A 72089-nucleotide genomic window follows, 5' to 3' on the forward strand; every position below is an offset into this window, starting at 1 on the left:
TTACATACTGCAATACCTGGGCATTTATATGATTCTTCACATATATTGCAACACCACCACCTTTTTGGTTTGCCAACTGTGGAAAACTGCTATAGGAGACTTGTCTGTTCCGCTTGTACATGTTGTAGCCTTCTAGTTGGAGCTCCTCTGGGACGGCCAATCCAAACATGTGGGTTTCAGTGAAGCACAAAATATCTCCTAAGCAGATCTCATGGTGTTTTCGCATGTCATCAAAATGACAATGTAAACCTTCCACATTGTGGTGAATCACAGTTAAACAGTCACTGGCATTTGTTTTAGCATGCATCAGAAGTGGCATGACCGTTTCAACGTTTGCTTTAGGCATGCTTTCCAGTGAATTCAAAACTTCTTCGTTGCAAAAAATCTTCTTTTCTTCAAAATCGATGATGTGTAGGCCTTGCAAAGAGGTGGTCCTGCTGAGGGCTACATAAGCCATTCCTGGTTCAAAAATTCGCTTCAGAGATACTACAGCTGATGATGAAGTCATGCCTTGTACTTTGTGAGACGTGCAGGCATATGCTAGTTTTAAAGGAAACTGACAACGTACCAGTCCCTTTCTCTTGCACCGCTCCTCTACTCTCTCAATGAAAACAACATTGTCAGGACTCCCAGGGATTCGACTGCGTCTCTTGGCACCAGCAGTAGGGTTATCCAACTCCAATCCTATTAAATCCACATATTCATTGCCTTTTGTGTCAGTCTTCTTGACGATCTGTGAGATCTTTGCAAAAGTTCCATTAACCAAACCGTCTCCTGTATCTATATTACGTGTAATGACAACACGTACACCCTCTGACAACAACAATGAGTCTGGAAGATCTCCTTTGCGGCCTTGAAACGGAGCTGCTTGCCGTACCATTCTTCCTGTTCGGTCATCTTTCATATGGTCCTCTGCATCAACACGGGTTATGTCGGAACTAAGTGCAGAAAGGGTGTCATTGTTGTGTTTATCCACCTCCTTGTTTGTGGCAAAAATGTGTAACACATCCAGTGGGCAGTCATCCTTCCTGGGAAAGGTGCGCGTAGCCAGCAGAGCTCTGTCACAGTTCAGTAATGGCTCGGTCTTCTTCTTAACACGAAGCCTGTTCAGCATTTCCGCAAATGGGGCATCCTGCTTTTGTCTCATGATTTCTTCCAGTGTGACGATATGGAAATTGTCTTTCCAAATGTCCATTGTGTTGTCTTCATAGACACACAGGGCCTTAGCCTTTCCAACTGGTGGTAGTTGAAAGAAGTCACCTACAGCAAGCACCGACACTCCTCCAAAGGGTTTCTTGCTGCCTTTAATCTGTTGTAGCCTTTGGTCCACATATGCAAAGAGCTCTTTGGAAACCATGGAAACTTCATCAATAACAATGATTTGAACATTTGAAAGTATGATCCTCATCTCATCCAAAGAATTTCCAAGTCCTTGGTACGGTGGCTTCAGGTTCTTTGGAAGTTTTAGTACTGAATGCAATGTGTTTCCCGAAATGTTGAATGACGCCGTTCCCGTGAAAGAGGTAAGTAGGACAGTTGGCCTTGATAGGTCATGCAGCTCATCCATACTGGGCAATCTTCTCAGAATTTTGGTCACTTCATTGTAGACACACTTGATCAAATGAGATTTGCCAGTTCCGGCTCCACCAGTGACAAAGTAAAAGAACTGGTCTGGCCTTTCGCCATTCACAAGCCTTAAGCTCCAGTCTCTTAGTTTATAAAACACAGCTGCTTGTGTTTCATTTAGGTTTTGGTACATCTGCCGTAAAACCTTACTACTCAGTGCTGGGCACTCGGCAAGCTGCACTGCAGTTGTTCTTTCAGAATTTTTTCTGTATTCTGGCACATCATCTTGCTCTTTATCCTCAGCTGGATCCATTGGTTGATGTTCTGAAATGGTCTCAATTCGAATGAGCTCTGTATTTGGAGCAAAATTGGCCCATGCATCCTCAGTGGGTCCAATTTTTTCAAAGTCCTCGATTGCACGCTCGATAGCATCACTGTCCTTTTCATATCGCTTTCTATTGTCATTCACAATTTCAAACACAGGCCTTATTGACTCAGAGCCAGAAAGTTTGATACATGCACTCTCATAGAAGAACTGGTAAGAATTAAACGGTGGTATCTTCAGCTGATGTTCATCTCTGTAGGGGAGGTAAACCTTAAGAAGACTTCCATAAAACTTTTCAGGGTCCTTTTTTGGGGAAAAACGTGCATATCTAATGACTGCAGGTTTGCCTTTGGTCCTCTTCTGTATAAATCCCATATTATCTTGAAGTGGAATGACATTTGGACCACCACTTTGTCTGCCATAGACAAGTCTGTAGTTGGATGCGAAATCAGCCATGCACATTGTTTCGAATTCAGGAGTTTCCGGTCTGGCTTTATACTTTTCTGGCAATCCAGCCATCCACACTTGATCTGAATCTGGATCCTTTGTCTCCAGTTTTCTCAGCGGTAGGCTCATCTTCACTGCATTGTCGTCTGTAGGAATAAAGATTACGCTGCGTGAGCAAAACTTCAGTTTTAAGCTGCACACACGGGTGACAGCCTCTTGCACACTGACCTCCCGGTTTTTGGAGTAAGCTTGCATGATTTCTTTCATCTGCTCAAGCTCTGATGAATTGTCTTTGCTTGATTCCTTAACAATTCGTTTGAGATAGTCACTCATCTCATGTTCGGCCTTGGTTATGTATGACAACATGTAGATGATGCAGCTGTAGGGATTCAGAATGTACTGAATGTCCATATTTGCATTCCATGCTCTCAACAAGTGTGGATTGTAGCCATTAACCCAACAGTCCTTGGGGTCACGTTTCATCATCACAGCACTGGAATCCGTTGTCATCTCAAGATAACGAGAGAAGTCGTTATAAGTCATATTGCATTTAGCAAGAATGTCATCTGTGCTTTGAAATGAAGCTGCTGAGTCATGTAGTAAATCCCAAACAGGCTTCAGCTTTGTTCTTGCTTGTTGATTTGGGTTTGGTCCATCTGGATCTGATGGTCTTGGTCTGCTAATGAAAGTTGACTTCACGGGTGGCTTTGGAAACCCGAAACGGCAATGTTTTTTTCCTTTTTTACATGACTTTGTGTGACTTTTGCTGTGAGACTGGACTTCCTTCACAATATTGTGCAGATCCGGGTCTGACTTTTCATCAGGCAGTTGGCATGAAATGTATTTATCAATGAATGCAGAAACCTTTTCATCTGGATCATCCTCAAACTTTGGGGCATCCTTAATCCAGAACAGGCAGTGAATGTGGGCTGACCCTCTGGCCTGGAACTCCACTCTGTAAAACATGTCCACTACTTCACCGATGGGTTGTGCAGGTGACAAGATCAAATCTCTCATTAGAGCCTCCACTCTCTTTTCAAAGAGTCTTATGACTGTCACAGGGTTGCTTCGAAGGATGTCGCATTTAGTGGACCAGTCCAATTCTGAGAAGTTCACAGTTTCTCCCTGTTGCTTCTTGATGGCTCCAATGATCTCTGGCCACCTCATTTCAGCAGCACTGAAAGTGCAAAAAAACGTAGGCAATCCTAACTGTCGTAAGCATGCAAAGAGGTCCCTCATAGTCTTTTCCCAAAAAGCTGGTGTTCCTCTTAAGGGCTGCATGAATCTTGTTGCTTCCCCATGTTGAACAAGTTTCTGCACCTCACGCTGGTCTTGCAACACTCGTGATGTAATTCTTCGTCCATCCTTTGTGAACGCTTTCCCTTTGCGCAGCTGAATGGACATGCTTGACATAGCAGCGTGCATTTCTGCCACAAACTGAGCAAAGAAAATGTAATTGGTGTCCATGGCAAAACGGTTGTCAGCGCTGAACAGCCTTGCATTAAAATATCTGCTTGGAGAAATCTTCTTGGGTCGATCTGATTCATCCAATGTGTTCCTACCTGTGTTGAATTGCACAGGAAATGCCATGGATTCCAACTTTGGAGTTTTGAAAAAGCTGACTGGTTGATTTCCTTCTGCCGGTGCAATTGAGTAAACATTGTCTCCAAATGACAGTATTTCTTGACCAACATCAGCTGGCTGAAGGCATGAATCAAAAGCAATCCCATAGTTTCCTGCAACACTGTTGTCCTGTTCGTCACATGCATTTTCATCGTCAGAACCACCATGTGCACCATCATCTTGGTTGGTGCAGACATTGTTAGCAACATTGTCCTCCAGTTTGTCAGATGTATTTTCAGAATCAGAACCTCCCTCTGCATTTTCTTCATTGTTGCTGCAGCCATCATTAGCAACACTTTCAGCACCGTTCTCCCCCATTCCACATTCTGTTGTTTCCAGGTACTCATCTTCTTCTTCCTCTCGTACAGCCACTTCTCTATACTCAGAATGAATTTCCTTTAATTTCATTAAGGCAGTTCTGACCTTTTTCATGTCCAAATTCTGAAACTGAAAATGTCCTTTGTACTGTAGGCGTCTCTTCAACTTCACCCTCAGTAATTGTGATTCAGATGGGGGTCTGGGTAAACACTGGACAGTTGACTCTACCTCAGAAGGTACGCATACCACTGCTCCATGGATAGCACGCTGTTGTCCCTTTGGAAGAGCAATGATTTTTGCAAAAGGTATGAACTTTGCAATGATGTGTCTCTCAAGAACATTTAGCCCTTGCAATTCATTTGGAATAGGGTCAAGCTCAAGGTTATTTGATACAGCAATAGATGGCAGATGACCAGTCTTTAGGTTTTCATGGCAGCTATGGCAAATCCACTCTTCCTTCCTTTCAGGCATTACACACTCGCCTTGATCTCTGCAGCTGTCTTCACATACATGGACATATGTTCCTGTTAAGCACATGGCTGTAAGCTCAGGGTCTTTAGAGTAGTTTGAAGATGCACACAGCCTCACTTGGTTGGCAAATAAGCATCTGTGGCAGACAGTACAAATATATATTGGTCCTTGCTGCACATTTAGTGCAAACAGTGATTGTGCCTGTTGTATCAGTTGGTTTGACTGGGTATCACTGGTACGTTGGACTGTAGTTGGCTCAGAAAGTTCTCTGTTGACTTGTCCTGTAGTGAAGCCAACAATGCTCCTGTATTTCTCCTTTATGCGGTTGCTACATCGTATGCTGTGCAGTGCTTTGAGGTCCTTGGTTTGTCTCAATTTAAAATGGCGGCTTTGTGACATACGGCGCCTTTCTTGGAACCTTGCATCTTGTTCATAATGCTTTTTAAAATGTGCCTTCATATAAGACTTTTGTTTCAGCTGAAATGCAGTGTTATTTCTATAACAGCCTCTAATGTGCTCTTTTTTTTTTTGCTGCAATGCAGGGTCATTTCTATAACGACCTCTAGCGTTCTCTTTCTTTTTCATTTGGAATGCAGGATCATTTCTATAACGGCCTCTAACGTTCTCTTTCTTTTTCATTTGGAATGCAGGGTCATTTCTATAGCGGCCTCTAACAATTTCTTTCTTTTTCATTTGGAATGCAGGGTCATTTCTATACTGACTTCTAATATGCTCTTTTTGTTTCAACTGGAATGCAGGGTCATTTTTGTAACGGCCTTTAATGTGCTCTTTTTGTTTTTGCTGGAATGCAGGGTCTTTTCTGTAACGGTCTTTAATGTGCTCTTTTTGTCTTTGCTTAAAAGAAGGATCATTAATATACCGACCCCTGATGTACTGTTTTTGCCTTAACTGGAAGGCACAGTCTTCGCTATATCGGGCTCTGATGCTGGCCGTCTTCTCTGAAGAAAGAAGCCTGTATCTATGTTTATCAGCATCTTTCCTCCTCTGTGACATTCTCAGTTTTTTTTGTTCTTTTTCATTTAGCAACTCTTGGTTCCTTTTTGACATCTCCAGTCTTGTCAGTCTCTTTGCAACTTTTTCTCTCCGAAGTTTATCTAGTTTAATAGACACCTTAGGCAGCATGGAGGATTCCTGTACCACACCTGGTTCACTCTCTGTTGACATTATTCCCATTTTGAGGTCTTCAGATATTTCTCTCTCAAAGCAGACAGGAAGCAGGTTATACTCGTTGTGTGCTTTTAACTTCAGAGAGTAGAAGAAGAGCTGTATCAGTCGGTTTGCCAGATCAGAAACGAAGGGAAAAGTAACCATCACTGCTTTCCCATTTTTGTCACAGCATGATCCATTTGCATTTCGAGAATGTGGATCAAAAAACCCATACCGCCCACTTCGATCTTTGAAAACACTTACACACAAACCACCAATGATCAGCAAGGCCTGTGAAAATTCAGTTCCAAGACCTTCAAGACGAAGTGACAGATTCAAAAAGTTTTGCCAGTCTTCAGGTGCATCTTGCAGTAACAATCCACCGACTGGGTTGGATTTCTTCACAACATAACACCCTGAGTCAGTTTCAATTGTGTTTGGGAGATCATCAAAATTCAAATACCTAGAAATAAACCTGTTTTCATCCTCTAATCTGTGTCTTATCTGACCGTACAACTTGTCTCCTCTGTTTAAGATGCAATTCAAGCAGTCTCTGTTTATGTGTTGTTTCTCATTCAGGTGAGCTAGAAACATCAATGAATTAGCCACACATTGGGTTCCTCTGGTGTACTCTGAAAACCTGTAATCCGATTGACTGTATGAGGCTCTCACCGAAATCTCGTCTGTTTCTTTATAGGATGTACTGTTACTACTGACAGGTCCCTCACTGCTTTTGAACATGATGTCATTCTTGTCTGAAGCTTTATTATCCCTATTTTGACTTCCTTTGTTCTGCTCTGAAATCCTGTGATCAGACTGGCTGGAGGAGGCTTTAGGTGAAATAGGTATTGCAGTTTCACAGTTGTTGCTCACAGCTTTCTCAGTATCAACTAAATGTTCAGTACGTAATTTCCACTGTTCTTTTTTTGCACAAGATCTTTTGTTCTTTCGCGGCATTTTGGGAGTGAATTTCTTGGAAAACGATATATAATAACAGCTAAATCAATGTACCTTAATCAAAAATGCAAACAATAACCTGTAAACAAAACACCTCAATATGGATATAACTTACCAGTATTCCTGTTTGTGAACAAGGAACACAATACAGCAAAATGACTCTGCAATCAGTCGACGCTTACCACTCTCTCTCCCACAACACCAACCTGCCTGCAATCTGCAAATAAGAACACAGCACGAATGAACGACAAATGTATGCCTCTTACAAAGCAATGCAAATATGACATTTATACAACCCTTGGTACTTAGTCGTTAAGTATTTATACTTCATAACAAACAACAAAATAACCTTGCAAAATTATTTTGCCTTATCTGCACTTCTCTAAAGCAAATACAAGCACATTTCTTTAATACAAATTAGTTTACAGTTTAAAGGGGTATTTAGAGGCCATGACATGTTGAGCAATACTGCTAGATTTGGTCATCATTTCACTTTGTTAATAACATAACATTAATCTAACCCTGATACCTACAACAGACAGGCATTTTAAGTGTGTGTGTTTATTTGAAAGAGTGTGTGTGTGTGTGTGTTTGAGAGTGTGTGTGTGTTAGAGAATGGGACATAGTGTGTTTGAGAGTGAGACAGAGCATGTGTGTGTTTAAGTCTGTGTGTGTGTGTGTTTGAGAGAGATAAAGTGTGTGTGTTTGAGAGAGTGTGTGCGAGTGTTTGAGAGAGTGTGTGTGTGTTTGAGAGATAGAGTGTGTGCGTGTGTGTTTGAGAGTGTGTGTGCGTGTGTTTGACAGAGAGAGTGTGTGCGTGTGTTTGAGAGAGTGTGTGTGTTTGAGAGATAGAGTGTGTGTTTGAGAGTGTGTGTGCGTATGTTTGAGAGAGAGAGAGTGTGTGCGAGTGTTTGAGAGAGTGTGTGTGTTTGAGAGATAGAGAGTGTGTGTGTGTTTGAGTGTGTGTGTGTGTTTGAGAGTGTGTGTGTGTGTGTTTGAGAGTGTGTGTGTTTTTAAGAGATAGAGTGTGTGCGTGTGTTTGAGAGTGTGTGTGTGTTTGAGTGTGTGCGTGTGTTTGAGAGTGTGTGTGTGTTTGAGAGTGTGTGTGTGTTTGAGTGTGTGTGTGTTTGAGAGTGTGTGTGTGTTTGAGAGTGTGTGTGCGTGTGTTTGAGAGTGTGTGTGTTTTTAAGAGATAGAGTGTGTGCGAGTGTTTGAGAGTGTGTGTGTTTGAGAGTGTGTGTGTGTGTGTTTGAGAGATTGTGTGCGTGTGTTTGAGAGAGTGTGTGTGTGTGTGTTTGAGAGAGATTGTGTGCGTCTGTTTGAGAGAGTGTGTGTGTGTGTGTTTGAGAGTGTGTGTGTGTGTTTGAGAGTGTGTGTGCGTGTGTTTGAGAGTGTGTGTGTGTTTGAGAGTGTGTGTGCGTGTGTTTGAGAGTGTGTGTTTTTAAGAGATAGAGTGTGTGCGAGTGTTTGAGAGAGATTGTGTGCGTGTGTTTGAGTGTGTGTGTGTGTGTGTGTGTTTGAGAGAGATTGTGTGCGTGTGTTTGAGAGAGTGTGTGTGTGCGTGTGTTTGAGAGTGTGTGTGTGTGTGTTTGAGAGAGATTGTGTGTGTGTGTTTGAGAGATAGAGTGTGTGTGCGTGTGTTTGAGAGTGTGTGTGTGTTTGAGAGTGTGTGTGTGTTTGAGAGTGTGTGTGCGTGTGTTTGAGAGTGTGTGTTTTTAAGAGATAGAGTGTGTGCGAGTGTTTGAGAGTGTGCGTGTGTTTGAGAGTGTGCGTGTGTTTGAGAGTGTGTGTGTGTTTGAGAGTGTGCGTGTGTTTGAGAGTGTGTGTGTGTTTGAGAGTGTGTGTGTGTTTGAGAGTGTGTGTGCGTGTGTTTGAGAGAGTGTGTGTGTTTAAGAGATAGAGTGTGTGCGTGTGTTTGAGAGTGTGTGTGTGTTTGAGAGTGTGTGTGTGTTTGAGAGTGTGTGTGTGTGTGTTTGAGAGAGATTGTGTGCGTGTGTTTGAGAGTGTGTGTGTGTGTGTTTGAGAGAGATTGTGTGCGTGTGTTTGAGAGAGTGTGTGTGTGTGTGTTTGAGAGATAGAGTGTGTGTGCGTGTGTTTGAGAGTGTGTGTGTGTTTGAGAGTGTGTGTGTGTGTGTTTGAGAGAGATTGTGTGCGTGTGTTTGAGAGTGTGTGTGTGTGTGTGTGTTTGAGAGAGATTGTGTGCGTGTGTTTGAGAGTGTGTGTGTTTTTAAGAGATAGAGTGTGTGCGAGTGTTTGAGAGTGTGCGTGTGTTTGAGAGAGAGTGTGTGTGTGTTTGGGAGAGAGAGTGTGTGTGTGTGTTTGAGAGATAGTGTGTGCGTGTGTTTGAGAGTGTGCGTGTGTGTGTTTGAGAGAGAGTGTGTGTGTGTTTGGGAGAGAGAGTGCGTGTGTGTGTTTGAGAGAGAGTGTGTGTGTGTTTGGGAGAGATAGTGTGTGCGTGTGTTTGAGAGTGTGTGTTTGAGAGAGTGTGTGTTTGAGAGATAGAGTGTGTGCGTGTGTTTGAGAGTGTGTGTGTGTGTGTTTGAGAGATAGAGTGTGTGCGTGTGTTTGAGAGTGTGTGTGTGTGTGTTTGAGAAAGACATTGTGTGTTTGAGAAAGGGTGTATTTTAGAGAGTGTGAGTGAATGTGTTTGAAAGTGAGACAGACAGTATGTGTGTTTGAAAGTGTGTGTGTGTGTGTGAGGTTTGTGTGAGCATGTGTGTTTGAGTGGGCGACAAGAAATTTAAGTACCAAAACCAGTATTACTGTTGTGTTAGTGCTAACTATGTAGCTAACTAATCCCTGGTTCAGTCCTCAAAATGGCCCCTATATATATATATATATATATATATAGGGGCCATTTTGAGGACTGAACCAGGGATTAGTTAGCTACATAGTTAGCTAGTTATAACTTATAAATGAAAGCTAGGTTAGCTAGTTATTTATAACTTATAAATTAAAGCTAGGTTAGCTAGTTATACATTATAAATTAAAGCTAGCTTAGCTAGTTATTTATAACTTATAAATTAAAGCTAGGTTAGCTAGTCGTAACTTATAAATTAAAGCTAGGTTAGCTAGTTATAACTTATAAATTAAAGCTAGGTTAGCTAGTTATAAATTATAAATTAAAGCTAGCTTAGCTAGTAATAATTTATAAATTAAAGCTAGGTTAGCTAGTCATAACTTATAAATTAAAGCTTGGTTAGCTAGTTATAATTTATAAATTAAAGCTTGGTTAGCTAGTTTTAACTTATAAATTAAAGCTAGGTTAGCTAGGTATAATTTATAAATTAAAGCTAGGTTAGCTAGTTATTTATAACTTATTAATTAAAGCTAGGTTAGCTAGTCGTAACTTATAAATTAAAGCTAGGCTGGCTAGTTATAACTTATAAATTAAAGCTAGGTTAGCTAGTTATAACTTATAAATTAAAGCTAGGTTAGCTAGTTATAACTTATAAATGAAAGCTAGGTTAGCTAGTCATAACTTATAAATTAAAGCTAGGTTAGCTAGTCATAAATTATAAATTAAAGCTAGGTTAGCTAGTTATAATTTATAAATTAAAGCTAGGTTAGCTAGTCATAACTTATAAATTAAAGCTAGTTTAGCTAGTTATAACTTATAAATTAAAGCTAGGTTAGCTAGTCATAAATTATAAATTAAAGCTAGGTTAGCTAGTTATAACTTATAAATTAAAGCTAGGTTAGCTAGTCATAAATTATAAATTAAAGCTAGGTTAGCTAGTCATAACTTATAAATTAAAGCTTGGTTAGCTAGTTATAATTTATAAATTAAAGCTTGGTTAGCTAGTTTTAACTTATAAATTAAAGCTAGGTTAGCTAGGTATAATTTATAAATTAAAGCTAGGTTAGCTAGTTATTTATAACTTATTAATTAAAGCTAGGTTAGCTAGTCGTAACTTATAAATTAAAGCTAGGCTGGCTAGTTATAACTTATAAATTAAAGCTAGGTTAGCTAGTTATAACTTATAAATTAAAGCTAGGTTAGCTAGTTATAACTTATAAATGAAAGCTAGGTTAGCTAGTCATAACTTATAAATTAAAGCTAGGTTAGCTAGTTATAACTTATAAATTAAAGCTAGGTTAGCTAGTTATAACTTATAAATTAAAGCTAGGTTAGCTAGTTATAACTTATAAATGAAAGCTAGGTTAGCTAGTCATAACTTATAAATTAAAGCTAGGTTAGCTAGTCATAAATTATAAATTAAAGCTAGGTTAGCTAGTCATAACTTATAAATTAAAGCTAGGTTAGCTAGTTATAATTTATAAATTAAAGCTAGGTTAGCTGGTCATAACTTATAAATTAAAGCTAGTTTAGCTAGTTATAACTTATAAATTAAAGCTAGGTTAGCTAGTCATAAATTATAAATTAAAGCTAGGTTAGCTAGTTATAACTTATAAATTAAAGCTAGGTTAGCTAGTCATAAATTATAAATTAAAGCTAGTTTAGCTAGTTATAACTTATAAATTAAAGCTAGGTTAGCTAGTCATAAATTATAAATTAAAGCTAGGTTAGCTAGTCATAACTTATAAATTAAAGCTAGGTTAGCTAGTTATAATTTATAAATTAAAGCTAGGTTAGCTAGTCATAACTTATAAATTAAAGCTAGTTTAGCTAGTTATAACTTATAAATTAAAGCTAGGTTAGCTAGTCATAAATTATAAATTAAAGCTAGGTTAGCTAGTTATAACTTATAAATTAAAGCTAGGTTAGCTAGTTATAACTTATAATACATCACATTAAGAAAATGCCAAGCTAAAGCCCATTAACTCCTTCAATTTTCTCAAGGTAATGTCAATTTAATTTGATTGTGTGTGCTGATGCTACCCAGCTACCAAAATTTAAATTAGTAGCTTACATTAGCTACCCAGCTAACACATTAGACCCTGTTCTATTGGTATAAACCTTACATAGCTATGTACAAAATTCCAGCTTTCATCAAGATTAGTTACAGCTTTTAATCACAAAATAATTATCCAAACATCTATAAGTCTAAAGCAAGACAGTTTAGCTAATTAGAAGCTTACTAGCTAGCAGAGTTAACACATGGCTTGTATAAATTAATGTTAGTTTGACTCACCAGATATAGTAAAAGTTAAAGACAGAAGTCCAATGTCTGGGTGAAATCAGGCCTCGTCTTGGTTGTAGAAAGTCTGGATTCAGTTGAAGAAATGTGGGGTTTGTCAAAAAGCAAGAAAGCAAGAGATATCTCTGATCCAGTCACCTCAGTGGCATTGATCAAATCTGAGAGAGAATTGTGAATTCCAGACAGATGTACAGGAGAAAGGGGGGCTTTCCCCCCTTTGTTATGTCTGGGTCTCTCTGTGTTTTTATTTAAAAAATACACTCAGCCAATCACCAGCAAGTGTAGTGTTTTTTTTTTTTTTTCAAAATCAACTGTCCAAGTTCATGCACCTGCAGCACCCCAAACTGACTGACCTTCACAATAAATCAGATTATGAATTTTAAGTACTTAGATACAGTAATTTCCTATTACTACTAAAGTCAACTAATAAGAAACCATTTAGCTAGCTAGCCAACAAATATATTAAGAACATATAAAGAGAAATTATTTTTTCACACAATTTTTTTACTGCTTCACAAAACATATTTTCTGTGCTTTAATTTTACTATGAGTATTTCATCATCTACTGTTGTCTACTGTGTATAGTCACATTCTAATTTTTGCATTAAATGTATGCAATTTACAGAAAAACACACGTGCTGGTGACCATGGTGTTTCTATGTGGTTTCTAAGGTGTTGCTAGGTAGATGCAAAGTTTTGCTATGGTGTTTCTATGGTATCTGGGGTGGTTGCTAAGGTGTTGCTAAGGTGTAGCTAGGTGGTTGCTAAGGCTTTGCTAGGTGGTTGCTGAGGTGTTGCTATGGTATCTGGGGTGGTTGCTAAGGTGTTGCTAAGGCGTCGCTAGGTGGTTGCTAAGGTATTGCTATGGCATCCGGGGTGGTTGCTAAGGTGTTGCTAAGGCGTTGCTAGGTGGTTGCTAGGGTGTTGCTAGGCGGTTGCTAAGGTGTTGCTATGGTATCCGTGGGGGTTGCTATGGTGTTGCTAAGTGGTTGCTAAGGTGTTGCTAGGTGGTTGCTAAGGTGTTGCTATGGTATCCAGAGTGGTTGCTAAGGTGTTGCTAGGTGGTTGCTAGTGTGTTGCTAGGCGGTTGCTAAGGTGTTGCTATGGTATCCGGGGTGGTTGCTAAGGTGTTGCTAGGTGGTTGCTATGGTGTTGCTAGGTGGTTGCTAAGGTGTTGCTATGGTATCCGGGGTGGTTGCTAAGGTGTTGCTAGGTGGTTGCTAGGTGGTTGCTAAGGTGTTGCTTGGCGGTTGCTAAGGTGTTGCTATGGTATCCGGGGTGGTTGCTAAGGTGTTGCTAGATGGTTGCTAGGTGGTTGCTAGGGTGTTGCTAGGTGGTTGCTATGGTATCCGGGGTGGTTGCTAAGGTGTTGCTAGGTGGTTGCTAGGCGGTTGCTAAGGTGTTGCTATGGTATCCGGGGTGGTTGCTAAGGTGTTGCTAGGTGGTTGCTATGGTGTTGCTAGGTGGTTGCTAAGGTGTTGCTATGGTATCCGGGGTGGTTGCTAAGGTGTTGCTAGGTGGTTGCTAAGGTGTTGCTTGGCGGTTGCTAAGGTGTTGCTATGGTATCCGGGGTGGTTGCTAAGGTGTTGCTAGATGGTTGCTAGGTGGTTGCTAGGGTGTTGCTAGGTGGTTGCTATGGTATCCGGGGTGGTTGCTAAGGTGTTGCTAGGTGGTTGCTAGGCGGTTGCTAAGGTGTTGCTATGGTATCCGGGGTGGTTGCTAAGGTGTTGCTAGGGTGTTGCTAGGTGGTTGCTAAGGTGTTGCTATGGTATCCGGGGTGGTTGCTAAGGTGTTGTTAGGTGGTTGCTAGGTGGTTGCTAGGGTGTTGCTAGGCGGTTGCTAAGGTGTTGCTATGGTATCCGGGGTGGTTGCTAAGGTGTTGCTAGGTGGTTGCTAGGGTGTTGCTAGGCGGTTGCTAAGGTGTTGCTATGGTATCCGGGGTGGTTGCTAAGGTGTTGCTAGGTGGTTGCTAGGGTGTTGCTAAGGTATCCGGGGTGGTTGCTAAGGTGTTGCTAGGTGGTTGCTAGGTGGTTGCTAAGGTGTTGCTAGGTGGTTGCTAAGGTGTTGCTATGGTATCCGGGGTGGTTGCTATGGTGTTGTTAAGTGGTTGGTAGGTCATTCCTAAACAGTTGCTAGGTGGTTGCTAAGGTGTTGCTATGGTATCTGTGGTGGTTGCTATGGTGTTTCTAGGTGGTTGCTAGGTGATGTATATGCATAAATTAGATTAAATGGTGTTTGCACGTTGCTACGCAACGTGCAAATACATCAATCAGCTATGCACGCTAGGTTGCTTTGGCCGTTCGGGGGTGTCCAAACTTTTGACCCGCGGCTCAATAAGGTGTTGCTAGGTGGTTGCTAGGTGGTTGCTAAGGTGTTGCTAGGTGGTTGCTAAGGTTTTGCTATTGTATCCGGGGTGGTTGCTATGGTGTTGCTAAGTGGTTGGTAGGTCACTCCTAAGCAGTTGCTAGGTGGTTGCTAAGGTGTTGCTATGGTATCTGTGGTGGTTGCTATGGTGTTTCTAGGTGGTTGCTAGGTGATGTATATGCATAAATTAGATTAAATGGTGTTTGCACGTTGCTACGCAACGTGCAAATACATCAATCAGCTATGCACGCTAGGTTGCTTTGGCCGTTCGGGGGTGTCCAAACTTTTGACCCGCGGCTCAATAAGGTGTTGCTAGGTGGTTGCTAGGTGGTTGCTAAGGTGTTGCTAGGTGGTTGCTAAGGTTTTGCTATTGTATCCGGGGTGGTTGCTATGGTGTTGCTAAGTGGTTGGTAGGTCACTCCTAAGCAGTTGCTAGGTGGTTGCTAAGGTGTTGCTATGGTATCTGTGGTGGTTGCTATGGTGTTTCTAGGTGGTTGCTAGGTGATGTATATGCATAAATTAGATTAAATGGTGTTTGCACGTTGCTACGCAACGTGCAAATACATCAATCAGCTATGCACGCTAGGTTGCTTTGGCCGTTCGGGGGTGTCCAAACTTTTGACCCGCGGCTCAATAAGGTGTTGCTAGGTGGTTGCTAAGGTGTTGCTAGGTGGTTGCTAAGGTGTTGCTATTGTATCCGGGGTGGTTGCTATGGTGTTGCTAAGTGGTTGGTAGGTCACTCCTAAGCAGTTGCTAGGTGGTTGCTAAGGTGTTGCTATGGTATCTGTGGTGGTTGCTATGGTGTTTCTAGGTGGTTGCTAGGTGATGTATATGCATAAATTAGATTAAATGGTGTTTGCACGTTGCTACGCAACGTGCAAATACATCAATCAGCTATGCACGCTAGGTTGCTTTGGCCGTTCGGGGGTGTCCAAACTTTTGACCCGTGGCTCCATTACACACAGTACTCGGGGGCCGGGGTGTCCAAACTTTTGACCCGTGGCTCCATTACACACAGTACTGGGGCTCTGGGGTGTCCAAACTTTTGACCTAATGCTGTTTTATCCCATAGCTGCTCCATTACACACAGTACTGGAGTTCTAGCTACCTGTCCTTCGATCTAGCTGCCGTCCTCCGATTGGCCCCATTCATTCCAATGGGGCCACTTCGTACGACAATCGTACGAAATCCGTACGTCGTAACTTTTCGTAACGCATATTTTCGGAAAGAGCTCAATAAGTTCTACAGGTCCTCAATTGGTTTCATCTTCGTATCTCAAAAATTGCGACGTCCACGGGCGTGCAAAGTTCTGCCCATTCATTTTCAATGGGCAAAAAAACGCGTACTTACGAAGTTTTTACGAAAAACGTAAGTCCAATCGGAAAGCTGTATACAAGCCCACCATTCCCGATATGGACGCACGTTTTCTCTTTTGAACGAAGTCGATATTTCGAAAACTGCGGCACTAGTTAACCGGACAAAAAACAGGTGGAACTAGATTGCAGTTCCTACAGAAACTGCGAGTGTGATTGCAGAGCTGACCGGGGTACCCAAACTTTTGACCCTTGGCTCCATTACACACAGTACTGGGGCTCTGGGGTGTCCAAACTTTTGACCCGTGGCTCCATTACACAGTACTGGGGCTCTGGGGTGTCCAAACTTTTGACCCGTGACTCCATTACACACAGTACTGGGGCTCTGGGGTGTCCAAACTTTTGACCCGTGGCTCCATTACACACAGTACTGGGGCTCTGGGGTGTCCAAACTTTTGACCCGTGGCTCCATTACACACAGTACTGGGGCACTGGGGTGTCCAAACTTTTGACCCGTGGCTCCATTACACACAGTACTGGGGCTCTGGGGTGTCCAAACTTTTGACCCGTGGCTCCATTACACACAGTACTGGGGGGCTGGGGTGTCCAAACTTTTGACCCGTGGCTCCATTACACACAGTACTGGGGGGCCGGGGTGTCCAAACTTTTGACCTAATGCTGTTTTATCCCATAGCTGCTCCATTACACACAGTGCTGGAGTTCTAGCTACCTGTCCTTCGATCTAGCTGCCGGCCTCCGATTTGCCCCATTCATTCCAATGGGGCCACTTCGTACGACAATCGTACGAAATCCGTACGTCGTAACTTTTCGTAACGCATATTTTCGGAAAGAGCTCAATAAGTTCTACAGGTCCTCAATTGGTTTCATCTTCGTATTTCAAAAATTGCGACGTCCACGGGCGTGCAAAGTTCTGCCCATTCATTTTCAATGGGCAAAAAAACGCGTACTTACGAAGTTTTTACGAAAAACGTAAGTCCGATCGGAAAGCTGTATACAAGCCCACCATTCCCGATATGGACGCACGTTTTCTATTTTGAACGAAGTCGATATTTCGAAAACTGCGGCACTAGTTAACCGGACAAAAAACAGGTGGAATAATAATAATAACTAGATTGCAGTTCCTACAGAAACTGCGAGTGTGATTGCAGTGCTGGCTGGTATCTGCTATGGTGTTGCTAAGGTGTTGCTATGGTATCCGGGGTGGTTGCTAAGGTGTTGCTAGGTGGTTGCTAAGGTGTTGCTAGGCGGTTGCTAAGGTGTTGCTATGGTATCCGGGGTGGTTGCTAAGGTGTTGCTAGGTGGTTGCTAGGTGGTTGCTAGGTGGTTGCTAGGGTGTTGCTAGGTGGTTGCTAAGGTGTTGCTATGGTATCCGGGGTGGTTGCTAAGGTGTTGCTAGGTGGTTGCTAGGGTGTTGCTAGGCGGTTGCTAAGGTGTTGCTATGGTATCCGGGGTGGTTGCTAAGGTGTTGCTAGGTGGTTGCTAGGTGGTTGCTAGGGTGTTGCTAGGCGGTTGCTAAGGTGTTGCTATGGTATCCGGGGTGGTTGCTAAGGTGTTGCTAGGTGGTTGCTAGGTGGTTGCTAGGGTGTTGCTAGGCGGTTGCTAAGGTGTTGCTATAGTATCCGGGGTGGTTGCTAAGGTGTTGCTAGGTGGTTGCTAGGGTGTTGCTAGGCGGTTGCTAAGGTGTTGCTATGGTATCCGGGGTGGTTGCTAAGGTGTTGCTAGGTGGTTGCTAGGTGGTTGCTAGGGTGTTGCTAGGCGGTTGCTAAGGTGTTGCTATGGTATCCGGGGTGGTTGCTAAGGTGTTGCTAGGTGGTTGCTAGGTGGTTGCTAGGCGGTTGCTAAGGTGTTGCTATGGTATCCGGGGTGGTTGCTAAGGTGTTGCTAGGTGGTTGCTAGGTGGTTGCTAGGGTGTTGCTAGGTGGTTGCTAAGGTGTTGCTATGGTATCCGGGGTGGTTGCTAAGGTGTTGCTAGGTGGTTGCTAGGTGGTTGCTAGGGTGTTGCTAGGCGGTTGCTAAGGTGTTGCTATGGTATCCGGGGTGGTTGCTAAGGTGTTGCTAGGTGGTTGCTAGGTGGTTGCTAGGGTGTTGCTAGGCGGTTGCTAGGCGGTTGCTAAGGTGTTGCTATGTGATCCGGGAAGGTTGCTAAGGTGTTGCTAGGTGGTTGCTAGGTGGTTGCTAGGGTGTTGCTAGGCGGTTGCTAAGGTGTTGCTATGGTATCCGGGGTGGTTGCTAAGGTGTTGCTAGGTGGTTGCTAGGTGGTTGCTAGGGTGTTGCTAGGCGGTTGCTAAGGTGTTGCTATGGTATCCGGGGTGGTTGCTAAGGTGTTGCTAGGTGGTTGCTAGGTGGTTGCTAGGGTGTTGCTAGGCGGTTGCTAAGGTGTTGCTATGGTATCCGGGGTGGTTGCTAAGGTGTTGCTAGGTGGTTGCTAGGTGGTTGCTAGGGTGTTGCTAGGCGGTTGCTAAGGTGTTGCTATGGTATCTGGGGTGGTTGCTAAGGTGTTGCTAGGTGGTTGCTAGGTGGTTGCTAGGGTGTTGCTATGGTATCCGGGGTGGTTGCTAAGGTGTTGCTAGGTAGTTGCTAGGTGGTTGCTAAGGTGTTGCTAGGCGGTTGCTAAGGTGTTGCTATGGTATCCGGGGTGGTTGCTAAGGTGTTGCTAGGTGGTTGCTAGGTGGTTGCTAGGTGGTTGCTAGGCGGTTGCTAGGCGGTTGCTAAGGTGTTGCTATGTGATCCGGGAAGGTTGCTAAGGTGTTGCTAGGTGGTTGCTAGGTGGTTGCTAGGGTGTTGCTAGGCGGTTGCTAAGGTGTTGCTAGGCGGTTGCTAAGGTGTTGCTATGGTATCTGGGTTGGTTGCTAAGGTGTTGCTAGGTGGTTACTAGGTGGTTGCTAAGGTGTTGCTAGGCGGTTGCTAAGGTGTTGCTACGCGGTTGCTAAGGTGTTGCTATGGTATTTGCGGTGGTTGCTAAGGTGTTGCTAGGTGGTTGCTAGGTGGTTGCTAAGGTGTTGCTAGGCGGTTGCTAAGGTGTTGCTATGGTATCCGGGGTGGTTGCTAAGGTGTTGCTAGGTGGTTGCTAGGTGGTTGCTAAGGTGTTGCTAGGCGGTTGCTAAGGTGTTGCTATGGTATCCGGGGTGGTTGCTAAGGTGTTGCTAGGTGGTTGCTAGGTGATGTATATGCATAAATTAGATTAAATGGTGTTTGCACGTTGCTACGCAACGTGCAAATACATCAATCAGCTATGCATGCTAGGTTGCTCTGGCCGTTCGGGGGTGTCCAAACTTTTGACCCGTGGCTCCATTACACACAGTACTGGGGGGGCCGGGGTGTCCAAACTTTTGAGCCGTGGCTCCATTACACACAGTACTGGGGGGCCGGGGTGTCCAAACTTTTGACCTAATGCTGTTTTATCCCATAGCTGCTCCATTACACACAGTACTGGAGTTCTAGCTACCTGTCCTTCGATCTAGCTGCCGTCCTCCGATTGGCCCCATTCATTACAATGGGGCCACTTCGTACGACAATCGTACGAAATCCGTACGTCGTAACTTTTCGTAACGCATATTTTCGGAAAGAGCTCAATAAGTTCTACAGGTCCTCAATTGGTTTCATCTTCGTATTTCAAAAATTGCGACGTCCACAGGCGTGCAAAGTTCTGCCCATTCATTTTCAATGGGCAAAAAAACGGGTACTTACGAAGTTTTTACGAAAAACGTAAGTCCGATCGGAAAGCTGTATACAAGCCCACCATTCCCGATAAGGACGCACGTTTTCTCTTTTGGACGAAGTCGATATTTCGAAAACTGCGGCACTAGTTAACCGGACAAAAAACAGGTGGAATAATAATAATAAGAAGAAGAAGAATAAGACTTAAGAAGAACAATACTGTGATTGCATTACTGCAATCACACTAATAAGAATAAGACTTAAGAAGAACAATACTGTGATTGCATTACTGCAATCACACTAATAATAATAATAAGAAGAAGAAGAATAAGACTTAAGAAGAACAATACTGTGATTGCATTACTGCAATCACACTAATAATAATAATAAGAAGAAGAAGAAGAATAAGACTTAAGAAGAACAATACTGTGATTGCATTACTGCAATCACACTAATAAGACTTAAGAAGAACAATACTGTGATTGCATTACTGCAATCACACTAATTATATAGAGTAAACTTTACCCAGCTAACAAGGAATATTTTAAAGACAGTTAGCAATGTTGTAGCAAAAGTTGCAGGAAGGTTCACCTATAATGTTACAGAAATAATGAGTGATAATGGTTTGCATCACAATGTTATTACAAAACTTTCTTACATGATGTTCCCGGCTGGACGAATACTAACATTATACAAAAACAAATAAGAGGGGTTTTACAACTTATGATCAGTTTCTCTGATTTTACTATTTATAGGTTTATGTTTGAGTAAAATGAACATTGTTGTTTTATTCTATAAACTACAGACAACATTTCTCCCAAATTACAAATAAAAATATTCTCATTTAGAGCATTTATTTACAGAAAATGAGAAATGACTGAAATAACAAAAAAGATGCAGAGCTTTCAGACCTCAAATAATACAAAGAAATCAAGTTCATATTCATTTAGAAACAACAATACTAATGTTTTAATATAATCAAGAGGAAGATGGATGATCACAAACCATCAAACCACCAAACTGAACTGCTTGAATTTTTACACCAGGAGTAAAGCAGCATAAAGTTATCCAAAAGCAGTGTGTAAGACTGGTGGAGGAGAACATGATGCAGAGATGCATGAAAAAAAACTGTGATTAAAAGCCACCAGGGTTATTCCACCAAATATTGATTATTTCTGAACTCTTAAAACTTTATGAATATGAACTTGTTTTCTTTGCATTATTTGAGGTCTATTAAGTTTGATATCTAAACCAAATTTACACTATAGAAATAATAAACAGTGAAATATAGGGGGTGGGTAGTTACATGCTGCGTCATCAAAAAATAAAATACATATTTATTAATAAAAATGTACACACACACACACACAACACACTCACATGTCCATCCTCCGCACTGATAGGGGATCAGGGGTGGGCGGTTCCCCTCTCCTAATCTGCGGTTCTGCTGAGGGTATAAAAGCTCCATCAGTACCAGAACTTCTCCCAGAGCAAGCCCAGCATACACGCCCACTCCTCCACCCACCAGAGAGACCTACACACGGGCAGCGCCCACACCACGCCACCTAACCACCAATCAGCTGGAGCCGTGAGTACAACCCCACCCACTACATCCAACAATTACTATACTGAATAATAACTACTGATATAAAACATATATATACAAATAAGGAATAGTAGGTTAAATGTAACAACTATATGAACAATTTAATAATACTCAGGACTGTATAATGCAAAATGATAAAGTAAAATTTTAAATTTATACAGCTCTGAAAAAAAAAAACTTAAAATTTGATTTTACCAAATTAAAAACCTCTGGAATATAATCAAGAGGAAGATGGATGATCACAAACCATCAAACCACCAAACTGAACTGCTTGAATTTTTACACCAGGAGTAAAGCAGCATAAAGTTATCCAAAAGCAGTGTGTAAGACTGGTGGAGGAGATTTTTTTTAGGTCTGCAAGCTCTGCAACGTCTCTGAAAGCCATTTCTCATTTTCTGTAAATAAATGCTCTAAATGAGAATATTTTTATTTGTAATTTGGGAGAAATGTTGTCTGTAGTTTATAGAATAAAACAACAATGTTCATTTTACTCAAATATAAACCTATAAATAGCAAAATCAGAGAAACTGATTCAGAAACTGAAGTGATCTTTTAATTTTCTTCCAGAGCTGTATATTGAGTATTAAGTCAGACATTCTATGGAATGTGAATCAATAAACAGAATTCTGGAACTCTAAATAAGTTTCTAGCAATCTACGAAATAATGAACTAAAATTATGTGGTAGCAAGTAAAACTCTAGAATGTTTTGTAATATGGAATAAAACAGAATTCTAGAACTCATGACATTTTGACATATGGAATAATTGGCAAAATTCTAAAATATTGACAAATAAACAGAATTCTAACTAAAATGGTAGCAAATAGGATTCTAGGATTTCTGGAATACAGAATAATAAGTGAAACAGTACACAGGACTGTAAAGTAAAATTTAAAAATGTAATTTTAAAATGCAGTAGTATGTTATTTACTGTTCACTTTGAGGCTGACTGTCGAAAATAGTTAGTATTTAGAGTGTTCTGAACAAGGCTCTGTTATTTTTTTGTAATATGGATAGTAAGTATTTGTAGAACACAGAATACAGAGTACAGAGTACAGAATGGTGAGTATGTTGTAGCATGGTGTGGCGTATACAGTAGTGGGTGATTTACTGTTCACTTTGAGGTTGACTGTTGAGAATTTTACTATATTATTATTTAGAGTGTTCTGAACACTGTTAAAGTACTATGTTCTGAACATAGTGAGTATTTTGTAGAGCGTTGTGAAGTGTAGAGTATAGATTAGTGAGTATTTTGTAATATAGTGTTGAGTATACAGTGGTGGTATAGTGAAGGTCTCGACCAAATGGAAAATGAGATAATTATAGATGGATCAGTGAGTCACGGAGCTCTGCAGATCCACGTGGATGAGGGGATTTCAGCAGATTGAAGAGTTTGGGTTCTGCTGAAGTCACTGTCAGAACCAGAACACAAATCACACTGATTAAGAACCATAACCATTTATCTGGAAAAATGGTTATGAAAAATCGTTTCCTTTACCCAGTTACGTTATTTTTTGAGAATAATATATAAAAAATGTTTTTATCTGTCTTGGAACAAATCTTTGTCTCTAAAATAACAGCTTTACAGATTTCCTCCCTGAGTGGGGATTAAATACTGTAATTAATGGTGGCAGCGTGCCAACACGCCCATCCCTGCAGCGTAGAATATATATCTACAAACAGAGTAAACAGAGTGGCCTCTAAGTTTTGACAGTATTTCATATATTAGAATTTCAGAATTTCACAGAGCAATTTATTTACATTAATCTGCATTAAAAGCAAAGTAATCAAAGTACTCCAGTAATTTCCACATGCACTGTGCAATTACACAATCTTTTCACTGAGAGCTCTAATTACTCAAATCTGTTACTCTAAGTCATTTTTGAGCATTTCTATTTTTCCAAAACATTCACACCATGCCAAAAAGTGAAAAACTGAGAAAAAATGATTTTTTTTGCATGGCAAGATGGAAAAAAAAGAGTAAAAATACATGTTTATAGTTTATAGTTTTAGAGTTGATGAAATGCTGGCTTAGGTAACGTAGGCCTAGGCCTCATATTAAGCCTTAAATGACACTTGAATGTTATGTGCTTCGTTATATTTCAATTACATTTAATTACATTACATTTCTACACAGCATCCAATGAATTTAAAAATTAAAATTAAAATAATGCCATACATTAAAGCCATAAATATATTTAAGATACAATCAATTTATTGTCATGTTGAGTGACATTGATTACTTTGCTAATTCGCCAATGACACACAAGCTATTAGGCTAAACCAAAAGTAGAAAAATGATACAGCATAAGTTAAGACTAAAGAAAAAAAATAATCTATAATCTATATATTTATGTTTAAAAGGAACTCTAGGCATTGAAAAAAATATTTAAAAAGTGTGGCTGTGTGTTCATCATTGTAAGATACTGTATGGAATATTAAATATAAAACAGAATTCTAGAAAAAACTCTGAAAAAGTAAATATGGTTCTAGAAATCGGAAAATAGAATAATTGAACAGATTTCTGGAACTATGGAATAAGAAATAAAAATTCTGGAACTCTTTGTAATATGAAATAACCAACAGTATTAAAGTTAAACTCTAATGAATAGTTAGTAAATTGGTATATTAGTGTATATTCTGTACTGAGCCGTACTGAGTGCTGGATTGTGTGATTGTCATTGAAGCAGCTCTGTTAAGGACGTTTGTTTTTGACTCAGAAGTTTTCTGTGAGCTCAGCATGTTCACTGTTGTCCTTTCACTAATGAGATTATCACGAGTCCCTTTCACCAGCTCTGGGATACGGGTTCACTTATTAACTTGAGCCCTGGATTATATAAACTGGGTCACCCCTGGCATCCATCCACCCCCCCCCCCCACTCCCCCCTCACACACACACCTCCACTAAAACACTGCTATACACCTGTGTTACTCACCTGTAAGAGGATTATGGGTAACGCTCCGCTGAACTGAGGCCATGGAGAAACAGCTTACAGGCCATATGGTACCAGTGTGATGCTAATTTTAGTTTAGCATGGCTCTGAAAACTTATTCACTTTATATTTAAATGTATCTCATAATATCCCATAATAATCCATAATACATCACAAGTTAAAGCAGCAGGTCTTACAAGGAGGGTTAGGTAATCTATATATCCTCAATAACTGTATATAAACACAGAAAGCTACAGCAGGTTAGATAATCTATATATCCTCCAAAACTGTCTATGAACACAGAAAGATACAGCAGATTAGATTATCTGTATATCCTCCATAACTGTCTATAAACACAGAAAGGTGCAGCGGGTTAGATAATCTATATATCCTCTATAACTGTATATAAACACAAAAAGCTACAGCGGGTTAGACAACCTATATATCCTAAATAACTTTATATAAACACAGAAAGCTACAGCATGTTAGATAATGTATATATCCTAAATAACTTTATATAAACATAGAAAGATACAGCAGGATAGATAATCTATATATCCTAAATAAATGTTTATAAACCAGGCTTTTATGCTTTTTTATTCTAGTAATATTAACCTCTAGTCTTTTAGTTTAGCGCTCTTATGCTAGTGGGTGGTTACCTCAGCGTGCTAACTCTAAGCTAGTCTTTTATCTTAGCGGTCGTATGCTAGTGGTGGTTACCTCAGCGTGCTAATGCTAAGCTAGTCTTTTATTTTAGCGGTCGTATGCTAGTGGTGAGTTACCTCAGCGTGCTAACTCTAAGATAGTCTTTTAGCTTAGCAGTCGTATGCTAGTGGTGGTTACCTCAGCGTGCTTATGCTAAGCTAGTCTTTTTTAGCTGGTGTGTTTCAGGTGGTAAACAGTCCGTCTGTGTGGGTGAGGGGAATGTAACTGAGGAGAAAAGTATTATTTCTTCAGTTTATTAGCGTAGAGTTTAATAATGAACTTTAACTTGGTGTTTATTGTGGTTTTGCTCTGTTAGCTACACTGCTAACGCTAGCTACACTGCACTGGGAGAGAGAATGGCTGATGAGGAGAAACTTCCTTACCTACAAAACTAATTACTACCTAAATACACTATTTATACATTACATTTATATAAATATCTGGAGATATTTAGTTAACAATTTTGTGAGTTTGGTGTAGGAGTAACAGGTATGTCCATAGCTAGAACTCTTTGCAATATGGAATCATCAACAGAATTAAAGTTAAACTCTTTGGAATAGTCAGTAAATTGGTTTATAAGTGTATGTCTCGTACTGAGTTGTATAGCTAGTTTAGCGTTATTTGGTAAAATCTTACACAGATTAAGTTGTTTCTTTTGCTGAAGAGTTGTATTTTTATAAACTATATGTTCAGCTACTAAATGAAACCACAACTGAAAGTATAATATACATAATACATTTTTTAAATGTTGAAAATTTTGATTAATTTTTTTAAATTGTGATAGAGTCAGTAATTGAATGCAGTAAGAAGAAAGTTATATTTTTTCAATGAAAAAAGATTATATTTCTGGTAATTTTACAGAATTTCTTTAGACTGTGTAAGGGACAGTTTGAGTGTTCAAATTATGTAGAAAACAAAAAATTGTCAAAAACGGAGGTACTTGTGTTTCATTGGACAGCAATGATATAAACACTGGAGAGGAGAACCTGAGTGTGGAACATCCATCGGTATCGGGCCTCAGAGGAAGGCAAAAAGATGGAACTAGGTTAGATTGGATTTATGGAGAACAGATAATATCCAACATTATCAGAGTGTTACTAATGAATATAACAGTGTAACGCGGGAACCAGACGAGGGGCGGACGTAAATGCGGGTAAGACCAGACAAATAACAAAGAAACAAATAAACAAACAGGGGAATAACGGATATAAATAGGTGCATAAACAAACAGGGAAAAAACGTGAAACAGATAATAACAAAACAGGGCGAGGAAATATATACAAGGGATAAATACGTAAATATATACAACATAAACAAAGAAACAAACAGGAACTAAACGTGACTAGAAATAACGTGACCGATAACCAAACAAGAAAACAAACTAGAAATATACAGGGAATAAACGGAGATAAATACAAAACGAAGAACTAGAGAACGTGGAAATAACTATAGCGAACGTGGCAAGACAAACAACGGGGGAAGGTGCAAAGACCGACAGCAAACGTAGACTAACAAGTACTATTTATACTAAACATGAAACAATGAACACCTGGGGAAACAGGTAACGAGGGGCGGAGCTACAAATTAGAAACACATGTGGAAAAGTACTGAGACGGGAGACACAGGGGAGCACAGGTCACGTGGGGAATGCACACAGAGACACGAGACGAGGCCAAGACGTGACAAACAGCCTAACTAAAATATGAGAACCAGAAGGTAACATAGACACGGAGGCACTGGCCAGCAAGCTACTGTACATTTAACAGTGATATTTTTTTATAGTGTATAATTTTGTATAATGTTTTTTTCTGTCACATTTTAACCCAATCACCTGTCTCTCTCTCTTTTTCTAAACAGATTTCTACATTAGCCAGAGGTTAAACTCAACCAATCAACAAAAATGACTGGTGACACCGAACACATACCACCCCCCATCCCAGTGGCAGCTCTGAATGTAGAGCAGCCCAAATCAGACATCAAATCTGCCACCCGCGTCTCGGGCGGCCCGGCTACGCCACGCAAAGGCCCGCCCAAATTCAAGCAGAGGCAGACCCGACAGTTCAAGAGCAAGCCCCCCAAAAAGGGCATCCAGGGGTGAGTACACCAACCCATCATCTCCACACAAACAAAATAAGTGCTAGAGCTACTGGAATATGTAATTAATGAGTGACGCTATAGAAGGTGAAGTTAGTTGAAGTACCATTCAATTCACAAGTTCTGTGAACAACCTTTTGCTTGTCTATTATTGAGCAATAGCAATAGATGATAATGTAAAACACAAATATGCCCATTATACATATTATTACAGCAACAGAAAAATAATAGATGTAATCACGCTATGCCAATTTTGATTGTAGTGAGGAAAAAATCAACTAATCTATTATTATGATTTAAAAAGTAGAAGCCTGTTGCAAAAATGTTTTTATATAGTCAATAATATCTGACCATATATTAATGGCTAAAAGTTCTCAAAAGTCTAGTGCATGATCATAATCATCATGAATTGCAATTGACACAGTTAAACCAAAATATAGTTTTCTTTGCATCTGTAAAATTCACTAATTTAAAAAGAACCGATAGAGGTTAATTTATAGCACTAAATAATGTAGTATACCAATAGAACTTGAACTTCTGAATGTAAAACTGTGCCTGGAGGGTAAAAACTGTCCCAAAACTGTGAATGGGTTCATTGCACTTAAAGAGTAATGAACCTTTGATAATGAAAATTATTTAATACATTGGAATTGTAATGTAAAAGTGTTTAAATATCCTACACTAATAAAACATACACATACAAAAAATAAAGTATAAAAAAATAAGTTTCGTCACTATATGCTTTTAAAGATGGTCCTGTGCGAAACCCAACCTGATTGTGCCATCTCTACCAATCAGCAGAGATATGTTAGGCTAATAAAGTCTTATAGAGAGTGTTATGTCTTAATACAGTAGGGCTTTTTACATCTTATAGTAATTAGTCTTTTAAAAATATACCAATTCTATTTACTGAAGCCTAAATAAATAAACAACCAAAAAACAACTTAAAATAAAATCTACCATTGCTTCTTCCTTGATAAGGATGTTAAGGGTTTTTAGTGAACCATTCACTTTTCGTAATTTTCATACCTTTGAAAGTCACTATAAAAACAGAATATTATTAGATTTTTTTTTATTATTAGCATTTCTCTAAAGAACTCTTTTGGTCATTGTTATATTAAAACACGTGTATAAAGTATGTTAGGGTTAAGTAAAGACTGTTGTATATATTTGGACTCATGTCCTGATCTGTTCTTCTGTTTGTCCCCTCAGTTTTGGAGACGATATCCCGGGAATGGAAGGTTTAGGCACTGGTGAGTGTGATCCTTTCTTTTTTCCTTCATCATCATCATCATCATCATCATCATCTTCTCTCACGTGTGGTTTAGTATCATCTCTATTAGCGTCATCCAGAATTTATTCTTAGCTGTCCTTGGGTAGTATTACCGCTTATTGTCACAGCTTGTCATAAACGTTACCGCTCAGATTAAACCGGCTTGGCAAGCAGCTTAACCCAACCAGCACAAGGCTCTTCAGCAGGAGTGCCCATCAGTAATCAAATTTAGACCAAGTCTAAACCAAAAAGTGCAAAAACTTTGGTCTTGGAGGTACAAAATGGTATATATAAGATAAATTACACGTCTTACAAGTCTGTCAACTTTTGGACACAGCTTCTCATACAATGTTTTTATTTTATTTGTTTCCTACACAGTAAATGAACAGTGAAGTGATCTATCAGATTATGAAGGAGCACATAATGAATCATGTAGTAACTTAAAAACAGTGTTAAACAAACTAAAATACTCTGTGAAGTATTTAGATACTCTTATCTGGGGAGCTGTTTGTTAACTTGTGTTTTTTGAGGCTGGTAACTCTGACTTTAATGCTCCTGATGAGTGCCGGTTTCTTCATTATTATAATGTTTTTGATGATCTATGGGGTGACTGCACTTAAGGATACTTTCAAAAGTTCTTGAAACTCTTCTTTTTGGATTGACTGACATTCATTTCACTACTTTACTTCAACTGATGCTCTGAAACACATTAAGAGACAAGAAATTCAAGTAATTAACTCTTGATGAGTTCAGCACAGCTGTTAACTGAAAGCCTGAATTCCAGGTGACTCTACCTCATAAAACTGACTGAGAAAATCCAGCAGAGATGTTCAAAACTGATCATCTATGCATTAAGTGTTTTTTTTTTTTTGAAAAACGTAAAATATCATATATATAAAATATTGATATATTTTTAACCCTTTTTTGTTTACTAAATAATTCCATATGTTTTCCTTTATAGTTTGGATGAGTTTACTATTCTACAATAGTACAATTCTACATCTACAATACAGAACATTTATAAAATAAGAAAAAAAACGTTGAATTTAAGGTGTGTCCAAACTTTTGACTGGTACTGTATATATATACATATATATATATATATATATGTATATATATATATTTTGTTCCCAGAGCAGTGATTTGTCCCAAATTTATAAAGCCATAATGCATCATAATTATGTATTTACAGGTTACGTTTAAAAAGCAATAAAACCTTTTTATTATTTGCTTGAGGTCATGTCCACATATTTTATGATTCGTACGATAATAAATGAATTATTATGACTCACCTTATTCTGGTGGGTTAAACCAAAACATCATGCCTATTTATTGTAGCATAATTTGGTAAAGTTATTAACCCTTTCAGACCCTGTGTCTATGGCAGCTGACATTGTGTGTTTTCATAAAATTAAAATAGGTTTAAACCTATTGTATCAAAAATAGACCTTCATCAGTCAATCAAACAAAAGCTTAGCTTAACCTACACTGCAATGGAAAAATATTTTTAAAAAAATCTGCATAATGAAATAAAGCATGGCAACATCCCAGCTTAGGAGGCAGGGTACAGTTATATTATACAGAATAAAATTAGTAATGGTTAAACAAAGGATTTGAATGCATTGAAGATTAAAAATACAAATTATAAATTATTTCTCTTTCGTTTCTTTTATTATTTTATTTATTTATTAAGTGAATCCTGTTTTTGGAGTGCATTACAGACGGAAAAGGGCATTCTTTAATTTTTTAAACTTTAATTTCTGGAACATAAGTCAGGTCTGAAAGGGTTATTGTGACAGGATTTATTCTGGAATGTAAAACCAAACGTCCTCATGAGCCGTATTTGAGCCTCTCCACAGTAAACTCTGTTGGTTGTTGTAAAATTAGTTGTTGGTTTAAATGGTTTTATGTAAACTCACACTGTTGTGTGTTTTTTTTTTTTACCTTTTTCCAGACATCACCGTCATCTGCCCTTGGGAGGCCTTCAACCACCTGGAGCTGCACGAGCTGGCTCAGTATGGCATCATCTGAGCCCCGCCCCCACCTTCCCATCATCCTCTGTATTGTTTAGTCCCGCCCCCCGAACCGACTGCCTCCACCCTGGCCATGTGCTCCAGTGTGACCACTGCAACATTCACCTTATCACTCCGTACTCCAAACAGCAACGTCTACAAAAACGGAAAAATCCACGAAAAATTCTTCAAAAAAAAAAGACCCACTTCACTGTCTGTCCCTCCCGGTTTCTTTCTTTCTTTTTTCTTTCTTCTTCCAGCAGCCAAAAAAAACAACACACTCCTCCTGCTCTCGTACCGTAGGCCAGAACTCCTCGCCGGGTTCCTCCGTCCGGACAGATCGAGCTCCGTCGTTTTAGAGCCACTGCCGATAAAAAACTTCCCGCCTCAAACTTCCTCTTCCTCCATCTTCCTCTTCCTCCACTTCCTCCGCTCTTTCCTCTTTCTCTCTTTCTCTTTTTTCTCTATTCCCCTTTTCTTTCGGAACAGAACTTGAAACTTACGCAAGCAAGACAGCCTCAGAGTGAGTACACAAAGTGACACGCCCGTGAAACGCTCGGCTTCTCGTTTCACGTGCCTCGGCTCCTCCGCCGCCATCAGGAGGCTCCACCACCCTCGCCGAGATTCTAACGCAGAAAAGATCGTAGTCCTGTAGAGGTGAGATACCTGCGGACCGAACCTGACCAGGAGAAGAGAAACTGAGCATGAATAACTTATATAAATAAATCATTAATAAAAACTTTATCACGCAAAACCCCACAAAAACAACAAAAATATATCTACATCTATATCTGATATGTACCTGATATATATATATATATATATATATATATATATATATATATATATATATATATATATATATATTAATTACAATTACATTCATTTTATTTTATTATATTATATTATTACGTACAGCACATTATAACCACATTATCCATCAACATAACAGTGCTACTAAATATATATATTCTATAAAGTATAAACTTCTTTAGGTTCACGCTCAGGGATTTTTTTTCGTAAAACTTGGTAAAATCTTTCTTCAGTCACTCTTCCTCGGCTGCTCTTGCAACATCTAAAACATCGCCCTGTTCTCGCCATGTTAAATTAAAAAAAAGTTTAAAGATATACAGATATATTTCTATACATATATTTCTCTAGATATATTTCTATAGAAAATGTGACAAACCCCAGGATTTAATGAAGGATACACTCACTGTTTTTAATGCTGCGCTATTAAAACTCCTTATATAGCTCTATTTTATGAGTTTCTATGGTTAAACGAGTTGTATAGCGGGGGTCTCCGGGGTCTTGGGGGGCTGGGTTTGGGAAATCTGATGAAATCTAGACTGTCTTGTCTTGTGTCTCGTTTTACCTGCATGCTTAAATATATATATATATATATATATATATATATATATATTTATATATACACATACGGTTACACCATCACTCTTTCTCTTTCTGTTTGTCCACCTGTAGTGATCTTCTATTCTCTGTACGAATATAATATTCCTAATATTCTCTTTTATGAATCTCTAATCTTATAGCCTAATATTATCTGTATATCTTTGCGTGTCTCTTTTTACGTCTTATTTTACTGTATATTGATCAGAAGTTGACTTTGTGAAGCTTGAACTGCACTGCATCTCTTTTCTCCTCTCATTTTTCCTCCTTTTACTCTGTGTATCTGTTTATTCACTCTGTAGTCTCTGGTCTGTAATGGGTTTGGGGTAGTTTCTGTATCTGGTGTGGATAGTTATGCACCGCTGAACTTTGCTAAAAGCTTCCTCACGTGAGAAAACGCAGCACGTTTGCACAGTAAGAAAATAAAATACGATATACAGTATAAATCAATACGTTCTTCACCCTGATTCCTCCTGAAACCTCTATATCTGGTCGATTAGAGACTGTTCTGGATCTGCTGCTGTTTATTTGCAGTAAGGGGTTAAAGGCCTACTTTGTCCACGATGCTGGAGAGATGTCCGTGCACCGTGTCTGTAAATCACTGACTGAAGGAAAGGTGTTTCTTCTCTACAGGATGAGATCAAAATAAAGCTTGAAAAAAAGTGTAAAAGAATAAAATGTGTCCAGTCGTTTTTTTACTTTTACTTTTAATATAATTGCATTATCATTTACAAAAAAATATTTTTTATGTATTTGTATATAGAGCCCTGGAAAAATATAAGATACCACTTAAAATAATGAGTTTCTTTGATTTTAATTCAAATTAAAAACCTCTGGAATATAATCAAGAGGAAGATGGATGATCACAAACCATCAAACCACCAAACTGAACTGCTTGAATTTTTACACCAGGAGTAAAGCAGCATAAAGTTATCCAAAAGCAGTGTGTAAGACTGGTGGAGGAGAACATGATGCCAAGATGCATGAAAACTGAGGTCTGAAAGCTCTGCATCTTTTTGTTATTTCAGCCATTTCTCATTTTCAGGAGGAGGTTTAATACTCACGTAATCTAAATTTTCCCACCATTCCACACAGCAATCAAATATCAGTTCAGTCTAACTGGATGTGCATTTGACTACCACATGTAAATACACATTTAAAATCCAATCACGATACTATCGAGATACTTGATTTTGACATGATGTGACCAGGTGTAGAGAGAATTTTTAAACCTCATCTTACACCCTGTGAGAGGCACGTTGTTGCTCATCGCTATCTTACACCCCACCAACTCTCCGTCCTCCTGCCTGGTTTAAACAGCAGCAGAGCTTCTAAATATATATCTACACTGATGGGCGTGGTGTTCTGGAAATGAGGTGTGTTCAGGTACATTTCTGGAGTTTTATCTTGTTTATCTTGGTAACAGAAAACACAGGAGCTCCACTGACTGAATACAACCTAGACAGACGCCAACAGTCAGACGTTCATCGCTATATTGACAGTGAATTATCAATAGAGTTAGTGTTTGCTAATTCAAATATATTATAATGTATTTTACAAACACAAACATTTGAAATAAAAAAAGAAAGCAGAGACACACAAAGAGAAAAAAGTTATTAGTTATGAAGTGCTGCATTAAATTTAAATGAAATTTTTTAAAAGTTAGTCATCTCCTTCCTAATATAATCAGGTATTTTTGGCAAAATTTACTTTTGTGCCTAAATCATCTCCCTTATGATGCTGCACTGTGGTAAAATCTCCTCCTGCCTTTAGCTGATTAGATTGATTGATTTTACCCATTTAGGATAATGGTGTATATCGAGAGTGTGATTAAGTTTATTTACTATTATTAATCTAAATAAAATGTGATTTAGGGAATTTTAATAGCTTTCCTTCCTTTAATAGACTCATTCGTTAAACTAATCTCCACCATTCAGGACCCAATTTACTCCAATATAAAGTTTATTTCTAATTAGTAAAGACTATAAGCTTATAATAAATATTGTAGAGTCCTTACTTTTATTATGAAGTTTTATTAATTTTTATAACCGAATTTTAGTCAGTAAAATAGTGTATACAGCTAGTTAAAATGCTTTATAATATTAATATTTCTGGCTGGTTTTGCTGCTTGACTGTATGATAAAATTTCCTCTTATAACCCACTGCTAATTTTAAATACCCAAAACTTGAAACATTAGTTATTGTTTATTTTAGGAAGGTGTCATTCTGAAGGAGAGTGTGGGGCTTTTATTTTGAAACTGTGGAACAGAAATCCTTCCTCCACTGTAGCTATTTTCACACTAACAGGTTCACAGGCTGTGTTCCAATATGCGCTCAGCTAGTGTTTAAACCTCGTGTTCAAACCTCGTGTTTAAATCTAGTGTTTAACTGGCTGCCCTGGTGCAGCTTTTTATACACACTACTCACAGACTTACTAAGCATACTAAATCTAGAGTTAATACCTATATAATGTATTATTTTCAGCCATCATATTTATGTTTTTAGTTTTTGTCAATTATATAAAAAATGATCAATTCAACACAATTTTATTTTTAGCGCTTTTTACAATAAGAGGTCCACACCTCTTATGTTAACACCTTTTTATTTTTTTATTTCAACTAGACATAAATGCTTACCCAACTTAAACACAAACAAGCATTTTATTGGAGAATTAAAATACAAAGCAGACGCGCACACACAATGTATTCTAATTATATATATATAGGTAAGATAAGATAAGATAATAAGATGAGATAAGATAATCCTTTATTAATCCCACAATGGGGAAATTTGCAATGTTACAGCAGCACAGAGGAAAGGACATAGACACAGGTCAGGAATATATATGTAAACAAATAATAATAAACTGTATATACAAAATGTTACAGAAAAAATAAAAAATACTACAAATATAATAAAGGAAAAAATATATACATCTAGTGCAGCTAAAATAAGGTCAGAGGAGATATGATTTAATGTAAACTGGAGATATATATCCTCCTGACACCCGGACTTTAGCTTGGTGTGCATTTTTAATTTCTTCTATCTATTCAGGAGTACTTAACATGTATAAAAAATATAGAAACGTAACTTACTCTTTGTATAGGAAGCATTTTTTGCAAAAGGACCCAGAAGGACCCAATTAACCTAGTATAACCTAGTTTCAAACTTAAAAATCTATGATATTTTTTACCTGGCTGTAGAAACTTTTGCCTGGGATTCTCGCCATCTTGTTTTTAATCAGTTAAGTATAATGTTGTCATGTGACCCCTAAATAGTACTGGCAGTGTCTCCATATAAGGCTAAAGGGTCAACGTTTGAAAAAAAAAATAAGAATAATGGTGCAGAGAAGCAGGAATGGAATATCCTCATATGTGGACGCTAGGTCTCAAGAGGATATACCAGTTTACATTAGAAAAATATAAAAAATATATATATTATTTCATGTATTTTCTACATTGTAGATTAATAATAAATATATAAAAACGAATGCGAGACACATATATAATTCTGTAGTAAAGAGTAAAAACGTGTTATTCCTCCACATTAATCCCCTGATCTAAACCTGATGAATTGAGATAGTGATTTAATTGGGATGAGCTGGGATGACACACTACATATGCGCCCTAGTGAGTGAGCGAGGGCGGGTATTGGAGCGCGGCCGGGCTGAGCTGAGTTATGGAGCGGAGTGAGCGGCGGCCCGGTGCTGTAGCGGTGCTGTAGCGGAGAACTCACCGACCCTGCTCTCCCAAACTTCCGCGGCTCTGAGAGAGGAACCGGGGGTCACGGGCCCGGTGATAAACATGGCGGAGAACATCGTGAGTAGTCCTTTATTCAGGGTTTAATCTTGTATAACTACTGATCAGATAAACAGCAGAACCGCGGAGTTATCTGAGCTCAGCGCGCAGTGATGAGGCAGCAGAATCTGTAGCTCCGTGCTAACAGGCTAACACTGCGGGCCTGGAAGCGAGCCGGTGCTGCGCCAAATCGTGCCGCCCTACCAAATCGTGCTACCCTAATGAATGTACATTTAGTTATTAACATATTTAGTTAGCTACATTTAAAACTTAAGTTAGAGGACAGTTCAACTAACTTAAAGTCTGATTAGCCTGGGTAAAAAACTTAAATATATGTATAGAAACTGTTTTTAATAGTCTTTTTGTTTAGTTTTAATATATAACAATATCTGACAGATAAAGTAAAATATGAGAAAGATCAATAAAACCAACAATCTAACACACAGACCCCCCCTCCCATATATAGATATATTCATATACATGCATATATACATACATACATACACGCATACATCTTAGTTATTAAATGTTATTAAACATTTCGTCTAATAGTTTTTGTCCAATACAGTGCAATTTTTTTTGCATTTGCAAACATAAGGTCAAAAAAGTCATCTCAATCTTAAAGTAATTATGATTTTTCCTATATATACCTAATAAGAACAACTTAGGATCTAATGTAAGAGATTTTGGTATAATCAGGTCACTTGCGTTTCTTATATCTTCTCAAAAATCTTACATTTTTGTGTTTTTTTATTAATTGTTTATTATTACTGTGACTTTATAAACGAAAGAACGAAAGATTTATTATTAAAAACACAGTAAAACCTTTAAACAAAAATAACGTGGATCAGCGCATGCGCAGTGCCGGTAGCACGCACATACTGATGGGTAGCACAATTCGACATAACACCTAGACTCAGAGAGGGGTAAACTGAGTAACTAACGCTAGCTAACGTTAGCTAAACAGTGAGTGAAGCTGTGGCTAGCTAAGTAAATAACTGAGGGAATCACACACATATTTAACACGAGATAATCATATAAATGTGATAGATTAAAGGTGATGGGTCGTGGTGTGCTGAATAAAGTTGGCAGGTTGTGGAAAATTCCGCCTGACAAAGAGAAACTTCCAGATCTACTGTAGCTACAGAAACTAAACTAACTACAGTACTGATGATTTACTGCATTATCTCAGTGTATTTAACTCATTTAAATAAAAAGCACCCCACAATATATATCTAATATAACCTGTTATCTAGCTACAATATATATCTGAATATTTATTTACAGGTTGTCTGTTTAAGCTAGCTAAGCTAGTTTTGTCCATTTGTTAGCTAACATAACTCTGACACAACACCACTTACAACTAACTAGCTACTGTTACTGATTACTACTGTTACTGTTACTACTAGCTACTGTTACTGATTAATAAGGCTTTTTATCTATTTACCTATTTATAAAGCGTAATAATCGTCTAATATAATCCTTTCAACCATGTAAATTAATCACAAAAGCTCCTATAAAAGGCTGACACAGAGAGAGTCAGATCTGAACTAAAGTACTGTTTATTTACTGCAGTTATTCAGCATATTTAGCTATTTTAGATACAAATCACCACAGTGTATATTTAATATAATCTGTCATCTGCACATATGCCTGAATGTGTTTTTACAGACAGTCTGCTTCAGCTAGTTAACTAGTCAATTTATTGGCTAGTATAACTCTGACACAGCGTTTACAGTTTTTAGTTAACTAGCTTCTGTTACTGTATAATAAATTTAGTTATCTATTTAGCCATTTATAAAGCTTAAAATCATCTAATAAAGCCATTTCAACAATATATATTATTTGCAAAAAAACACTTATTAAGGCTGACACTCAGAGAGAGTTAGATCTGAACTGCAGTACTGTTTATTTACTGCATTAATTCAGAATTTCTTTAGATACAGACATACTTGTAGTAACTACATCTCTCTGAATATTCACTTACAGGCTGTCTGTTTTAGCTAAGCCAGTTTTAGTTTTAGCTCTTTTAGCTATGCCAGTTTAGTCCATTTGTTAGCTAGCATAAGTCTGACACAACACTAGTTACAATTACATGTGCAGGTAATAAAACTGATTAATAAAGATATTTATCTATTTGTAAAGCTTAATAATCATCTAATAAAACAATGTAAATTCTTCACAAAAAGCTCTTATTAAAGGCTGACCGTGAGAGAGTGCCATATCTAAACTACAGTACTTTTTATTTACTGCATTAATTTAGCTTATTTAGGGTGAATTAAAACTTCTTTAAATACAGGCATACATCTATCTAACTACAAAATCTCTCTGAATTTTCAGTTACAGTATGCCTGTTTTAGCCATCTAGCTTAGCTAAGCTAGTTTAGTCCATTTGTTAGATAGCCTACACCTGACATGACTAACCTAGAATTAGCTTAGCATAGCTAACCTGTGTTGACATCAGTTACAGTTAACTATTACTGTATAATACATAACTTATATATTATTTATCTAGATAACTATTTTGCCTTTTAAATGTTCTAATATAGCTACAGCCTCTAAATAACCTACAGTAACTTACTGCTTATTAATTGCATCTATTTAGCATGTTTAACTAATTTAATTACCAATCACCACAATATATCTAAGTATTTATTTCCAGGCTGTCTGTTGTTTAGCTAGCTAGCTACCTAAGCTAGATTTGTCCATTTGTTAGCTAACGTTAAGTCTAACATGACTAAGCTAATATAGCTAGTTAGCTTAGCTTAGATAAGATGTGTTGACACCAGTAGAGTTAGCACTAGCTTACTAGCTAACTACTGTTACTGAGTAATAAACCAAGCTGTTTATAATTAGTTACCTAATACAACATTTTAATGTAAAATCTTCACAAAACTAAATAAAAAAAATAAAAAAACTTACCTTACTGCAATGGTAGCTGTAAAAAAAAAACTTTTTTTTTTTTTTACTTAATTTATAGATTTCCTCACAGGTTAGCCTAGCTAGCCTGAGTCTGACTGGACTAGGTTAGCTAAGCTAATTAGTAATAAGTAATAAACGCAGCTGTTAATTATTTAATTAGCAGGCTAACACCTTAAGGTCATAATAATTCATCCAATAAAACATTTGAATATAATTAAAGGGTTTTTGTTTAGTTGTGTTTTAAAAAAACTGTTGTAAACATTAAAATGTTCTAAGACAATAAAGATAATGTTGGCAACCATAAAACACTTACAAAAATCAAGCAATATTTAATTTATTTATTGATTTATTTATTTATTTTTCCTCTTTTTTCACTTCCTGTGTTATTTAAGCGTTGAAGTTTTGTTAAACAAAATCTTCACAAAACACCATTTTTCTCAATTAAACCAAAAAACGTAGTTTACTGCAATGATAGCTGAATACGCTAGTTATTAGCCTAGCTAGCTTATTTCTGACAGGACAGGGTTAGCTAAGCTAACTAGCTAAGCTGTTTTTAGACAGTTACAGTTAGCTAACTACTGTTACTGAGTAGTAAACCTAGTTAGTTAGTTAGCTAGCAGGCTAACACCTTAAAGTTGAAATAATTTATAATAAAATATTTTTTATGTAATTAAACGGTTTTGTGTTTAGTTGTATTTTTTTAACTATTTTGTAAACATTTAAATGTGCTAAAACGATAAAGATAATATTAGCATCCATAATATCCTTACAAGATTCAAGCAACATTTATTTATTCATTATTTAATTATTTATTCATTTCTCTCTTTCTTCTCTTTTTTCCTTTCTCTTGTTTTTTCAGGGGTGAATGTTTGTTAAAGAAAATCTTTACAAAATGTAATTTTGCTCAATTAAACAAAAAGATGAATAAGCTAGTTAATAGATTTGCCCACAGATTAGCCTAGCTAGCATAAATCTGACAGGACTAGATTAGCTAAGCTAACTAGCTAACCTGTGTTGACCCCTTGCTATCTATAGTTAGGTACCTAGTTAGCTATCTTACACCTTAATATTAAAAATAATTTTGCTAATAAAACATTTTCAAGTATTCTTAACAAAAAAGTTTAAGATCAAAAATCACGTACAAGCTAGATCAGTAGCTAGCTAGCTATAGGTTATATAGCAGTTTACTATGAGCAAACCTAAAGCCAGCAAATTAGCTAAGCTATTGTGAATAGTATCTGCTGTTGGGGTTTAAAACAATATTGATTTATCACAATATTTTATTCTGCAATACTGTATGATATTTAAAAAATATTTAGTATACATATTTAATTGTTAGTTTACATGCTTAGGGGTTTCTTGTGTTTTCAGAAGTATCTGCACACATACACATTGTCTATAAGGTACTAAACAAGTTATTACTTAGCAAATGCTTTGATTATAAGAGCTGTTTAATACAACAATAATTCATTTTAAATTAATTAAAGTTTTGCCCTCATTATGTTAATCTGGAAGTTGTTCTGTATTATTTGTCTTAGTTGTCATGATTAATTTACATATAGTAATGTTCTTAAACACTCAATTAAATCCATTTACTTTGGCTTTGCTAACTTTTTTACTTTTTGCAGATTATTCGTGTCCAGTCTCCAGAGGGGATGAAGAAAATCTCCTCAACCAAGCGAGAGACTGCAGCAGCTTTCCTCAAGAAGGTATGATGATGATGATGATGATTTTCCCAAGATTTTATATTTGGAAGCACTTTTTTAGCTATAGGTGAAATTTGATTTTTTAGATTACCTGCATCGCAACACTTAAATATGTTTTTTTCTGTGTAAGAAACAAAAATATTAAACATACTAATCTATTAGCCATGTTTAGCAGCAGAACAAGAAAAACAAAACATCTTAATTCACTTACTGATGGTGGTGTTATTCAGCAGTATGATCCTACTGATCTTTTAAATTACTTGAAATGTTTAAACCACCCACTGGTTGGTGTAAACCCATTCTTTACAAATCAATGCACAAATAAAATAATGAAAACGTCTAAAGATAATGGAAAAAGCAACTCAAAATGATGAGAAAGTGTCTGAGAATAATCATCTTAAGCATCTAAAAAAAAAAGGTTCTCATAATAACAAGAAAGCATTTTCTGTACATTTACATTTATTTCAAAATAACATGTTTGACAAAAATACTAAAAAGTTAAAAAAAAATTAGAAAGCATCTCAAAGTTAAGATTCTAAGGTTTTGTCAAATTATTGTCAAAATAATAAGACTTAGTAAGTACACAAAAAAAACTGTTGTAATAATGCTACTAATAATAATATTATTATTAATAATTCTAATAATATTATATAGCATCTTAAAATACTGACCTACTAGTTCACTAAGTATAAAAATATGTGCTGTATTTTTGTTATTTAAAATGTGAACAGGAACAGGGGCATTTTGAGCAGCGTTGGCTGTTCTGGGACCTGCAGTAAGTGAAGCTGTGGTCTGTTCTGCTCTCTCTGCTGATTTATTGATGAGGATCAGCTGAACATGGAGACACACCATGCACCAGTCCCTTACACTCCCAGCACTGCAGCACCTTTGTTTTTAATAGTGTTTTGTACTAAAAAACAGCTATTGTGAGGCGTGTCAATCATTAACTGTGTACGTAACTATGAGTATGTAATTATGCAAAAATGCAGCACTGCTGCAGAATCTCCTCAGTAAACCTGAGCAATGCTTTACACTCTATTTTAAGTATATCTGTACCGTGCACGACTGTATTTATCAGATGATCAGGCTGATATTAGCGCAGCCCTGACTCTGCTGCACTGCATTAATGATTCATGATCTGCTCAGGAGTGAGAGAGTATAAAGCTCCGGATCGATACGGATCAGGGTTTAGTTTACTCTGAGCTGATGTTTCAGTAGAGGGTGAGACCGGGTGAGTGACGCGAGTCCGACTGCACTGAACAGCCAGTCCTGTGTTTAAGTGTGTTTTAAGTGTTTTAATCTGTGTTATTCGGGAGAGTAAGTGAAAAGACTGAATAATTTATATTCAATAATCTCTTATTAATGGTAATATATGGTAATTTTGCATTGTTTCCTCTAATGTTAAGATTGTTTTAAGCAACGTCAGCACAGCATGTTTTTTTGCAATGTCAGGAGTACAAGTTGTTAACCTACATGTGATGTGAGTAGTACTGCTTAAGTGAATTTATGATTAAAATGGAACTGCTGAGCGAAATCAATGACTAAAATTGCTCTGCTGAGGTAACTAGCTAGCTACATGTAGGGCTGGCCCGAATAGCGTTTTTTGAGCTCCGGATATTCGGCACTGATTCGAAGCGAATATTCGAATATTCGTTTTTAAAAAAAGAGGTAAAAAAAAATAATAAAAAAAGCAAATCACAGCCCCTTTAATCCACTGAAAAATGTTCAATTTGCTCTGACCGACGAGACATATTCACCCCGGATTTTTGGTGTTTTTATCCCGGATTTTTGTGTTTTCACCCCATATTTTTTCTGTGTTTTTAGCCCAGATTTCTTTGTGTTTTCATCCCGGAATTTCTGCTGCCCCACACCGCGGCTTATCCGCTGCGTAAGCAGGCTAGGAGGCTGCTGCACGGTTTCTCCGCTGCGCAAGCCAGCCCAGTAAATTGCTGTTTGTGTTTTCACCAACTGTACTTGGTCTATTTCGGTTAAAGGATTGTGCAGGGCATATTACTGATTTTGTATTTTTGCACTTGGGCTATAAGCTCAATATTAAATATTTCGTTTGTTTAGAAATTATTTTATATTTTTAAACCATTTTAAATTATATTAGATTAGAGGAAATTCGTTCAGACATCATTTTTGTAGGCCAGGCTTTTGTAACCGATTTAGCCCCTACTGTTGCCACATTACCCCTTACGTTTTATTATATAAATCAGTTTCGAAGAGCCTGCATTTTTTTTTATCATGTATAATAGAGGTCTGCGCGAGACTGATTTTTAAACCCACTCTTCCACGCTCCCGCGTTTCTGTCTCGTTACCGCTCCGCAAAAAAATTGCTTCTTTTAATCCCGCGCCCGCCCGCCACATACACATTTCTGCCGCTCCCGCCCCACGTTCCTAATATAAATTAAATAAACTACATTTAATGCTTCAAATTTACTTATATATTTATTAAAACAGCAGCGCTGAATAGTGTGGTCCCGTTCCTTACCCCAGTCCAAACACCATCGGTGTGTGCGTGTGTGTGTCGGTCCATCCTGCGCGTTGAGAGTTTTCTTTAGGTTTTTTTTTTTTACAATTATTACAGTTTTCTTAACTATTTATTAATTTGCTCCCGCATCGTCTGGATTAAACTCCCGCTCCAGCCAATAACAGTTCAGTTCTGTCCCGCGCGCAAGATATTCTGACGGGACCCGCGAGAACAGAAGTGGTTAGAGTGAGGTGGAACTCTGGAAAGGAGAAAAAAAACGAATATCCGAATACCAAAATTAAAAACCGAATACCTACTCAACGAACGAATATCCGAATACCCGAATATTCGGGTCCAGCCCTAGCTACATGTGGTTAATTCAAGAATACAATACCTCTGCTGCTGTAAATGTTTGATTAAAATAGCACTGCTGATGTAAATTTAAGGTTAGAATCGCACTGCTGATCTAACTCTGCTGAGGTAACTAGCTAGCTAAATGTGGTTAATTCAAGATTAGAATAGCTCTGCTGAGGTAAATGTAAGATAAGAATAACACTGCTGAGGTAAACTCAAGATTAGAATAGCACTGCTGAGGTAAATGCATGATTAGAATAGCACTGCTGAGGCAAATTCATGATTAGAATAGCACTGCTTATGTAAATTTAAGATTAGAACAGCACTGCCTGAGGTAAATGCATGATTAGAATAGCACTCCTGAGGTAAATGTGTTCTGCTGTATTATGTCTGCTAGGATATAAAAGCAAGACAAAAATATATTTAGGGTGTGTGATTTTATTCTGCATTTAGACAAAATTCCTTTTTTTTTAATAAACAAAAATGTCTATTTCGGTACATCCCTAGTTTTAATGAATCTGATCCAGTTTGAGCTGCATCTCTTCAGAGCAGTGTCAGAAATTTAGTGTCAGTTCTTGGCGTATGCTGTCCGGATGGTTTTAAATGGATATAGTGAGGGATGGTTTTAGACTAAAAGCGTTTCTAATAAAATTAGCCTCAGCTAAACACGACCTGCCAGCTAGCAGTACTGCTAACTTTGGCACAAACCCTTCAGTCTCTGATTTCTAATGCAGAGCAAACCTGATTATGATTGATCCTCTAAAAAGTGCTTCAGATAGTTGTGCGATTGTTTCAGAGACAGTCTTACATTCTGAAATTTGCTGTGCCATGTTTACCCCAATCTTATTGCTTATTTGCAGGGTTTCTGAAGGTCCTTAAAAAGTCTTAGTCTTACTTTGTTTATCTAAGAAAGGCCTTAAAATATCTGTTTGGGTTATGTTTAGTATAGTTTGGGTTTGTTTGGTTTCACACAAGGAAAACCGCAAGTGCAACAAAAATGCAGCGCAATAAACCACCTGATTGTGTTGTCTCTGCTGATTCGTCAGTGCTGTCTGAGGCGGAGCTAGCAAGTAAACACAAGAAGAAGGTCCTGCATAAATCCTGCATCACATTCGTTTTATTTTTATGCATTGCATTTTGCATTTTACAAATTCCATCTTCAAGTTAGTTTACTGATTTAATGGCAGACTGAACAAAATGGAACAAGCCTTGTTATTTATGAGACTAGGGTTCGATGTTTTTATGTACATTGCTTACCTTTATCTGTCTCTTAGCATTGTTCTCTCAGATTTTTTAGCTCTTATTCGGTCATTCAAAGTGCTTTACAAATTAGAAAATACACAGAGAAGTCAAATTACAAAAACATGTATAAGAATAACAGTAAAAATGGAAATAAACATGTAAAAGAACAAAGAGATATAAAGTCAAATCAAGTTGTTGTATGGTGGTGTGATTTTTATACTATAACCGTTTTTCCAAAGTTGTTCCACAACTGAACATTTGATCATCTGGCACCCGGACAACTGGGCTAAATATCTTACAGAGACGAGACGGGACAGATCTGCTGCACTAAAACTGTCTTTCAGAACTCTGTGTTTCATGCTGCATAAATAGCACTCAAAGATACACTCTGAAAGTGAAACTTCAAAAAAGATCATATTTTTATTCTCTTTTCTTTCTCTCTCTCTCTCTCTCTCTCTCTCTCTCTCTCTCTCTCTCCTTTTCTAGGTTGCAAAAGAGTTTGGTTTCAACTCTAATGGCTTTTCTGTCTACTTGAACCGCAACAAAACTGGAGAGATCATTTCTCAGAACAAGACGCTCAGCCTGCTCAAAATCAAGTAAGTTAGCACATATATATATATGTATAGATGTGCAGTAATTTAATAGATGGCTTTCCATCCACAAAGTTTTGGAAGTATTGGGAGTGCAGCGCAGTATATACTCCCTATACTCCACTTACACTGCTACAAACTGCCGTATAGTGCCATATTTTTCCTATACTGCCCTATTCTACCATATACTGCCCTATTCTACCATATACTGCCCTATTCTACCATATACTGCCCTATTCTACCATATACTGCCCTATTCTACCATATACTGCCCTATTCTACCATATACTGCTCTATTCTACCATATACTGCCCTATTCTACCATATACTGCCCTATTCTACCATATACTGCCCTATTCTACCATATACTGCCCTATTCTACCATATACTGCCCTATTCTACCATATACTGCCCTATTCTACCATATACTGCCCTATTCTACCATATACTGCTCTATTCTACCATATACTGCCCTATTCTACCATATACTGCCCTATTCTACCATATACTGCCCTATTCTACCATATACTGCCCTATTCTACCATATACTGCCCTATTCTACCATATACTGCTCTATTCTACCATATACTGCTCTATTCTACCCTATACTGCCCTATTTTACCCTATACTGCTCTATTCTACCATATACTGCTCTATTCTACCATATACTGCCCTATTCTACCATATACTGCCCTATTCTACCATATACTGCCCTATTCTACCATATACTGCCCTATTCTACCATATACTGCCCTATTCTACCATATACTGCTCTATTCTACCATATACTGCTCTATTCTACCCTATACTGCCCTATTTTACCATATACTGCCCTATTCTACCATATACTGCCCTATTCTACCATATACTGCCCTATTCTACCATATACTGCTCTATTCTACCATATACTGCTCTATTCTACCATATACTGCACTATCCTACCCTATACTGCTCTATTCTACCATATACTGCCCTATTCTACCATATACTGCCCTATTCTACCATATACTGCCCTATTCTACCATATACTGCTCTATTCTACCCTATACTGCTCTATTCTACCATATACTGCCCTATTCTACCATATACTGCCCTATTCTACCATATACTGCCCTATCCTACCCTATACTGCCCTATTTTACCATATACTGCCCTATTCTACCATATACTGCCCTATTCTACCATATACTGCCCTATTCTACCATATACTGCTCTATTCTACCATATACTGCTCTATTCTACCATATACTGCACTATCCTACCATATACTGCTCTATTCTACCATATACTGCCCTATTCTACCATATACTGCTCTATTCTACCATATACTGCTCTATTCTACCATATACTGCACTATTCTACCCTATACTGCTCTATTCTACCATTTACTGCCCTATTTTACCCTATACTGCCCTATTTTACCCTATACTGCCCTATTTTACCCTATACTGCCCTATCTTACCCTATACTGCCCTGTATTACCCTATACTGACCTGTTGTATCCTTTACTGCCCTATACTACCCTATTCTCCCCTGTGCTTCTCTATACTATCAGATACTGCCTTATACTACCCTACACTACCCTATACTGCTATATACTCCTCTATATTACCCAATACTGTCCTATACCCCCTTTATACTACTTTACGCTATTATTTACTGCCATATACTGCTCTACACTACTCTATACTGCCCTACACTACTCTGTTCAGCCCTGCATTACCCTATACTCCCCTACACTCTCCTATACTGACATATACTCCCCTATACTAATTTATACTATTGTTTACTGTCTCATACTACCCTATACCTCCATATAGTCCTCTATACTGCTCTATACTTCTTTACACTACCCTTTACTCCCATACACTACACTTTACTATTTTATATTTTCCTGTTTTTCAATATACCTCTCTATACTCCTCTGTTTCTAAGTACTGCCGTTTACTGTCCTATACTCTCCTACTCCCCCACACTACTCTATACTATCGTATAGCACTCTGGATAGGAGTGTCAGCTAAATGATGTAAAATTAAATATAAATGTATTTTTCTCTTCTCATTTTTTTTTTGTCCAGGCATGGAGACATGCTGTTTCTCTTCCCATCATCAGCTGGTCCCTCAAGTGAGACCATGGACACACAGCCCCACTCTTCAACATCCTCCTCCTCCTCATCTTCCTCCTCCCTCTCGCGTTCACACTCGTCTCCACAGATCCCAGAGGACGAGATCGACCAGTATCTCTCCAAACAGGAGGGCAAGATCTACAGGAACCGAGACCCTCAGCTGTGAGTCTCTCAGGAACAGAAACTGAACGTTATTAGACTGAATGTTAGATGAATGTGGTGGGGAGATGGGGTTGGGTAGGTTTTGCAAATAATTATTAAGCAAGTTACATAACTAATAAATATGTAAACTGTTGTTTCAGATGCCGGCATGGTCCCATGGGGAAATGTGTGCACTGTGTACCTCTAGAGGTGAGAGAATACAAGAGCTATTATTTAAAATATTTACTGTAAGGACTTTCAATATATGTACTTTCAACATATTATTCAATATATGAACATGACCATATATATATATATATATATATATATATAATGTTTAAAATTATAATTAATATATTTATTATATTTTTATATGCAATATATATATATATTTTTAGCCGTCCTCGCTGTTGCCCATTGTTTTATTTTTTTTTTCATCAGAGTGAGCCCATTAGCATGAATCATCAGATCAATAGTCTTAATATGTTCATTCATTTTGGCTATTTAAAAAATACATATTCCAATTACAATGCATAATTGTTTTTGCTAATCTGTGGAGAACTATTAAACCTTTATTTTTCCTACAATGATGGTTAAACTTTGTGCCCCACCCGAAAAATCTCTCAAATTCACACACAAACTTATTCTCAAATTTTAAAGTGACCCAAATCTTATATTTCCAACCAAATCTGATGTTTATTTTACACTATATCTGTAATATAAGCTAGCAAATGCTATTTTTTGTGTTAGAAGTAGTTTTTATTAATGTTTTAAATTATGTGTCATGTACAAGACGCTATGCTGTATAATAAAATGTATTTTAAAGTAAATGTATTTTGTGTGTACATTTATACAGGTAATGTAATGTTCCTGGGGACAGAAATGGCTCATATTCGGCGGAATAGCCCATAAATTAACGACAAATAAAATGACAGTCATATAGTCCAGTAAATACTAGTTGTGGTAACAGTGAGTGATACAGTATATTTCATAATGATATTGTATGTATGACCTGCAAAGATAAACTATATATATATATTTTTTTATCTTTTTAAGCCTTTTGATGAAGACTACCTGAATCACCTGGATCCACCTGTTAAACACATGTCGTTCCACGCCTACATCCGCAAACTGACCGGAGGAGCAGATAAGTGAGTTTAGTTTTAAGTTTTTGACTGTTTTAAGCATAAAAACGGGAGATTCAGGAATAATAAAAGCTCTTATCTCCTCCTCTTCTTCCTCAGGGGCAAGTTTGTGGCACTGGAGAACATCAGCTGTAAGATTAAGTCTGGCTGTGAGGGGCATCTACCCTGGCCTGAGGGCATCTGCACCAAATGCCAACCCAGTGCCATCACCCTGAACAGACAGGTACACAGCTACTGAACGAGCAGCACACTGTAGACTGAAACGCTGAATACTGCACCTCACAGACCTCGCTTTATCTCATACCTGCAGTCACTGTAGTGGAATTAGCTTTAGCTCTAGACTCCAGATCTCAGAAGCTGTATGATGCTAAATAATTTCCCCAAAAACTCTCTTAAATTAACACAAAATCCATGGGTTTCTTTCACACAGCAGATGAAAGTGACCCAAATCTTGTATTTCCAACCAGATGTGATGTGCTGCATATTTTTCACACTATAAAGTGCACTTTTTCCAGATATTAGCATTAATCGTTAACCATGCTAGTTCTATCGTCTTTCCCTCAGAGGGGAGTATATCGGACTATAGTCTGCATGTTTACCATGTTAAAACTATCTACATGGGATGAACCACTAGCTAATATCACCCTGGCTTACTGAAACAATCAGGATTTCTCAGTGTAGCGCTGTTGTGCTAGCGGTTAGCCACTAATGCTAATGCTCCAGCCTTAGTGCTGGAGAAATTTGGCAATCTAAGCTTACTGTAAATAAACAAAAGCACTTTATTCACTCATATAAACAGGAGAGTTCTCGGGAGAGAAATCTGTGTAGATTAGCATCCAGCACTCATTTAACTTTAAAAGAATGTCTTTTTTTTAAGAATTAATGTTTTGTTAACTTAGCTTAGAACTCGCTTGGAACTCTGTTCCGATTACGGATGCCTATGATCTAGTCAAAGTTCACTGTAGAAGAAAATGGCAAGATGAATGGTCCAGCAATCCACAAAATAAACTGTATAAAATATCCCCCATCATTAATATTAAATGCAATGTGGACTTTCTTAATAGACAAGATCAGACAATCATGACTAGTTTCAGAAATAACTTTTATAGGGTTACAAATATGAAAGAACTGTTTGAAAAGATTCCAGCAGCTAAAATACTTAATTTTCTGGAAGTCCTTCATATAAAGACACTGATTTAAGTCAAACTTAGCTTAGCTTTGCTTAACTTTGTTAGCTACCCCCCCCCCCCCCCCCCCCATCCCCCACCACCCAGCGGTGAGACCTGCTGAATTAGAAGTTCCCTATAGTGTATTTTAAAATGCGCCTTATAGTGCGAAAAATACGGTACTGGGCACCCCTGATGTAGACTGTTCAGGTTGGAGCTACAGTGGAGGGGCTATGTGGGTTGTATGCGGGATTGTATTTGGGTTGTATGGGCCTTTTCTCTTTTCCAGTGCCGTTTCTGATCAGAAGTGTGTTTTTCTCTGCAGAAATACAGACATGTAGATAACATCATGTTTGAGAACCACACCATCGCTGACCGGTTCCTGGACTTCTGGAGGAAGACGGGGAACCAGAGGATGGGCTACTTATACGGCCGGTACACAGAGCACAAAGACATCCCTCTGGGCATCCGAGCCGAGGTGTCCGCCATCTACGAACCTCCACAGGTAAAACCATGAGTATAGGAACCCATTCTTCATGTGCTGAACTGTTTTGTGATGTGCTGTTTTTAAATTAACACGATTGCATGAGTTATGTGATGCAGAGGACACAGACGGTTTTTGTTTTTAACTTGTTTGAAAGGGTTAAATATATTTATACTAAATTAATCGTAATCGTTTATTTTGTTGCGTTAATATTTTCATAAAATTATTGTAAGTTTTGTATTGTTTTGTCGTATCACCCAGAATAACATTATTGCTAAAATAACATGAAATATTGTAGTGTTCGTAGTGTTACTCACTGCTTAGTGGGCTTTCTGGTGTTGTGTCGAATTCAGCACCTCCACCATGAAAAGCACCCTCTCTCAGAAGCGAATCTTCTTGATAAAGCGGAGATAATCTGCTTTAACGTGCATAGAATGTAGGCATGGTTTGAAGTGATCACACTTGTCAATTTAGCCGTGCTTTGGGGGTCAGTTTACCCACAATTCCCTATGTCCATGAACCCCTGGATCTGCTTAAAGCAGACAGTGGATTCACTCAACACAGAAGTATAAACCAGCTTTAAAGATCAGCTGAAGATCACTTTTCATTGTTCCAGTGACTCTACAAGTGTGAAATTTCGCTACCAGAATAAGAGATTTGTGTAAAATATCCCGTTTTCTATTTTATTTCTACTGTATTAATGGCTCCTCTTTGTTTGGTTGCAGATCGGCACTCAGAACAGCCTGGAGCTGATCGAGGATCCGAGAGCTGCAGCGGTGGAGGAAGTTGCTGCTAAACTGGGTCTACGGAAGGTAACTTCATCCACCTACTGTATCTCCACTGTGATCGTGTTCTGGCAGCACACTCACTCTAAAAACAAAGCACTACAGAGACGTACTTGAGTTCGGATTTAAAAGAAGCCCATTATGATGTTTAAATAATTACTTTTTAAGATGTTCGTCAAAGAAATAAATGTAAATGTATTTAATTTTTAAAGATTCATCATATTTACATCTCATTTAAAAACAATATTATTTAAAAAAATAAACTAAAAGCAGTTCTTCTGTTGCATCGTTCAGTAAACACTTTGTAGCAAAAAAAATTAATAAAAATATTTATTAAAGGTGTTCAGCAGCGTAAACAAATAACATACCAAGAGAGTGTTCAGGCAGTTCAGGGTCATGCACGTATAATCCAAAAATCAGAAAGCAGACTAAGGCAATAAAGGTCAATAAACGAAAAACTAGACAACCAATAGAATAGGCAAAGCAAAGAGTGGACTTTAAAGAAAAACGGATCGATAACGGAAGACAAAACAAGAAAACATGTTGTAAGAGAGCTAGTGAACCAGATGCATTACTCTAAAAAGGACAGGGTGGAGGTGAGGGTTATAAATACACAGGATAACAGGTGTGTGCAGTCAGTAGCTGGGTGAGCGGGAACACTAGCATCATGTGACCAGTTGCATGTGAGAGTTCTGGTGAGGGTGCATGCTAGGCAAGCTAACACACCTTTGTTTAGAGGGGTGTGATGAGATCTTTTTATTTATTTTTATTTGTTTTTCTTTTTTATTATTTTAATTGATCTCTCTATTTCACTGCATTCAATTTTAGCCTGTCCACATATGCTTTTATTCTGAATGATTTTATTTCTTCTTAATTAAATCTTATATTTTTTGCTTGTTTTTCTAATGCTTTGGCAATTTAATTATGGGCTAAGTTATTACTGTATCTGTGTAAGCAGAATTAGTTTGATGATATCATGTACTTACAAAATAACGTTAATAATTTTTGGGGCCCAAGTACCTACTTTGACATAAGCCATTAATCCCCAGGGTTTATTGTGTTTTTAAAAAAAATACTAAGCTGAACAGAGGGACCCTCGAAATAGGCAAAAATTGTATTATATGTCCACTGTGATAAGGGGTTAATTTACCCTGAATATATTACTGAGTAAAAAAATAAAGGTTGATTAGTTGATTTAATAGATTAATTGATTGGATTGATTAATTGATTATTTGTTTGTGTTTTAAGGTGGGGTGGATCTTCACAGATTTGCTGTCGGAGGATACGAGAATAGGCACAGTGAAATACAGCAGGAACAAGGTAATCCCGGCCTGTTTAACAGCAGTGTGGATAGTTAATTCGAGTGCTCGTTACTGAGTGCTCGTTACTGAGTGCTCGTTACTGAGTGCTCGTTACTGAGTGCTCGTTACTGAGTGTGTGTTACAGTGCACCGTGTGTTTCCTGTACAGGACTCGTACTTCCTGAGCGCTGAAGAGTGCATCACCTCTGGACACTTTCAGAACCACCACCCCAATCCCTGCCGGCTCTCACCTGACGGACATTTCGGGTCTAAATACGTCACTGTAGTAGCAACAGGTACTGATTTATCATGTTATTGATCATTAGCTAAAGTATAATTTACCATAATAGTAGCTGGGAGGAGTGCAACGGGTCATAGTACTATATAACACTAAAATATTATATATATATATTATATGTTTCTCAGAAATTAACTTAAACCTGCAAATCAGGACTAAAAGTAACATGCAGTACCAGTCAAAAGTTTGGACACACCTTTAATTCAGTGTTTTTTATCATTTTAAAATGTTCTGCATTGTAGATTTTAGATTATTTAAACTATCTCCTCTTGATTAGATGATCGGTTTTTAACATCTCTGCTGGATTTTCTCAGTCAGTTTTATGAGGCAGAGTCTCCTGGAATTCAGGCTTTCAGTTAACAGCTGTGCTGAACTCATCAAGAGTTAATTACTTGAATTTCTTGTCTCTTAATAAAGTGTTTGAGAGCATCAGTTAAAGTAAAGTAGTGAAGAGGTAGAGTTACAGGTATACAGTGAATAGTGAATATTTGAGTAATGTTCGAATCCAGGTTATGAGAAGCAACAACTACTCAACTAAATAAAGAAATAAAAAATGACTTTTAAGAAGAAGTGAAGGTCAGTCAATCCGAAAAGAAGAATTTCTAGAACTTTGAAAGTATCCTCAAGTTTAGCCATGAAAAAAGACCATCAAGAGTTTCCTCTGTTGTACAGGATCAGTTAATCAGAAACAGCCTCATAGTCTGGATCACTTCATTATTATACTATGTAGGAAAATAAAAAAAATAAAAAACATTGAATGAAATATACAGTACCAGACAAGAATTTGGACACATCTTCTTATTCAATTACATTCATTAAAAGGATGATTTTAAAGTAATAAAAAATATTCGTGAAAAAATCCAAGCACAAATCCAGATTAGAGTATCTTTCGATAAGAGTTTATCCTGCTTTTATTGGAGTTACCGTCTCTACTGTCCAGATAAGCCTTTCTACTGGTTTTTGGTACATTGCTGTGAATATTTGACTGCATTCAGTGAGGTCAGGATGTTGGAGTGTTATTAATAAAAATGGGGATTTTCAGTTGAAGGGAAAAACTATTCTAATTCTAACCCTGGGATTAGCCTAAAGAGTGCGTTAATTTAACTGGTCGTGTGTGTGTGTGTGTGTGTGTGTGTTGTGCAGGTGGTCCTGATAACCAGGTGCATTTTGAGGGGTATCAGGTATCTAATCAGTGCATGGCTCTGGTGAGGGACGAGTGTCTGCTGCCCTGCAGAGACGCTTCTGAACTCGGCTACGCTAAAGAGTCCAGCAGTGAGCAGTACGTCCCCGACGTCTTCTATAAGGTACAGATTTTATATATTTATGGTGACTGATGTCCTAATGCTGCACTACAGTATATATTGTTTTATTATAGCCTGTGCTCAGTGTCTAAACATTAGAGGTGTGCCATATCGTATCGTACGCTATAATAACCCCAACATTTTTAAATATAGTGATTATTGATAGTATACTCCCACCCCTAATTATTTATCACATCATATTTATCTACTTTTTTTTTTTTTTTTTTTTACTGTCTTTATCAAAAGAAAAATTCACACTGTTCTCATAATTTCCCATTCTATATCTACTAGAGACTAGATTATATCTGTACAGTATCATTTATTTTACTTTAATCCTGGATATATGGAGATATTTGGAGTGCAGTATTATTATTATTATTATTATTATTATTATTAGTATCATGACTAATAATTCTAGATCATTAACTTCTGTTACAAATCTGAAATCTGATTAAATTCCTGTATATTTAATATCTCAGTTATTAGGGGTGTGCCATATCATATATTGTATGCTGTAATAAAATGTAATTTTCATTTTGTTGCAGTAGTGTATTTTTTTTTTTTTTTTTTTTTTTTGTCATATCGTCAAGAGTATCGTTATTGTGAAAATACCATGAAATATCGTGATAGTATTATTTTAGGGCCGTATCGCCCACCCCTCTTCAGGATAAGATAATGCAGTCAGTCCTCTTATAAAGCAGGGCTTGTTTTATAGGGTTCGTTGGTCATGAAAAAACTGGAAAATTCATGGAATTTGAAAATAGCAGTTTCCAGGCCTGGATGATTTTTGAAAAAATAAAAATACCCAAAAAATGAAAGTTTTGGAAAAGTCATGAAAATTTGCTCTACAAATCTTTGTATTTCAGTTTACGATGGAGAAAATCTATTTTGCGCTAAAAATCTATTTTTTATTATTATTATTTTAACTTTTTCAACAGTCATTTATTTATTATTAAAGATTGTGCATCAATATTTTTATCAGATTCATTTTAGACCTACTTTAATCAATTTTAATCATAGTTTTCATTGAGTTGATTTTTGGTTTTATTGTCCATGTCTGCACTGACGTTTAAAAAATTGTATGATTGTGAAAAATTTACCTTGAAGGCCTGAAAAAGTAATGAAATTAAAAAAATCATGAGAATTTACAGTTTAAAACGTGTATGAACCCTGATTTTCCTTCCTCAACATAAAAAAAAAATCAAACCACAAAGGGTTAATGCAAAAAATGATCATAACACATGCACTCGAGATATAATCCCCTTCCTCCTAATCAAAGTTCAAAGTAACTTTTTTGTGCAAAAATCAGATTCATCTGAGAATAATAATCCAGAACGACTGAAACCCTGAACTCACAAACGTTATACTCCTACACATAAAACCTGACGGATCTGCAGCAGCGCAGAGCGATTTAAACATCCTCTATTGCTTCAATATGTTCACCTTTAACCTGAAAGACTCGTGAGGAGAGGGTGGAGTCCGGATCCGGGTAAGAACATGATACACACTCACACAGAAACACATGGTTCTGTGTTCAGTGTGTGATATAACTCTGTACTGATGGACCTGGACAACAGAATGAGCATAAGTGCTGTGAGTGGAGAAGAAGAATGTAAACACCTTGTTTCGATTATTCTGAACATCTAAATAATGCAAGAAATAATCAAAATAATCCAGAGGAAACAGAAAAAAGACTTTAACCCACTAACCAGAAACCCCTTTCCAGAGTGCATCTTTCAGTCCATACAGTAGAATCAATACTTTTATTGAATGAAATCACCAAAACTCTGTTTATAAATATTTGTCAGACACTATAATTAGTCTGAATTATTAGAGCACACAGTGATCAGCTATTTAAAAAGTGAAAAGACGATGCCCCTTTTAAGATAATGTGCTATAATAATGCCTTTGTATCAGTATCAGACGACTTTCAGCCAAATTAACAAAAATGAACAAAAATAATTGTTGCACATATACATTTTTTATATATAGATTGTTTTACATTACATTACATTACATTACATTTGGCAGACGCTTTTGTCCAAAGCGACTTACAATAGTCAAGTACAATGTAAAGTAAGTTTAAAGGTAAAAACAACTTTGGATAGGGATAAAAGGAGGACAAGGGGAATAATAGGATAGAGGAGTGAAGGAGGGGAAGAAGGAAATGAGGTTAGAAGTAGTTAGTGTGTTAGAGGTGTTAGGAGAGTAAGTGCTCTTTGAAGAGCTCAGTCTTCAGGAGTTTATTAAAGATAGTGAGAGATTCTCCTGATCTGGTAGTAGAAGGTAGTTAGTTAGAGGTGTTAGGAGAGTAAGTGCTATTTGAAGAGCTCTGTCTTCAGGAGTTTATTAAAGATAGTGAGAGATTCTCCTGATCTGGTAGTGGAAGGTAGTTTGTTCCACCATTGGGGAACTCTGTATGAGAACAGTCTGGATTGCTTTGTGTGAGTGTTTGGTAAAGCGAGGCGACGTTCATTGGAGGAGCGCAGCGGCCGGGAGGTAGCGTAAGCCTTCAGGAGCGAGTGCAGGTAGGAAGGAGCTGTTCTGTATCACCTTGTAGGCGATTGTAAGAGCTTTGAATTTGATGCGAGCATCAACTGGTAGCCAATGGAGCTCAATGAGCAGCAGGGTGACATGTGCCCGTTGGTTTTGGCTGGTTGAAGACCAGACGTGCTGCTGCGTTCTGGATCATCTGGAGTGGTTTTACTACACAGGCCGGGAGGCCAGTTAGCAGGGCATTGCAGTAGTCGAGGCGTGAGATGACGACCGCTTGCACCAGGAGTTGGGTGGCCTGTTGCGTCAGAATCGGTCTAATTTTTCGGATGTTATAAAGCGCAAAGCGGCAGGACCGAGCAACTGAGGCCACATGGTGCGTGAAGGAGAGCTGGTCATCAACCATAACACCCAGGTTCCTAGCAACCATTGTCGGTGAGAGAGAGAGAGAGTCGATGCTTATAGAGAAGTTGTGTTGAAAAAATGGTTTTGCTGGTATGACCAGAAGTTCAGTCTTTGAGAGATTTAATTGAAGGTGATGCTCCTTCATCCATGAGGATATGTCAGAGAGACACTGCGATATCCGTGCAGAGATTGAGTGATCTTCAGGTGAGAACGACAGGTATAGCTGGGTGTCATCAGCAAAGCAATGGTAGGAAAATCCGTGTGAGCGGACAACATGACCAAGAGAGGTGGTGTATATGGAGAAGAGAAGGGGTCCCAGTACCGAACCTTGGGGAACCCCAGTGGATAAGGAGCGGGCTGAGGACAGCTGTCCTTGCCACGACACCTTGAACGAGCGCCCAGTGAGGTATGATCTAAACCATGACAGCACATTGTCTGCGATCCCCATGTTTGAGAGTATAGTTAGGAGGAAGTCATGGTTGACTGTGTCAAATGCGGCCGAGAGGGCCAGCAGAATGAGCACTGAGGACTGACCTGCAGCTCTGGCAGTTTTCAACGCTTCAGTCACAGACAACAGAGCCGTCTAGGTAGAGTGTCCTTTTTTGAAACCAGATTGGTTCTGGTCCAGAAGGTCATTCTGGGAGAGGAAGCCAGAGACCTGATTTAGAACTGCTCTTTCTAGTGTTTTATATTCATATTATCAGTTACTGGCATTGTGTCTCATGTGGCTTTGATTGCAGAAACATTTTTTTCTGCTCATTTTATTTAATGGAGGCTTGCTTTATGACATTATATTTTAATAAAAAACATAAAAAACGAAAAGAAAAAAAGTGTTTTGTTGCCCGAGGGCAACATCATGACATAAAGGGTTAAGTCATTCCTTTTATGCCTTTATTGTTCTGTATCTATATTTATATTGTTGTTGTTTCTTTAACTACAGGATAAAGACAAATTCGGCAATGACATCACGTACCTGGCGCGTCCTCTACCTGTGGAGTACCTCATCATTGATGTGAGTTTACATCTGATTTAAATAGTTAATCTTCTGGAAATTTTACAGAAGTTCCTCCAATAAAACTACGGTAATTTATTAACCCTTCAGAGCTTTTGATCCCTGAAATAAACAAAAATAAACTTATGTATAGTAGGTGTTGCACGACTAGTACTTTTAATTAATCTATTAGTTGTTCAAGAAAGATTTGACAAAACAAACAAATATGTCAAATTTTGTTTTAAACAACAGCAGAACGCCATAAAATTTGGATCAAAAAATGTCTTCTTTATGCAGTAAATAAAATTAAAACTTTAAACTCACTTTCAGCATCATCACATGAAGTGTTTGCTTTGTGTTTTTGGTTTTCATTTAGAAAAGACAAAGTGTTGACAGGAGAAGGATGTAGTGAAAAAAAAAGTGAAAAATAAATAAAAACCTGTATTTTGCGCTTTTTTTATTTATTTTGTGCTTTGTTTCGGATTCTGACAGAAATGTTCATTTCAATGTTTTTTTTTAACAGAACCTCTGAAATGTGATCAGTGCAGTAGTTTGGATAGTATAAAATGTGTTTTTATTACTGTATGTTTCTTATCTAAATAAATACAGTTATTAATGATCTGCGTGTTTGTGATGATTAATGAAACCGAGCTCTGATTTCTCTGATTTTTCTGTGTTTTTGGACAGATCACCACCACCTTCCCTAAAGACCCCGTGTTCACCTTCTCATCCACGCTTCGCTTCCCCATCGAGAACAGAGACGCTCTGGGGGAGACGCAGGTCTATATCATCTCTTATTTTAAATATCTACATTTACCTAAACAGAATCTGCTGTTAATCTGTTTTTTATTATTATAATCAGCAATACTTTGGTGAAGTCGTCTCATATTTTGGCCCAATCCCATTTCTCTATTGTATCTGACACCTTGTTTTGTAGTGTAACCCTTCTTACCTTTTAGAACAGAGTTATAAAAGTTAGAGGAAGACTAATAAAAACAATAGAACATCTTTATTCGTCTGATACAGATATACAGCTCTGAAAAAATAAGCACTTAAAAATGATGAGTTACTTTGATTTGATCAAATTAAAAACCTCTGGAATATAATCAAGAGGAAGACGGATGATCACAAACCATCAAACCACCAAACTGAACTGCTTGAATTTTTACACCAGGAGTAAAGCAGCATAAAGTTATCCAAAAGCAGTGTGTAAGACTGGTGGAGGAGAACATGATGCCAAGATGCATGAAAAAAACTGTGATTAAAAACCAGGGTTATTCCACCAAATATTGATTATTTCTGAACTCTTAAAACTTTATGAATATGAACTTGTTTTCTTTGCATTATTTGAGGTCTGAAAGCTCTGCATCTTTTTTGTTATTTTAGTCATTTCTCATTTTCTGTAAATAAATGCTCTAAATGAGAATATTTTTATTTGGAATTTGGGAGAAATGTTGTCTGTAGTTTATAGAATTAAACAACAATGTTCATTTTACTCAAACATAAACCTATAAATAGCAAAATCAGAGAAACTGATTCAGAAACTGAAGTGCTCTCTTCATTTTATACAGAGCTGCTGTATATAGAGCAGTTGAGCTCTTGGTAAAGTTCAGCATAGTAGTGGCTGCTGCTGATTAACTAGTTAACTTTAGGCAGTATTTTATTGAATGTCTTTAGAAAAGGAAACGTGATGCAGCAAATAGTTATTGTCTATTCCTTAATTCTTCTCCTGAGAAGCTTTTTAGCTTTTTATTATTTTATTATTATTTTTGTTTCACCTTAAAGGTGCACTAAATCCACCGATTTTAGCTGACTCCACTTTTTTTTTGTTTAAATAAAAAAAAAGGCTAAAATATAGGAGAGGTTTAGATTGGGTGGGGTGCTGGGTGATGTATGGGTTTAGGGGTGGAGCAGGAGGGAGAGCTGCTGATTGGGCTGAGCAGTGTGCCTCTGATAGCGGTGAGACGCAGATGATTGAACGTTTGATCTGCAGATTGTGACGACGTGTCTACGTACACAAAAGCATCATCCTCACCTATAGCACAGTTAAACCTGAGAGAAGCTTCAGAGGCAGAAATAAAATTAACCACAATAAAAGCATTTTTTTTTTTACTAGGAAATGGCATAACAGGAAAGTAAGCTATATAGTTATTGCTTGTTATAAAGATAATGGCCATAAAACATTGAAACTAGGGCTCAGTGGAGAAATGGGATTGGGAATATATTTTATGGTGTTTTTTGCAGTTTATTTTACCATAAGGGCTTTAATATACTGCTTTTATTAATGTATAATTTTCCTCTGGTTTGTTTTTCAGGATTTCCACAGTTTAGCTACGTATCTCTCTCAGTGTCCGTCCTCCTCCTCCTCCTTCCTCAACATCGTCTCTGATTTCCACCTGCTCATCTTTCTGGTTACTAATGAGGTCATGCCTCTGCGGGTGAGTTACACACACACACACCATACACACACACACACACACACCATACACACACACACACACACACACCATACACACACACACACACACACCATACACACACACACACACACACCATACACACACACACACACACACACACACACCATACACACACACACACACACACCATACACACACACACACACACACCATACACACACACACACACACACACACCATATACACACACACACACACACACACACACACACCATACACACACACACACACACATATATATATACATACCATGTCATTAAAAAGTATTTGCCCTCTTACAGATGTATTTATTTTTTGCTTTTTGGTCACGCCCACTTTTCTCAAAGTATCAAACAAGCTTTAGTGTCAAACAATTATAACCTGAATAAATATCAAATGCCCTTTTTAAATGATGAAATTAACTTTTTTAATTAACTGTGATTAATACTTTTTTTTTGTAAAGCTTAGTTAAATTTTTAGATTGATTTTTATTTTACAATTTTATTTACTATGAAAAAAACAATTAAAAACTGCTCTTATTTCCTCAGACTATACAGTGCCCTCCATAATTATTGGCACCCCTGGTTAAGATGTGTTCTTTAGCTTCTCATAAATTGAGTTTTGTTCAAAATAATATAGGACCACGATGGGAAAAAAAAGTAAAGTCCAACCTTTAACTCAAGTGAATTTATTCAGTAGGAAAAAAATCCCACATTAAGAAATAATTATTTAACATCAAATCATGTGTGCCACAATTATTAGCACCCCTGATGTTAATACTTTGTACAACCCCCTTTTGCCAACAAAACAGCACCTAATCTTCTCCTGTAATGTTTCACAAGATGGGAGAATACAGAAAGAGGGATCTTTGACCATTCCTCTTTGCACATTCTCTCTAAATCATCCAACGACCTGGGTCCTCTCCTCTGCACTCTCCTCTTCAGCTCACCCCACAGGTTTTCAATGGGGTTGAGGTCTGGGGACTGAGATGGCCATGGGAGGAGCTTGATTCTGTGTGCGGTGAACCATTTCTGTGTAGATTTGGCCACATGTTTAGGGTCATTATCTTGCTGAAAGACCCAGTGACGACCCATCTTCAGCTTTCGGGCAGAAGCCACCAGATTTTGTTTTAAAATGTCCTGGTATTTTAGAGCATTCATGATGCCATGCACCCTAACAAGGTTCCCAGGGCCTTTAGAAGAGAAACAGGCCCACAGCATCACTGATCCCCCGCCGTATTTCACAGTGGGCATGAGGTGCTTTTCTGCATACTCAGCTCTTGTGTTACGCCAGACCCACTTAGAGCATTTGTTGCCAAAAAGCTCTATCTTTGTTTCATCTGACCAAAGCACACGGTCCCAGTTGAAGTCCCAGTACCGCTTAGCAAACTCCAAACGTTTGCGTTTATGATTGTGAGTGAGAAATGGTTTCTTCCGTGCATGCCTCCCAAACAGCTTGTTGGCATGTAGATAGCGCCTGATGGTTGTTTTGGAGACTTTGTGACCCCAAGAAGCTACCATTTGCTGCAATTCTGTAACAGTGAGCTTTGGAGAACTTTTTATTTCTCTTATCATCCTCCTCACTGTGCGTGGTGGCAAAATAAACTTGCGTCCTCGTCCAGGCTTGTTTACCACTGTTCCAGTTGTTTTAAACTTCTTAATAATTCCTCTGACAGTAGATATGGACAGGTGTAGGCGAGTAGCGATTTTCTTGTAGCCATTGCCTGACTTGTGAAGGTCAACACACATCTGCCTCACTGAATGGTATGTTCCTTTGTCTTTCCCATGTTGAAGATAAATGGCCTCTGTGTCACGTCATATTTATACCCCAGGGAAACAGGAAGTTGTGAATTACTAATTAAATGTTCCTACATACTCTGATCAACTTCGTAAACTACTGTAGAAGTGACAGAAATACTTTTATTAAATTTATTTCCTAAGAATTGTTAGGGGTGCCAATAATTGTGGAACAGGTGATTTTATGAAGAATAATTATTTCTTAGTCAGGGATTTTATTTCCCCCTTAAAATTTACTTGAGTTAAAGGTTGGACTTTACTTTTTTTTCCCATCGTGGTCCTATATTATTTTGAACAAAACTCAATTTATGAGAAGCTAAAGAACACATCTTAACCAGGGGTGCCAATAATTATGGAGGGCACTGTATTTGATATTGAAATGTTTGTTAATCAGAAAAAAATGTAAATATGACAGAAAAATAAAACCTAAATAAATCTATGAGGGGAAAAACACAATTTTTAATGAGTTTTATGAGTTACCAGTTTATTTTACGTACTTGGTACTAAAATGTGCATATTTATTCTTCTTGATCACAGGACAGTATTGGTCTGTTGCTGGACGCTGTGAAGACCTCGAATGAGGAGCTGGCACAGACCTGGAAGAAATCTGAGCAGTGGGCCACAATCGAGCAGCTCTGTAGTGAGTGAATTCTTACTAATACTGGAGATTTGAAAGGATTTTAGGGAAAAAAGTATTTGTTGCTTTATTTCAAGTATTTTAGAACTTCGATTACAGAAGATTTTATTTATTTGTTTATGTACACAAGATTTATTTATAATTAAATATAAGTACAGTCCCTTATAAGTCAATTTAGTTTTCATCCTGGTAAACAAAGTGAAACAAATTTAAAAAGTTTAAATTGAAAAATTGAAAAAGAATTTAAAAGCTTAAAAATACGTTTCTGATCACTAGTTGATAGCGCTGCAATAATTAGTCAACATAATCAACAACCACAGCTATAACAGTTTGTCGATACAAAGTTTAATTGTTGACACGATGTTAGTGTGATAAATGCCCTATACAAGGTTCTGCTGAGAAACATGGAGTAAAGAAATTGTGTAAACACCCCAGATAAGAGACAAGACAACAGCCATACTCACTCTACCATATTTTTTTGCACTAAAAGATGCATTTAAAATTCTTTAATTTTCCCCAAAATCGTCAGAGCTCCTTATAATCCGGTGCTCCTTATGTATAAATTCTATCAGTCAGGTATTAAGGAGCAGTAAAGACACTCCACTGAAGTACAGAGTTATACAGGAGTTTCAGTTTAGTTCTCCAACACCAAGACCGGAGCAGCATTAGCATTAGCATTAGCATTAGCCACTAAGAGCGGTGAGTATTATCGACCTGTATTATCTGCCTGCAGCTTACCCCAACTAGCTCAGAAATCAATATTTGGTGGAATAACCCTAGTTATTAATGTTCATGTTCTCCTCCACCAGTCTTACACACTGCTTTTGTATAACTTCATGCCACAGGGGTTTTCAGTTTGGTGAAATCATAGAAACTAATCACTTTTAAGTTCTTTTTTTTTTCCCATTACTATATACTCAGTGATAATGTTAGAGATAATGGAGAGCTATAGATAATGTAGAAACAGTGTGTGAGTTATGAGTGTGAATAAGTGTAATGGGTATATACTCCAGAGCAGGACAGCAGCGTCAGGACACTGGAGACATCAGGACACTACAGGACGAACAGGAAGGAGGAACAGGGAAAGGAAGAAAGGACAGGAAGGATAATAGTGTTGTTTTTTTGTTATTCTTATCTTTAACGTTTTTAATTCTTTACTTCCTCTCTCAGGCACAGTGGGCGGGCAGCAGGCGGGCTCTCTGGATTATGCGATGGGCGGGGCCTCAGTCCCCGCCTCCTCCTCTGCCATGTGGTCCTGCCTCCACTGCACCTTCATGAACCAGCCGGGGACGGAGCACTGCGAGATGTGCAGCCTCCCCCGCAGCTAAACAGGCCACACCCCCACGCTGCGACTGCACCACTGCGCCGGGAGACAGCAGCAGGAGTGGGTGTGTACCCCCTGAAGCCCTGCTCCGCCCCCTTTACACACTCGCTCCGCCCCCTTCTCTGTCCACGACCCGCCCCCAAACCTCCGCCCCATTCCAGACTGTGTCCGTTAGTTCGTTCAGTCGTACGCTCACTCGCTCACGGACTGCGCCGGTCTCTCTAAGCGAACGCCCGTCGTTCCGGTGGTTCCTGCGGTGGTTCCTGTGGTGCCTGCGGTGGTGCCTGTGGTGCGCTGGCCTGCGGCGTACGCCACCAAGCTAACAAAGCTGCGTGTTCCTGCCGCACGGCATGCTGGGACTTAATACTTAATAGTTTGGTTCTTTTTAGGTAAAGCACTTGGCCAAGGCTCCTCCACCCCCCTCTCTCTCTTTCTCTTTACCTCTCTCTCTTTATCTCTCTCTTTCTCTTTACCTCTCTCTCTTTATCTCTCTCTTTCTCTTTACCTCTCTCTCTTTATCTCTCTCTTTCTCTTTAGCTCTCTCTTTCTCTTTATCTCTCTCTCTTTATCTTTCTGTATTTCTCTTTATCTCTTTCTTTATCTCATTATCTCTCTTTATCTCTCTCTTTATTTCTCTCTTTATCTGTTTCTGTATCTCTCTCTTTATCTCCATCTTTATCTCCATCTTTATCTCTCTCTCTCTCTCTTTATCTCTCTCTCTTTATCTCTCTCTCTTTATCTCTCTCTCTTTATCTCTCTCTTTATCTCTCCATCTCTCCGCGGTCCAAATTGACCTGGTGGCAGTGTTGCTTCCTGGACTTTAAAGAAACTTGCTGCATTTATTTTTTGTTTTGGTGGAAATCGATCGATCTTCCGCTCCCTTCTTCTTCTTCTCTCTTCTTTTTTTAAAGCAGGCTGGAGAGATGTGTTATGTAAATAATATGCAGAGAAAAGAAGGGTTGATACTGTTATTTAAATTCAGTAAAGCTTTTTTTTTGTTTCTTTTTGTTCTTTTGTTTTTGGTTTGGATCATAGCTGTATGTATATTAATAGAATTTAATACAATCTCAATTTCAGACTCAAACTCTGACGCTGAATAATAAGCACTCAATGAATCTTCATGTGGTTGAAACTCGCTGCAAAAAATAAAATAAAACAAAATAAAACAAAATGCGAGCGCGCCGGCCGACCCACGCCACTCACCGTGATCTGCTCTGCTCCTCAGAGGAGGTTATTAAAGATTGCACAGACTGCTGTCTTCAATCATTAAATACGTCCCTCTTTGTACAGACTCTTGCTTTGCCTTTATCTCTTTGTTTTTAGAGGGTTTAGGAGTTTTTGGAGTGATTCCCTCAGTTGCATTTTCCTCAGCTCAAGTTCCTTAAATGTTCCTGTTTACACCTGGTCACTTCATGCATCGAGAATCAGGATTAAATCTGAGTAAGACTACATAACAAACTACATTAAAACAAAAAAAAAGTGTGAACACAACCAATACGCATTTATAACTGATATAAAATTATAGTCTGATAGACGCTTTTAATAAAGATTAAATTTTTTGATGGATTGATTATTGATAGTCTAAACAGACAGAAACCACATGACCTCCAAATGTGGTTTGGATCTGATTAGCAAAAATCTGATTTTGTTTAGTTTCTTTCTGTTCAGACTATAAAACATCAGTCTGAATATGATCTACATCCACCAGAAATCAGACTCAGGCTTAGAGAAATTATTGAAGTTATTGATCCAGGTGTTCAGATGTGATCACACAGCTTGTATTATACATTTATAATAATATTTTGGAACAGCTACATGTCTGATGCCAAACGGTCAAGAGTTAAAGTGGTTTAAAATACCTTTTTCATGTGAAAGAGTATTATTATTATTTTATTTTTTTTTTTTCTGGAGTTCCACAGGTTTTCACTTTTATTGCCTTTATCTTTGTTTTTCCCCACATTTAAAAAATACAGAAATTCCTCTGAATTTATGTTGCAGTAATTTCATTTTTTTTTCCAGTTTTTTGGTTTATTATAATTTTGGTGGGATATACTTTAAAGTGGGTTGATGGTACACAGATGAAACTCTACTGTAAACGGCTGATACGGTGAGCAGTAGGGGTTATTATGGTGTTTAGTTTATGACCTGCAGTTTTATCATCACAGCGTGCTGCTCCTTGCACCGGCCAAAAGGCGAATAATTGAGTAAATAATAAACGTTAGATACGTGTGTTCTGTGGGTCGGCTGGCGTTTTGGTTTGGAGGGTGTTGAGTTTGCTGGTTATGGTATTTATAATAATTCTGATGGTTTGCTTTTTCTCCTGGATTCCAGTTCAGCTCGTTCCTCTGTTCTCCCCAAGTTGTTTCAGTCCCAGTGCTTTAGGATGAAGTTTGAGTTGAGTTTGATGAGTGGGCGTGGCTGTTTGAGTGTTTTAGGACTGGATTGGAGGATGAAATGCATAAATAACAGTTCAACAATAAAATCCTGTTCTTATGAATGTAGTGATTTCTCTCTGACTTTTTTATGTACTGTGTAAATGACAGGACAGGAGCTTGTATCCTGTCCCATGACTTTTGCCAAGACCTATAAAAGCTAAAAACTGCTGCACTGAACTGTGGGATATGTGGGCGTGGTCTCCTGCACTGAATGTTGATGTGATTTCTGATAGATATTCATATTAAAGCCCGTAGGTTACCACTGTGATAAAGTAACAGTGACTAAATGATCAGGTGCAGCAGTGCTGCTAGAGTTCTTTATTTTTTTATAAGCTAAATCAGATTTAATTATAAAGCACCTTTAAAAGACAGCAAGTGTTAACCAGAGTGCAGTACAATAAAACTAAATGTAATCAGTTAGAAATGTAATAAGTAATAAACTATAAAATATTCTTAACTTCTAATCTAGGATATAGGGGGAAATTTATTTATTTTATTTAGGACTCCACCTATCACTTCAGGAGGGTGAAGAAGACAAGAACACGCCTCCTCCGACACATGTGAAGTCAGACTCCGCCTCTTTTCAAACATTTTTGCAGAGTAGCATCACAGCGCTAACGCTCGGAGGAAAGCGCAGCAACTCTGTGGTTCTGATACATCAGCTCACAGACGCAGCCTTGTGCTGATCCACATCACCCTAGGAGTGATAAGGGGAAAGAGAGAGCGCCATCTACTGTACTGTACCCACCCAGAGAGAGCAAGGACAACTGTGGGGCTCTCTCAGGGCTCCGGCAGCTGATGGCAAGCTTCATGACCGGGATTCGAACCAATCTCAGCAATCTCCCAATTATAGTGGCAGCGCTAATAACTACAGGGTTTGTACGCTCATGAAAAACCTGGAAAAGTAATGGAATTTGAAAATAGCAAATTCCAGGCCTGGATAAGTTTTGAAACAATAAAAAATACCCAGAAAGTTTGGTCTATAAATCTTTGTGTTTCTGTTACCGGTAGAGAAAATCTATTTTGAGCTACAAATGAATCAATCAGCTCAGAGTTAATTCAGTACTTTAGCCTCAAACAATGGAGCTCTCAGGATCTAACACTCATTATTTTATTATTGTGTCATTCAGTTTAGGCCTATACTATAAATCTATTATTATACTATAGTTTTAGTTGATTTTTGGTTTTATTGTCCCTGTCTGCACTGATGTGAAATTTACCTTGAAGAATTGAAAAAGTCATGAAAAAATCATGGAAATTTATTGGTTAAAAAAAGTGTATGAACCTGGTAACTAATTGGGTATGTTGGTAAATTGAAATGTGCTCATGAAGGTTTTATATGAGTAACCCATTTCAACCAAGAGTTAACAATTTTATTTAGTGTAATCATAGTGAGAAAGTAATTATTCTTTTTACCATTTGTTTTTACTATATTGTATAGAATTATATTTTTACTTTCATTATATGATGTCTTTGTACAAGCTCTAGTTCTTCATTAGCGAGTGCAGGACGCCTCCCACAGAACGCTGCCTTCAGGACTGTGTCTTCAGGACTCTGCCCTCAGGACTCTGCCCTCAGGACGATGTTGGTGGACTATTCTCAGTGCACTTGGTCCTGTAGCATGTTCTCTCTCCTGTTAGAAGCTCAGGACTCTGAACCCCGGCCGCTGCTGCAGGACTCCAGATGTGCTGCAGATGAGGTGCAGGAATGCTGGGCTGGTGATGAGCTGTCAACATCAAACACATCCCTCCAGGACCTGAGGGAGACCCGTGCTGTAACCTCTGCTTTGATCTAGACCTGAGAGACTTAAACTGGTTTCACTTCCAGAAACGTCCTCTCCTGTCCTCCCACTGAGACGAATGGGTTTAATATTAATATGAAGACATCACTCTGATCAGATCAAACACTACACCCTCAGATCATCAAACTGTACGGTCTGTACTCTCTGCAATTAGTTTAACATTTACTCACTGCACATGTGAGCTGCACTGGGTGGACAGAAGTTTCGGGACAGCTGCTCAATTATTCTCATTGTCTTTTTATCTGAAATCAAGAGTATTTAAACGAGTTTATTCTAATTTTGGACCCTGCAGTCGCATTGCTGTGAGGATTTGATTACGTTTGCCAACAAAAGAAGATTTATTGAGTTTGGCAAAAAAACTCATCCCAAACTTATCCCAAACTCCTCAACTCCTCATAAACTCCTTCCAAGCTTCTTAACTCATCCCAAACTCCTTCTGAACTCATCAACTCCTCCCAAATTCATCCCGAACTCATCAACTCATCCCAAACTCCATCTGAACTCCTCAACTCCTCCCACATTCATCCCAAACTCCTCAACTCATCCCAAACTCCATCTGAACTCCTCAACTCCTCCCACATTCATCCCAAACTCCTCAACTCCTCATAAACTCCTTCCAAGCTTCTCAACTCATTCCAAACTCCTGCCAAACTCATCCAAACTCCTTAACTCTTCCCAAACTCCTCAACTCATCCCAAACTCATCCAAACTCCTCAACTCCTCACAAACTTTTCCCAAGCTTCTCAACTCATCCCAAACTCCATCTGAACTCCTCAACTCCTCCCACATTCATCCCAAACTCCTCAACTAATCCCAAACTCCCTGACTCATTACAAACTATAGTGTATAACAGTGTATATAAAGTGTATGATGTATAATAATGTATAACAGTGTATATAATGGCGAATAGTGTATAATAATGTAGTATAATATGTATAATCAGGTATAATAGTATATAATGTGTAGCAGTGTATAATGGTGTATAGTAGTGTGTAATGGTGTATAGTAGTGTGTAATGGTGTATAGCAGTGTGTAATGGTGTATAGTAGTATGTAATGGTGTATAGTAGTGTGTGATGGTGTGTAGCAGTGTGTGATGGTGTGTAGCAGTGTGTGATGGTGTGTAGCAGTGTGTGATGGTGTGTAGCAGTGTGTAGTGGTGTGTAGCAGTGTGTAATGGTGTGTAGCAGTGTGTAATGGTGTGTAGCAGTGTGTAGTGGTGTGTAGCAGTGTGTAGTGGTGTGTAGCAGTGTGTAGTGGTGTGTAGCAGTTTGTAATGGTGTATAGCAGTGTGTAATGGTGTGTAGCAGTGTGTAATGGTGTGTAGCAGTGTGTAATGGTGTGTAGCAGTGTGTAGTGGTGTGTAGCAGTGTGTAGTGGTGTGTAGCAGTGTGTAGTGGTGTGTAGCAGTGTGTAGTGGTGTGTAGCAGTGTGTAGTGGTGTGTAGCAGTTTGTAATGGTGTATAGCAGTGTGTAATGGTGTATAGTAGTGTGTAATGGTGTATAGTAGTGTATAATGGTGTGTAGCAGTGTGTAATGGTGTGTAGCAGTGTGTAATGGTGTGTAGCAGTGTGTAATGGTGTATAGCAGTGTGTAGTGGTGTGTAGCAGTGTGTAATGGTGTGTAGCAGTGTGTAATGGTGTGTAGCAGTGTGTAATGGTGTGTAGCAGTGTGTAGTGGTGTGTAGCAGTGTGTAATGGTGTGTAGCAGTGTGTAGTGGTGTATAGCAGTGTGTAATGGTGTATAGCAGTGTGTAATGGTGTATAGTAGTGTATAATAATGTTTTGGTCTGTGCTGCTGCTCTCAGCCCCCTCAGGCTCCGCCCCTCTCAGTAAGTGTATCTCTAGTGGGCGGGGCTAAATCAGTAGTGATATATAAAGCAGAGGGAGGAGGAGGGGTTTGTGTTCAGCAGCTTTACTCTAGAGGATATATTTGGGAAACTCATCACAGGTAAGGGTTAATATTATACTGAAATATGGTATTAATCTTATAATTTAACATAGTAAAGATTTATACTGCATGTAGTTTATCATTAGTATATGAATGTTGTACATTTCTGAACTGGCTGGTTATGCATATATGTTAAATATACTGTCTGTAATCATTATTAGTATTTATTTATTTCTGATAATGCATAACATTAATATCTCTACAAATCATTAATTGACAGACGTTATCTTAAGAATTTTGTAAATAAAAAAATAAAGTGTTACCTTTTTATATTGTTAGATATTTTTGATGACATTTCTGTTAAGTTGCTTTAATTTATATGGATTTTGTTTATTATTATTGTTTATATGGATATTGTTTATATTTAGCTGTAGTGTGTGTGTGTGTGTGTGTGTGTGTATAGAAGGAATGCAGGTTCTGCTGGTGTTGGTTTTAATGCTCTCTCTGGGAGCTGCACAGAAGAGCAGAGTACAGAGCTCTGAGTGGGATTATAAAGCTGAAGGTAAAAGTGTGAATATAGTATTTAGAAATATATATATATATATATATATATATATATATATATATATATATATGTAGATATTATAGTTTATAGATAGTTTATAAAGAAATAGAAGTTCATAAGGAAAGAAAATCAGTAAGACTTTATAGTAAGGTTCACAGATGACAGTAATCAACAGCAGTATTAAACTCTGTTAAATGGTTTATTAAAGTGTCTAAATCACATAAATCAGTAAAAGTGTGAGCTCTTATTACTTTGTTTTGTTTTTTCCAGTGCAGTGGGCGGGGCTAAGATACTGTTACATTGGTTGTAAACTTGTTGATTGGCTGGTTTATGGTCTATTCTAATGATAGACAATAGTGTTAGCAACCACCACAGATACTATTGTAACACCTTAGCAACCTCTTAGAAACAACATACCAACCACTACAGAGACCATAGCAACACCTTAGCAACGTCTTAGCAACACAGTATCAACCACCTAGCCACCACTTAAAAAAAACATAGCAACCTGCACAGATACGATAGCAACTGATTAGAAACAACGTAGCAACCAACACAAATATGATTTCAACCACTTAAAAAAACAACATACCAACCACTACAGAGACCATAGCGACACCTTAGCAACCACCTAGCCACCACTTATAAATAACATAACAACCAACACGGATATGATAGCAAACTCCTAGCAACTGCTTAGCAACACCTTAGAAACAACATACCAACCACTAGTGAGACCATAGCAACCACCACGGATACCTAGTAACACCTTAGCAAACCCTTAGCTACCACTTAGAAACAACAGAGCAATCAACACAGATATGATAGCAACCGCCTAGCAACCACTTAAAAACAACATACCAGTCACTACGGAGACTATAGCAACACCTTAGCAACCAACTAGCAATCAGCACGGATACAAAAGCAACCACCTAGCAACCGCTTAGCAACACCATAGAAATCAGCCACAAATCATCACTATACTAAAACAGTTTCTGCAGGAACTGCAATCTAGTTTAATTCTCTTATCTAAAAGAACAGTACTGAACTAGAAACAGCTGCAGTGTCTGGTGATAATGGTGATAATTGTGATAATAATGGTGATAATAATGGTGATAATAGTGAGACTGGCTGGTGTTGGTTGGTTTTGCAGTGGAGAAGGTGAGCAGTAGAGGATGTGCTAATCTGACTTTAGTTCTGGATAACTGGAAATACGCCATCGTGACCCAGGTTAAAGACCTGCTGCTCAACGACTACAACACAGTGCTGCCGGACTACGGGAGGTCAGTCCTGTCTGCTTTTAATAAAATAAATATGTTTTTTTTCTAGCTATTCAAAGAAAAAGTATATTTACTGAACACTGAATATTTTTTACATCTCAGACACGATATAGCACAATATAGAATTTTTGCTCTGTAATAAATGTATATACCACTTCAGTTTCTGAATCAGTTTCTCTGATTTTGCTATTTATAGGTTTATGTTTGAGTAAAATGAACATTGTTGTTTTATTCTATAAACTACAGACAACATTTCTCCCAAATTACAAATAAAAATATTCTCATTTAGAGCATTTATTTACAGAAAATGAGAAATGACTGAAATAACAAAAAAGATGCAGAACTTTCAGACCTCAAATAATGCAAAGAAAACAAGTTCATATTCATAAAGTTTTAAGAGTTCAGAAATAATCAATATTTGGTGGAATAATCCTGGTTGGTTTTTAATCACAGTTTTTTTTCATGCATCTTGGCATCATGTTCTCCTCCACCAGTCTTACACACTGCTTTTGGATAACTTTATGCTGCTTTACTCCTGGTGTAAAAATTCAAGCAGTTTGATGGTTTGTTTTCACCTCATCCCAATACCTTAGCGACTACCTTGCAACCACTTAGAAACAACATACCAACCACTACAGAGACCTTGGCAACCACCTAGCCACCAGTTACAAATAACATAGCAACCAACACAAATATGATAGCAACCACTTAGAAACAACATACCAACCACTACGGAGACCTTAGCAACACCTTAGCAATGACTTAGCAACATAAGAGCAATCACCACAGATACCTAGTAACACCTTAGCAACCACCTATGTACTG

The 72089-nt window shown here is 38.0% G+C and overlaps 2 protein-coding genes and 1 long non-coding RNA gene across 4 annotated transcripts; 2 read left to right on the plus strand and 1 right to left on the minus strand.

The window, feature by feature from the left end:
• Positions 1-15186: 15186 nt before the first annotated feature.
• Positions 15187-19492, minus strand: LOC125781166 (uncharacterized). The gene is made up of 3 exons (XR_007424297.1): positions 18955-19492; positions 16167-16325; positions 15187-15390 (listed from the first exon to the last, which is right to left on the minus strand). It is a non-coding gene; the product is annotated as an uncharacterized LOC125781166 (long non-coding RNA).
• A 1311-nt stretch (positions 19493-20803) lies between these two features.
• Positions 20804-30971, plus strand: pde6gb (phosphodiesterase 6G, cGMP-specific, rod, gamma, paralog b). 2 transcript variants are annotated; one of them, XM_022666567.2, is made up of 4 exons: positions 20804-20919; positions 26432-26668; positions 27881-27921; positions 29896-30971. In XM_022666567.2, exons 2-4 carry the CDS (start codon positions 26475-26477, stop codon positions 29970-29972), a joined length of 312 nt encoding a protein of 103 aa, XP_022522288.1. In that variant the 5' UTR covers positions 20804-20919; positions 26432-26474; the 3' UTR covers positions 29973-30971. The 2 variants fall into 2 exon arrangements, with proteins under 2 accessions (XP_022522288.1, XP_022522289.1); XM_022666568.2 differs by lacking the exon at positions 20804-20919 and adding an exon at positions 25528-25619.
• Positions 30972-35036: 4065 nt separating this feature from the next.
• On the plus strand, positions 35037-65795 carry nploc4 (NPL4 homolog, ubiquitin recognition factor). Its single transcript, XM_022666559.2, has 17 exons — positions 35037-35178; positions 39708-39788; positions 44341-44450; positions 46522-46731; positions 46872-46920; positions 47767-47861; positions 47955-48078; positions 49347-49526; positions 50231-50317; positions 51539-51610; positions 51760-51886; positions 53032-53192; positions 57028-57099; positions 57766-57858; positions 59394-59516; positions 61871-61973; positions 63141-65795. Exons 1-17 carry the CDS (start codon positions 35164-35166, stop codon positions 63296-63298), a joined length of 1860 nt encoding a protein of 619 aa, XP_022522280.2. The 5' UTR covers positions 35037-35163; the 3' UTR covers positions 63299-65795.
• Positions 65796-72089: the final 6294 nt, after the last annotated feature.

This window comes from Astyanax mexicanus, chromosome 15 (assembly GCF_023375975.1).
Source record: "Astyanax mexicanus isolate ESR-SI-001 chromosome 15, AstMex3_surface, whole genome shotgun sequence".
In the NCBI taxonomy this organism is placed as follows: Eukaryota; Metazoa; Chordata; class Actinopteri; order Characiformes; family Acestrorhamphidae; genus Astyanax; species Astyanax mexicanus.

What these genes read in the sequence shown, in the direction of transcription:
- nploc4 (XM_022666559.2), top strand. An exon ending in CAGCAGCTTTCCTCAAGAAG is followed by an intron (nt 39,789 to 44,340) that starts GTATGATGATGA and finishes CTCCTTTTCTAG; the next exon opens with GTTGCAAAAGAGTTTGGTTT. An exon ending in CGTCACTGTAGTAGCAACAG is followed by an intron (nt 51,887 to 53,031) that starts GTACTGATTTAT and finishes TGTGTTGTGCAG; the next exon opens with GTGGTCCTGATAACCAGGTG.
- pde6gb (XM_022666567.2), top strand. Translation starts at nt 26,475, where the DNA reads ATGACTGGTGACACCGAACACATACCACCCCCCATCCCAGTGGCAGCT. An exon ending in CCCAAAAAGGGCATCCAGGG is followed by an intron (nt 26,669 to 27,880) that starts GTGAGTACACCA and finishes TTGTCCCCTCAG; the next exon opens with TTTTGGAGACGATATCCCGG. An exon ending in AATGGAAGGTTTAGGCACTG is followed by an intron (nt 27,922 to 29,895) that starts GTGAGTGTGATC and finishes ACCTTTTTCCAG; the next exon opens with ACATCACCGTCATCTGCCCT.